This window comes from Lepus europaeus, chromosome 16, assembly GCF_033115175.1.
Source record: "Lepus europaeus isolate LE1 chromosome 16, mLepTim1.pri, whole genome shotgun sequence".
Taxonomy (NCBI): domain Eukaryota; kingdom Metazoa; phylum Chordata; class Mammalia; order Lagomorpha; family Leporidae; genus Lepus; species Lepus europaeus.
The window spans coordinates 70,997,076-71,067,502 of record NC_084842.1 but is presented as its reverse complement, the minus strand read 5'-3'; the positions used below and the strand labels follow the sequence as shown (position 1 = coordinate 71,067,502).

Below are 70,427 nucleotides of genomic sequence, written 5' to 3'. Positions count from 1 at the left end.
TACCTGTAGGATGCTATCAATCATGAACTGACTTTTGGGACTTGCCAGATCTTTTATTTTTAATTTTTCATGTACTTGACAGACAGAGTGAGATCTCCCATCTGCTGGTTCATTCTCTTAAATGCCCCCAACAGCCAAGCCAGTGTTGGGTCAGAGCCAAGAAGTGGAAGTTCAAGCCAGGTCTCCCGCAAGGGTGGCAGGAACCCAAGTACTTGAGCCATCACCGTGGCCTCCAGGGGCTACAGTGGCAGGAAACTGGAGTCAGGAGCCAAAGGCAGGTTTTAAACCCAGGTACTCGGTATGGATACAGGTATCCCGACCATTAGGCTAAATGCCCTCCTCTGTCAAATCTTTTGATGAACGCAAATAATGACTACTGTTTGCTGAACTACCAAACACATAGAAGGCATCTTGGCGTGTGTGAGCCTTGTGGCTTTGGGGAGATTGTTTAGCTCCTCTGCTCCTGGCTTTCCCAACCTTTCAAATGAAGCAAAAAGTGCTTACTCCATAAGACGGTTGGGAATGACTGACTAAATGCAGGCTCTTGGAACAGCCTGTAGAGTGTTGCCAGCACGCCTCACATCTGCCGTTTGTCACCTTTCCTCCTGGTGCTGTTTTATCCTCTTAATTACTCAGGAGGAATTAATGTCGGCATTTTCAGGATGAGAAAAGAAAGATTAAGAGCAGTAAAATAACTAGCGCAGCATCTACTCCAACCTGTGAGATTTACTTATTTATTTATTTGAAAGGCAGACTGACGGAGAGAGGGGAAGACGGAGAGAGATCCTCCATCCACAGGTGCACTCCCCAAATGCCTGCAATATCTTAGGTTGGACCAGGCCACGGCCAGGAGCCAGGGACTCCACCTGGGTCTCCCATGTTGGTGGCAGGAGCCCAGATACTTGGGCCATCCTCTGGTGCCTTCCCAGGCACAGCAGCGGGAAGCTGGGTGGGAAGCGGAGTAGCCAGGACTTGAACTGGCGCTCTGGTGTGGGATGGAGGCGTACCAAGCTGCGGCTTAGTCGGCTGCCCAACACCGGCTCCTCTATGAGGTCTCCTTAGTGGAAGAAATGGAAATCCACTGGGGCTTGCTTAAGGGAGACGGACGCAGGGTTGTCCCGTGCACACAAGCACATGATCCAGGTGCTCCTATTAGTCATGGCATCTTAGGAGAAAGGAAGAAAAACCAACTCTGGTTTTGGCTAAAAGAAGAGAGTTTAAAGGAAGAAGGATCGGACAGCCAGAGCTGATGGCTGCCTGCAGCTGGGGCGGGGCCCACAGGCTCTCAGCGGGCAAGCGGAGACCCAGCAAGGACAGCCGGGGCAGGAGCCAGTGGCTCAGTGCTGGGGTGAATGGCCCCCGTGGTCTCCACTTCCTCGGACTCACCTCCTGGGAGACTCAAGACACAAGCCTGTGTGTGATGGTCCCAGGGTGTGGGTGCCCTCCGAGGTAGTGAAAGGCAGGTGTTTGGGGTGATTCCTCCCTGCAGGCTCACTGGCTGTCTTGGTACATTCAGGCTGTGATGACAAAGTAGCATTTTGGCTTTAGAACAATGCTTCATTCTGTTTGGGGACAGAGCCAGGAGGGGGGACGTAGCTTCTACAGGATGCCTGTGGTTTGGGTGTCCCCTTGAATTCCACAGTTAATCCCAGATGTGAGCCGTGGCCAGGCAGTGATCTCCCTCTCTCCCCTCCAGTGGACCGAGAGAGGATTAAGGGCCAGCTAGTCAGGCCAGTGCCATGTCCTCAGCCAGTCCCAGGGAGCTGCTCTGTGCAGCTTGTTCTTGGGATGGGATCGTGTGAGGGCCCAGGGAAAACCCGCTAGGTTCAGTGTTGCTTCCGGCCTAAAAGAGATCAATGGGAAGTCAGATATTGGGGCGATCATAAAGGCAGGTGCAAGGGGTGCCTTAGGCCTGGGGAGGCTGCCTCCCCGGGCCAGTCAGGGCAAGGTCACTCCAGGGGCCATGCCAAGATTTGGAAGGAACCAACCACATTTTGTGAGTAATCCACTCCAAAGTTCTCCTGAGGTTAATTTGTAAATTTTTCTTTTCTTTTTTAAACGTTTGAACTTTAATGTCAGCATTTACTTTTGAATGGGTAATAAATATATTCAGATGGCTCCAAGTTCAAAAATGCAACAGGCATGCAGGCGAAAGTCCCTCGCCCAGCCCAGGGCCCCCCGTGAAGGTGGCCAGTGAGTGGCGAGTTTGGGCCAAGGTTCTTCGGGGAGAGCCTGCTTGATGTACACGGGTTGTGACAGTGCAAGGAGTTTTCTAAGACCAACTGCTAGCTGTGGTTTATCCCTCGTGAACCCTAGCCAGACCAGGCACATTCCAGAACCAGGCAGCGGCAGCAGACCAGCTCCGAGAACAGGTGTGTGATCTTGAACCCATGTGTGATTCCCTCTGGGATCCCAAGCGAGTTCCAGCCTGTCTCTGAGAGACCTCATGTGCAGCCCGAGGTAGCAGTAAAGAAACTTTCTCTGCGAGCTGGCTGAGAACTGCTGCGAGTGGGCCATGATCAGGTTTGAAACCTCAAAGTCCCATCCCCCAGGAGGGGCACAGCAGAAAGTCCCAGGCTAGGGTAGGGTGAGTCACTCACTGGCTTTGGGCACACACAAAAATATCTCAGTATTCAAGAGAAATGATATGTTAATTCCACATTTACAAAATATTGCAAATGCATGCAAAAACCCCATGAGGAACACAAGAACAAGATGTGCTTGGGTGGGAGGAGGTGGCAGATGCAATGAGCAGCCTCGGGCAGGTCAGAGAGAGACAGGGAAGCCCAGAGGAACCTTCTGGTCTTCTGTACCTGGGGGCAGGTGGGCAGGTGGACAGGAGTAGGCACTATGAAGAAGGACCCGGCAGGGCTTGCTAGAGACCCTGTGAGAGGTAGTCTTCCTTCTCCAAGGGAAGTGTGGCTGGCAAGGGCCCAGGCAGCAGGAAGGCCATGGCGGGAGACAGGAAGCATTTTCTCTTAGCCTCTGCTTGGGAGACAGCCGGCTCTGTTGGGAAATGGGGCCTTCTCTGAGATACCCATTTGCTGAAGCGGCTGCAGGCCCAGCGTTTCTCTGGCAGCTGAGCTGGAGGAAGGAGAAAGCTATTGTGTCACAGTGGGGGAGAGAATTGGAACTGGGATGTAGGGATCTGGGAGAGGAGACAGAGAAGGATGGCCGTGTGGTGACCGGATGTGAGCCCTGCCTTGGACTCCCCCTCTTGTCCTCTCTCCTCACTCATCAGTGAGCAGGTTAGACTTGGCCTCTTGTCTTGGTGGCCTAGGATGACCGGGCATCCAGAGGCTGTCCCGTGTTAGCACTGAAGGTCCCACATCCCAGGGAACCCCTCAGTCCCAGGCAAGCTGGGACCATTGGTCAACCCAATCGTCCCTGGCCATGCCACCCCAGCTGTCACCACTTCACACCCTCCTAGTCGTTCTCTCTGCTTCCCTCTGGACCCAAAGCAGTCTGCACATAGCAGCAGGGCCAGCTTGTAGACAGGTGAATCGGAGCAGCACCCTCTGTTTGAGGCTGAGTTGCTCTGGAATGCCCACGTGGTCCTCAGCATAGCCTCTCCAGACCCTGACCTTGTACTTCCTCTCTGACCACACCTTGCAAGATGCCACGTTCTCACCCCGAGCCCACCCGTGCTGCCCCTCTTCCCTGGGTCAGGGTCCCAGGGTCTCCACCCTGGGCCTCAGCTCTTGTCATTTTCCATGCAAACTTCAGCATCCGGTGAGGACCTCCCAGGTCTGAATTAGCCTCCCTCCTCCTGGTTTACTGAGGACTGAAGCTGATGACCAGTAATCAGAATTCCACTGGCCTCTTTGTCCCGTGACTCTGCTTTCGTCTTCTGATGTCCCGTCATGTACTGCGTCATGATGTTTCAGCCACCACCCTTGAGGGGACAATGGTCCCCCAATGTTATAAGAGAGCTGGAAACTTTCTATTGCCTGATGACATCATAACCATGGCAACATTATGGTCCAATGCATCGCTCACGTGCTGCTGGTGATGCTGGGGTCCACAGGCTCCCCGGGCAACAGCTGTATAAAAATTTAGCATGGGGGCCAGGGTTGTGGCACAGTGGGTGAAGCTGCTGCTTGCCACATTGGTATCCCATAGGGAAATGCCTGTTCAAGTCTCAGCTGCCCCACTTCCGCTTCAGCTCCCTGCTAACACGCCTGGGACAGCAGCAGACGATGGTACAAGTACTTGGACACCTGCTACCCACGTGGAAGACCCAGATGGAGTTCCTAGATCCTTGCTTCAGCCTGGCCCAGCCCTGGCCGTTGTGACCATTTAGGGTACAAACCAGTGGATGGAAGATCTCTTAGTCTCCTCCTCTCTCTTTCTGCCTTTCAAATAAGTAAATCTTAAAAAAGAAAAAAATTAGCACTTATTAGGTACAGTATATAATGCTGATGATGAGAATAAACACCCATGCTACTGCCTGATGTATTACTACCTTACCCTTTTTATCTTTGTTTTAGTGTGCACTCCCTCGACTTCTTATGGAAGTTTCCTGTAGAGCAGTTGGTTGTGTCACTCACTCAACTCCTCTTTACCGGTTGCAGCAAGAGGCTGTGTCTAGTGGTTCACCTAGATCTGCTCACCCAACAGCAAAGTCACCCAGGGCTGCCCTTGTCAGTGCGTATCCCCGTTGCTAGGAGACAGGTGGCTGTCTGGGTCACTCCTAAGACAATGGTGTGCGTGCTGTTTGTTCGTTGCCCTCCCTCCCCTCTCTGCCTTCTCTAGCACGTGAACTGCTCCAGAGAGGGACTAGTCTTGGTCTCGCGTCCTTCTCCAACACCTGGAACCATGCCTGACGCACGGTGGAAGCGAGGTTCCCTTCACTGGGTGCAGAGTGCAGAGAAAAAGATGTCCACCTTACTTCGGGGCGGGGGGACAGTGGTGCTCCAGGAGGCTCCCTGAGTCTTGCTGGAGATGGTGAGTGCTGGACGGGTATGGATGTCCTAGACAAGGTGCAAACCTCTCCAAAAACTTTCCCCTTGGGTGGAAGGATGGAGGCAGGGTAAGTGTGCCCTGGAGTGGCTTGCAGAGTTTGTGTGAAGCCATCAATGCCTGGGCAATGGATTCTTCCAAGAAGCAGCAGGGAGCACCTGGATGTTGCTGTGGGACAGCACATCAAGCAGGATTTAAGGAAAAACCATTCATGGTTCAGAGCAGGGGAGAGCAGAGGGTTGGGAGAGCCATTGCTCCTTTGCTGTGCCAGTGCTGGTGGGATGGGTAGAGGGAAGAATGTAGGGTTGGGAGCCAGGAAATAAGGACAGGGGACATTAAGAGGGAAGAATTGCTAGAGTTTGAGGTATTTTGGATCTTGTGCTAGGGGAAAAGGAACTCTAGTAGCAATTCCTTAATTCTACGGATTGCCAATAGAATCAGCAGAATAGATCAATAGACTCAGGCAATTTGGGAAATCAGTAGAACTAAGAAACTCAGTAGAAAGGCCCAGTACAGGAGTGGGTAACTGACTCAGCACTTAAGAGCCCACTTGGGACGCCTGCGTTCCGTATCACAGAGCCTGGGTTTGAGTCCCAAATCCCCTCCGATTCCAGCTTCCTGCCAGTGCACACCGTAGCAAGCAGCAGGTGACGGCTCAAGTACTTGGGTCCCTGCCACCCACATAGGAGGTTCAGATTGAGTTCTGGGCTCCTGGCTTTGGCCTGGCCTCACCCTGGCTATTGTGGGCATTTGGAGAGTGAACCAGTGGATAGAAGACCTGTTTCTGTCTGTCCGTCTCTGTCTCTGCCTTTCAAATACATCAAAATAAATCAATGTTTTTAAAGTTCACAAGTCTAAATCAACCATTTAATTACCAATTTAAATTCAATAATAAATGGTAATTAGATAAATGGGTTTACTCATTATAAATATTAATATACTAAATTGTCCCTAATATTTCAAGAAATTAAAATGAGATGTCTATAGATTATTTATAAATTGATCACAAACATGGTGACATTTTAGGTTTGATTTAGTTGTACTTCTTCTGAATCTCCCCTGGAGTTAATTTTGTTTTCTGCTCAAGGAATAAAAATCACAACACAAGGGCCCCAAACTCTAAAAGGGATGGATTCTAATTTTCTCATAGAAGGCTGCTTCTCTCTCAGGCTGCTGTCTTACAAAATTACATTTTCTTCCTTTTTTAAAAGCTTGATTTTGTAGACTTTTTGTTCTAAAGATAGTTTTCATAAATCCTTTCTGTCTAACCCCAAAGACCTTGAACTTGATGGAATTGTTTCTTTTTTGGTGTTGTTCACATCTGTTGGAACTCTGCAACAAAGACAATACAATAATGTCTGATTGGATCGCCCCAGACTTCGTCTGGGTTCATGGTCACGTGTATCTCAGCAGGCCAGGGACAGCAGCAAGGTTGTGAGAGGTCCACAGGCCCTAAGTTATGTGCCCCCGGTTGTGTTCACAGCTGAATTTGGACAGAGGAGAAAACTCATTCAAAGCGGGCAAGAGAAGTCACGGGGGAGTGTCAGGCAGTCAGTGGCAGCACAACTGAGCCGAGAGTTGGGAGAGACCCAGACCAAGGCAGCGTCACAGAGGCCAAGGGTGGAAGGAGCTTCTAGACAGAGGCATTTGTCAAAACTGTCCAAACTCCAGAGAGCTGGAGACGGATGAAGGCTTGTGAAAGACTGGGAGTCCCTGGGACTACAAATGTGGGGCCTCTGAGCCTGGCTGTCCGCCGAAGCTTCTCTGACTTCATAAAGGCCCTGCACCTTTTTGCAGGGTGCAACTTCAGTGTCTCCTGTGGAAGTCAATTTTTTCTTACTTTAGCTAAAATGATGAGAGGAGCTTCTTAGGAAGGTTTATTTGGGCTTACAGTTTTGGAGGTTCACAGTTCAAGGTCGAGTGGTCTCTCTGGCTCCAGCATCTGGTGAAGACAAAGGTTAGCAACAAGCCATCTCGTGGCAAGCTGGGGAGCAGAGAGCCAGGGTGCACAGTGTGGGTCTCGCCTTACAGACATCATGATCTGATCAGGGATCCTTCCTAACAACCTAATCTGATCCAATCACCTCCCAAAGACCTCCACCATTAGACATCATAATGGGATCAGTGAAAGTCTGTGAACTTAAGATTAGGGGGTCAACCTCTGTATAAATTTAAGCAGACAAATCTTGCTCAGACCTTAACATCTTCAATGCTGTATAATGGTATTGGGCCACTGTATCTTTATTTTTTTTTTTTAAGATTTTTATTTATTTATTTGACAGGTAGAGTTACAGACAGTGAGAGAGAGAGAGAGAGAGAGAGAGAGAGAGAGAGAGAGAAAGGTTTTCCTTCTGCTGGTTCACCCCCCCAAATGGCCGCAACGGCTGGAGCTGCGCCGGTCCGAAGCCAGGGGCCAGGTGCCTCTTCCTGGTCTCCCATGCAGGTGCAGGGCCCAAGCACTTGGGCCATCCTCCACTGCCTTCCCAGGACACAGCAGAGAGCTGGACTGGAAGAGGAGCAACCGGGACTAGAACCAGTGCCCATATAGGATGCTGGTGCCACAGGCGCCAGCCCTGGGCCACTCTATCTTTTCACATAGGTTCCGTATTGTCAAAAGAGATATTTCAAAGTTCTGTCCATCTCCCTTAAGCAGCTGTTGTGGGAACTAGAGGAAGAAACTGATGATTTCTGTCCCCTGAAGGTCACTCTCTTTGTGTCTCATGGAGAGAGGAACTCTCGGCACGGTAAGTCTCCTAAGCAGAGGGAAGAAGTCCCTGTGACAGGCAAGACATGGACTTGAGGCAGAAGCCACAGAGCAGCAGCCTTTATCAACTCTGAAAAAACGAAACACTCTCGCTCAGGATCCCCCCAGCCATGACATCGTGACACCGTGGGCGGGACCAGTGTGTCCTGTGCATTGTGGGAAGTGTAACAGCCTCCCTGGGCTCCACCTGCGCTCCCTGCTCTTTGTTGTGATAACCAAAATTATCTCCGAATGTCCCCTGGGACAAAAATGCTCCTGGGAGAGAGCCCCCTGTGGTAGATCTTTTAGGCAAGAAGGGTTTAATTCAAGGAATGGCTGGGCTTTCAGAAGCCTACCGGCTGTGCTGTGCCAGGGGCACTGAGCTGGCCTCCCCCTGGCCCTGCCACCCTGGCCTCACCACAGGGAGCTCCCCGCATTGCCTTGCCCTGGAAAAGGGAGCCGCTTAACTCACTCAGCCCCCACCGCAGCCCCCGAAAGGCTTTGAATTGGCAGCGGTGTTAGGGAGTCCTGTCTATGCATTCCCAGCTCTGACGGCGACAGCCACGCTCTCTTGGACAAGGTATTTCCTCTCTCTGAGCTCTGGTGTCCCCGCCTTGGACACGGTGCCTAGTAGCTACTTGAATCAGTTGCTTCACTTTCTGTCTCCCCGAATCGGGGCAGGGGTATGAATTGGACCCTTCGTAGGGCCGCCATGAGGATTAAACAGCAGGTGCACTCGAAGTGCTTACAGCTGTGTCTAGCTCAGCAATGCTCAACTTACTGAAGGGTTTCTCTCCTCTCTCTCCTCTCTCTCTCTCTCTCTCTCTCTCTCTCTCTCTCTCGTATTTATTTATTTGAAAGGTAGATTTACAGAGGAAAAGGAGAGAGAAGAGAGAGATCCTCTATCCACTGGTTCACTTTCCAAATGGCCGCAATGGCCAGGATTGGGCCAGGCTGAAGCCAGGAGCCTAGAACTCCATCCGGGTCTCCCACATGGGTGGTGGAGGCCCAAGCACTTGCGCCATCTTCCATTGCTTTCCCAGGCCATTAGCAGGACACTGGATCTGAAGCAGCACACCCAGGATGGGTACTGGTGTTCATAGGAGATGCCTGCGTCCCAGGCAGCGGCTTAGCCTGCTGTGTCACAATGCCAGCCTCAATTTTTCTTTTTTCCAAGATTAAGTGACAGCATAGCAGAGAATGAGTCCAGTGAGCTACACCATAGCCGAACAATACGTGAAGCTGTTATTGGAATCCTCAGTAGAATGGGCTATCCTCTTAGCAACAGAATTTTGAAGACATCGCGTCTGGCCAGGGGTTCCCACCTGCCAAGAACACAGAGCAGGTATGAAATGGGAATGTCTGGAGTTGAGAAACGAAGCTGAGGAAATTTGGGCAGTGCTGTTGTTCGCCTTGCAAAACATATTGCTTTCCATTTTTCAGAGCAGTGTTTGGTCTGCAAGACTGAAAGAAATGAGAAATTATGAAGAACCTCAAGTGTTTTTGAGCTTTGGATAGGAACGAATATATTTTTGATGTCTAAAATTTGACAGCAACTGTCCCCATCCTTGCTTTTTAATCTGAGGCTTATGTGTGTGTGTATATATATATATATATACACACATATATATATGTATGTATATATATATATATATATATACACACACACACACACACACACAGAGCACAAGGACTCTACTTCCAACCCAGCTCCCCACTAATGTATGCGCCTGGAAAATCCGCAGAAGATAGCCCAAACACTTGGGCACCTACCACCCACGTGGGAGACCCGGAAGGAGCTCCTGTCTCCTGGCTTCGACCTGGCCCAGCCCCATCCATTGAGGCCATTTGAGGAGTGAGCCAGTAGATGGAAGATCTGTCTGTCAATCTGCCCCTCTAATAAGTGAAATAAATCATGAAAAACTGGATGATCTGGTTCTTGCCACCCCACATTGCTTTCTTGTAATCCTCCTTGATGTCCCTTGTCTCTGGGTCTCGGGGTGGGTCTGTCACACAGCCTGAATCATGGCCTGGCTCTCACGCCCTCAGTGAGTCTGCTGATCGTCTCTACTTGCATTTCCCTCTCCACTTGTTTATCTCTCAGTGTCTCGGTTCCTTGTTCTTTCTCCCCCAGCTTTCCTTTTCCTTGACATCCTTTTCTCATTCCCTGGGTCTTTCCTTTACTGAAGCATGTGGCAAATTGGAATTAAAAGACAAGTGTGGGTGGGCATATGTGTAGAAGCCTTCGTGGTGCAGCTCAGTTCACAACAGTTAAGACATGGAATCAATCCAGATATCTGTCAGTTGAAGACTGGATAAAGAAATTATGGACTATATACACCATGGAATACTATACAGAGGTAAAAAAATAAAATAAAATCCTGTAGTTTGCAACAAAATGGATGAAACTAGAAAACCATACTTAGTCAGTCCCAAAAGGACAAATACCATACAAAAACTGTATGTTCTCCCTGATAACTAATAGAGCACCTAAAAGGTAATCTATAGAAGTGAAATTAACACTTTGAGAGGCAATGACTTTGAACAGCCCTGTGTCTACTGTTGAGAAACAGTTTTTATTTTTTCATACTATTTGTTGAACTGTTTACTTAGTATAGAATTAATTGTATGTGTCTAAAGTTAATTGAAAATAGCTCTTAGTAAAAAATAAGAATGGGAATAGGAGAGGGAGGAGGAAGACCGGTGGGAGTGTGGGTGGGAGAGCAGGTATGGTGGGAAGAATCACTATGTTCCTAAGGTTGTATTTATGAAATGCATGAAGTTTGTACTCCTTAAATAAAAGGTTTCGGGGGAGGGGCGAGGGGGAGCCTACATGTCATGTCTGGAGAGCTTGGATTCCATTCCTGGCTCTGGCTCCTGACTCCAGATTCCCAGGGCCGACTGTGGGAGGGTGGGAGGTAGCAGCGATGGCTCAAGTAATTGCATCCCTGCCACCGGATGGAATCCCAGCTTGCGTTCTTGTCTCCTGGCTACAGTCCCAGCCCAGGCCTGGTTCAGTGCAGCCATTGTGGGCAATTGGGGAGTGAACCAGTGCACGAAAATTCTCTCTCTCTACTTCTCAAATAAATAAAAATAAAACTTAGGAAACAGGTAAACTTACTTTGGTGCCAAAAGTTTTGAAATCCACACAGAGTTTTTTTCCACAATATGCATATTCCATGAACTTCTTTAAAATTTCTTATTTATTTATCTATAAAATTTCTGTCTCTGAAAGAGACAGAAAGAAATCTGCCATTGGCAATTTTACTGCCTAAATGCCTGCAGCAGCGGGGGCTGGGCCAGGCTTTTTGCCAGGAGCCAGAATTCAAATCAGGTCTCGCATGTGGGTGGTGAGGACCCAATGACTTGAGCTATGGCCTGCTGCCTCCCAGGAAGCTGGAATTGAAAGCAGTGCTGGGACTCGAACCTGGGCCCTCCGGTATGAGACATAGGCATCCAAAGAGTGTCCTAACTGCTGTACTAAGCACCTGCCTTGTTTCCTGTTTTCTCCATAGACTTTGTGCCATGCCCCCCCATTATCAAATAAGAGGTTTTCTGGTGTCTTGTTTCATAATACAACATCACAAAAAAACAAAACAAAACAAAACAAAACAAAAAAAACCTGTCCTAGGAAATTGAGGAAAATAGGGAATATTTTTAAAATTCCCTTGAATCTTCCCACCCTAAGGTGCATCTCATCTCTTTGGCTTTGCTGTGTCTTTTTTTTTCTCCTATTTTTTTTTCCCCTTACCACATGGCTTTGTTCATTAGGGCTCCTAGAGCAAGACACCATAACTGGGTGTTTTATGTACAGGAGTCTGGAGGCCCCAGTGAACACTGCCAGCAGCTTGGGGGCCTGGTGGGGCTCGCGTCCTGGTTCAATGAGGGTGTCTTCCAGCAGCGAGGCCCTCACATGGGGCAGTGGAAAGGGGCCGTTCGAAAACCCATAAAGGGCTCTGCCCCATGGTCCAAGCAGCCAAGGTCACACCTAAGATCCTCACCCTGGTGATGAGGTTCCAATATATGAATCTGTGAGGCCAGGACACAGAGTCCACAGCACCATGTGTTGCTGTTTTGAATTCAGCATTTTTTGTCATATTGTATCATAAAGTGTTTTTCTGTTGCTATGTTTTAATAGCTTTTTAAAAATTTATTTATTTGACAGATAGAGTTAGACAGTGAGAGAGAAAGACAGAGAGAAAGGTCTTCCTTCCGTTGGTTCATCCCTCAAATGGCTGCCATGGCCGGAGCTATGCCGATCCGAAGCCGGGAGCCAGGTACTTCTTCCTGGTCTCCGACTCGGGTGCAGGAGCCCAAGCACTTGGGCCATCCTCCACTGCCTTCTCGGGCCATAGCAGAGAGCTGGATTGGAAGAGGAACAACCAGGACAGAATCCGGCACCCATTTAGGATGCCGGCGCCGCAGGCGGAGGATTAACCAAGTGAGCCACGGCAGTGGGTTAATGCCCTGGCCTGAAACGCCAGCATCCCATATGGGTGCTGGTTCGAAATTTATTTATTTATTTGAAAGGCAGAGTTACAGAGAGGCAGAGGGAGAGAGAGAGAGAGAGAGAGAGAGAGAGGTCTTCCATCGACTGCTTCACTCCCCAAATGGCCACAACAGCCAGAGCTGAGCTGATTTGAGGCCAGGAGCCAGGAGCTTCTTCTGGGTCTCCCACAAGGGTGCAGGGGCCCAAGGACTTGGATCACCTTCTGCTGCTTTCCCAGGCCATAGCAGAGAGATTGGAAGTGGAGCACCCAGGACTCGAACCGGTGCCCTTATAGGAAGCCAGCACTGTAGGTGGTGGCTTTACCCGCTGTGCCACAGCGCCGGCCCCCTGCTGTGTTCTCTTCATCACTGCCACTTAGATTTTTCTTTGAGAGGTGCAACGGCGGGGTTGGTGGGGGGAACGCCGAGGGACTCTCATCCGCTGGTTTACTCCCCAAATGCCTGCCACAGGGAATGGGGCCAGGGCCAGAGTGAGAAGCCAGAAATTCAATCCTGGTCTCCCAGATGGCAGGAACCCAACTGCTTGAGCCATCGCTCTGCCTGGCGGGCTCCACGTCGGAGGAAGCTGGTCAGGAGCAAAGGCAGGGATTGAACTCTCGTACTCTGATCTGAGGCTGTGGGGGCGGGCGTCCTACGCAGTGTCCTAACTGCTAGGCTAGGCACCTGGCCCGATGCGATTTTCTCACAGTGCCTGAGAGTAGTCTGTTTAGTGGGAGTGACATCCTTCGGCACTGGACCTGTGGTTTGCTTCTTTATTCCTTGTACTACACATTTTCATATGTGTTTTGAATCTCTCCAATGTGGATTTCTGTGAGTGTAATTACTAGATCAAAGGATGAACTTTAAAAAAATATATTATTTATTTACTTGAAAGGCAGAGTTACACAAAAGGGAGAGACAAAGAGAGAGTGAGAGATCTTCCATCCACTGGCCCACTCCCCTAACAGCCATCGCGGCCAGGGCTGAGCCAGGCCTAAGCCAGGAGCGAGGGTTTCCATCTGCATCTCCTACGTGGGAGGCAGGGCCCCAAGCACTTGGGCCATCTTCCGCTGCTTTCCCAGGTGCATTAGCAGGGAGCTGGGTTGGAATTTAAGCTCCACGCCTCCACGCCAGCCCCCACGTGAGTTTCAGATGGTCTTGCCAATGCTGTATCTTTTCTCCTGGCCTGGCCCAGGTGGCCTGGGCTCTGCCCACAGACAAGTCAGGAGAACAAGAGATCCAGCTGAGTGTGAGCTGAACCAGACAAGAGAGGATTAATCCAGCCCTGGAGAGGGAGCTGGGCTCAACAGGTTTAGGGAGGCGGCTGGCCTGGGCAGGGCTGTTCAGCCCCCAGGGTGGGAGCTGAGTTGAGCAGATTATTGGGATTGGAGTTGGAGGCCTGGGTGGGGCTGGCTGTGCTCTCTATAAAACCTGGGGCCCTCCCCTCTCCGGTAGCAGCGGTTTCCAGCTGTTCCTGATAGCATTCTTCCCAGGTAGGGAGACTTCTGTGGGGGTCGTCTGAGGGTTCTAGCCCCTTTGCCACAGTGATCTTGGTTTCCCCAAGTTCTGGGTGGACGGAGGTGGCCTCTAGGAAGGCACTGGGGTCACGTGTGGCAGGCGTGTGAACACCAGGCACCCTGGTCTGTGTTGGGATAGGGCAAGGGGTTTGGTCTCCACACCCGGTGTGGTGGAAATACGCGGTGTGTCTCTGCGCTCCCCACTGTTGGAGGGCTTGGGTCTCCTCAGGAGGCGACTCCACAGATTCGTCCCAGGCCTGTGAGAGGCTGGTGGGGTAGTGGTGCCTCTGGATTGGAATTCTGACTGGACCAGAAACTTGGGCCAAATATCCATCCTAGTCCTGCAGCCCAAGATGCGTGTCTACAAGAGGGAGATTGACATTAGCAGATAACTTAGGGCTGTTGTGGGAATTAAACCCGGAGCCTTCGAGAGATAAGAAGCAATAGGTCGGAGTGTCCTAGGCTCTTTGCTTGATGTAGCAAATCTGCACGATGAACATTTTAAAAAATATATTTATTTATTTATTTGAACTGCGAGAGAGAGAGAGAGAGAGAGAGAGAGAGAGAGAGAGAGAGGTCTTCCATATACTGGTTTACTCCCCAGATGACCACAACAGCTGAAGCTGCAGCTACCTGAAGCCGGGAGCCAGGAGCTTCTTCCAGGTCTCCCACGCGGGTACAGGGGCCCAAGTCCTTGGGCCATCTTCTACTGCTTTCCCAAGCCATAGCAGGGAGCTGGATCGGAAGTGGCAGCTGGGTCTCAAACCGGTGCCCGTAAGGGATGCCGGCACTGCAGGCAGCAGCTTTACCCGCTACGCCACAGCTCAGGCCCCCACAATGAACATTTTTAAAAGTCCTTGGGAAAATGGAATGACAAGAGCACGTGTGTTTTCTGTGAACTTTTTTCAGACCCTGCATGTTAACGCTGAAGGGAGCTAGTTATCCAGGTCAGGGATTCCCACAAACACCTTGGAAGATGCAGGGCGTTCTGGGGAAGGTGGGGGGAGGGGTCACTACTCGTATCCTTGGCGGGAGCTCTCAAAGGCTGGGAAAGATTTCCAAGTTGTCGGGTCACTAGCTTCAAAGACCATTCAGTGACGAGACTTGGACAAGTTTTGAACCTCATGTTCCCAATTTGTGTGGCGAAGGCTTAAAGACTAAGGATTCTTCCCAACTCTAACATTCCATGAGGTTTTGTTGTTTGTTGTTTTTATTTTTCCATGAGTTTTTAAAATCAGTCCCTTCCTCCCCCACCCCCCTATTGGTAACCTGTTGGAAGATTCTGGTTGTGTTAGGGCAATGGTGTTTTGGGTTAGATTAACGCTGTTTGCATGTGAACTTGAAAGCTTTTAGGGCATGGCTTACCGTCTCCACTTTGCCTAACGCCTCCCATTTGTGTATCTGTTGCCATCTGGCCTTTCCTGGGTTGACTTGCTTGGAACTGAATGCACTTGAGTTTCATTTATTATGTTAATAACTATCTATTGTGTGTCAGGTGCTTGCTAAGCCCAGAGAATAAGACAACCCCCCACCCCCATCAGGAAGCTTACAGTCAATGGGAGAAGTAAAAAATACCGCCCCCCCGCCCCCCCCCCCCCCCGCCCCGCAATGTTATGTAGTGATAAGTTTAAAGGAAAGCAAGACAGGGCAAAGTTAGGGGCAAAATACCGCACAGGTAGTCAGGGAAGCCTTCTCAGAAGAGGTGTCATCTGAACAGAGACATGTCAATCAAGAAAACAAGTCGTGTAAATACTTGGGGCTTTTAGGAAAAGGGACTAGAAAGACCAATGGCTCGGCCACAGGAATGTGCCTGCTGAGTTTGCGGAACCAGTAGGAATGCTGATACGACCACAGAGGACGGAAATGAGGTTAGAGCAGTCTCCTTTGATCTTAGGAAGACTTTTTGTTGGAAGTGGGATGGGGAGATACGGGGAGGTTGAGTAGAAAGGACACCATCTAGTTTATGCTTCGTTTATGTCAATGATCACGTTAGTTCCTGTATTGCGAAGAGAGTGTGCGGGGCGCGGGGGGTGGGGGCGTGGATGCAGGAAGACCAGACATGACCCTCGAAATAATCCCGAGAGAGCGGGTGGCGGCCAGGCTAGCAAGGTGCCGGAGATGGCGAGACGCGATTGCCTTCACAATGTGTTTTGAAGGTAGAGGGACTGGAAGGATTTTCTGATGTGTTGGATGTGAGATGAGAACGGAAGTCAAGGGGGAACGAACTCAGGCTCCCTAGGTTTTGGGCTGAGTGCCTGGATGAGTCAGTGCTGAGATAGGGAAGGCTGGGGAGCCAGGGGGTGGGGTGGGGGTGGGAGGCGTGTCAACTGTGAAAGGTGGATGTGGCTTCCAGTGAAGCACTCGGGGTAATGGTCCAGTAGGCGGTGGGAGGTTCATGGCCAAAGCTCAAGTTCAGGCTGGAGATGACAAATGAGGGTGTTGTCAGCCTGTAGGAGCCACTTAGGGGCCAGCGTTGTGGTACAGTGGGCTAAGCCACTGCCTGCAACGCCAGCTACCATATGAGCACCAGTTCAGGTCCTGGCTGCTCCGCTTCCAATCAAGCTCCCTGCTAATGCACCTGGGAAAGAAGTGGAAGATGGCCCGCAGGCTTGGATCCCTGCCACCCATGTGGCGTTCCAGGCTCCTGGATTCCGCCTGAGCCAGCTTCAGCCATTGTGCTCATTTTGGGAGTGAACCAGAGGCTGGAAGACACCTCTCTCTCTGTCTCTCATTCTCTCTGTAATTCTGCTTTTCAAATAAATACATTTTTAAAAAAATTTTAAGAGAAGTATTGAAAGGCATTTGAAGACTACGGCAGTGTTTTCTAGCTACAATGCTGACTCACTACCAGATCATGAAATCAATGGCGGTTCTGACAAGTACTTTAAGAGAAAAGCGATCGGGTAGTTTAGCCTAGTGGTTAAACTGCCTGTGTCTCACATCAGATATCTGATGTGACCCCCCAGCTCAGGCTCCTGAGTACAGCTTCCTGCTAACGCAGATCCAGGGAGAAACAGTGAGGGCTCCGATGACTGAGTTCCTGACACGTGGATTGGAGCTCTGGGTGTTGTTCACAGCCCCTGGCCTGCCCCTGGCCTGCCTCCTGCCTGGCCCTGGCTGTTAGGGCATTTGGAGAGTGAACTGGCCTAAAAGTCTCTCTCTTCATCTATCTTTCTATGTTCCTCTGCCTCTCAAAGAAAATTTTTTTAAGATTTATTTATTTTTATTTGAAAGGCAGAGATACAGAGAGGGAGAGGCAGAGGCAGAGAGAGGGGTCTTTCGTGTGCTGGTTCCCTCCCCAAATGACCTCAACAGCCAGGGCTGAGCCAGGCCACGGCGAGGAGCCAGGAGCTTCTTCTGGGTCTCCCACATGGGTGCAGGGGCCTACAGCACTTGGGCATCTTCCGCCGCTTTTCCAGGAGTCTGAGCAGGAAGCTGCCTGGGAAGTGGAGCAGTCAGTACCTAACCAGTGCCCATTATGGGATGCCGGCACTGCACACCGTGGTTTTAACCCACCACGCCACAGCACCGGCCCCTCAAAATGTTTTAGTAGAAAAAACTTTAAAAGAAAATTTCAGAGTGTGTTTCACGTAGCCAGGTTAGATGTTTTGTGGAGTATTCTATTTCAGTTGTACGTGCTTCTGTGTGCGTGAACTAAGGGCATAAAATGGGTTTCTTTCTGTGCACCCGGGTTGCAAAAGTTTGAAAGCCACTGACCAAGAGGTGAGTGGCAGGGGACATCGTGAAGGAAGAAGCAGAGTGAAAAAAGTCTTTCTGGCCGAGAGAGGCGAGGTGAGCATCCAATGGTGTTGGTAGCTGCTGAGGTGCCCAGGTCCTTACACTGGGTCCAGGGATGAAAGCTAGTGGTGGCATTGATAAGAGCTCCTTGAGTGGCATGCTGGGAGCAAAGCCTGGCTAGCATGAGTTCAAGGGCGAAAGGGATGGAGGGAAGAAGTGCAGAGAGAACATGGAAGATCTTCGCAAGGGATTTCGCCGTGGAGAGCGAGAGGGATGAGGCGTAGCGAAGGCAGGCAGGCTGTGTGAGGCCATCAGAGGTGGGGTAGCTTCTAAAGGTGGAAGGAGACCCAAGTAACGCTGATGGGAAAGATCGCCGTGGAAGGAAGGAGTGGCGGTTCCAGGAGGGAGTGTGTGAGACGGCCAGAGACCCTGTGCCCCTGTAAGCGGCTGTGACGGGAGCCTGGAGTGTTCAGCCATGGGCGTGGCACAGTGCGGAATAGACAGGTACACATTTAGGAAGATCAGTTCATCTTGATGGGAGAGGACGGCGCCTACCGCGGGCTTCTGTTCTCTCAGCGAGATTAGAAGCAGCGTCTTCAGCTGACGGAGGGCAGGAGGAGTCTGATCCCTGCTCCCTTACCGTACAGGGCACTGAATGCTATCTGTGGCTCATGGCCCACCAGTGGAGCACGCCCCTTCCCCTCCACCCAGCCACTGAAGAGGCTTGTTGGGTATGTGCAGGTGCTGGCTTCACTCTGGCCTCTCCAGGGGCTACGTGGGTCCCCTCTTTCCCAAGGGCCCTGTATTTGCCACTTTGGCTCATCATCATAAAGTGAGCTCACCAAGAAGGCGGGTGGTGGTTCCAAACAGCAGAAAGCCTCATGGGAAGTCTGTACAGCTACAAACACTCTGGGATGGATGGTTTCTATGGTTTCTCCCAACTTATACATGTGCTTCTCTAAGTCACAGAGCTGACAGCAGCACTGGGATTTCATCAGAACCAAGGTTTCCATAGAACCCACACAGGCTGCTACCTTACACGCCGGGGAGAGAGGCATGTGCTTTGATAGGTGAGAGGGGGCATTGTGGGTACCACAGCCCCTGGATGAGAAAAGGCTGCTCCGGAAGTTTCTGGAATGAAGTGAAATTTGATCAGCCTGGCCGTAAAGGGGAGGGACTATGACTTGTGCAGTGACCCCAGATTGGGAGAGGCGCATTCCTGAAATGAGACCGGCTTGTGTCTGCCCCCCGTGGGGCTGCCTCTGCCTGTTCCCATGAGTCACTGTCAAGGATCCTACCACCTGCAGACCAAAAAGTGTGAAGTAGCAATTGGCAGGAGCAGGTGCGAACACTCCTTAGCCTTTCTCAAGGGTTCAAAGTGTCTAGCAAGGTAAGGAAGAGAGCTCAGCTCTCTGAGTCCCTTGAAGGTCAAAGAGCTTGTGTTGTTCCTACGAACTGGCAGCTGCTCCCAGCGAGGGAAGGGAGAAGCAGATGGGTTTCCCGGGGTAGCCACCCATCGTAACTCAGGACACCTGTATCTGCTGAGCGGTAATGCGGATCGGAGCGATTGGTAAAGCCAGGGTTCAGAGTGTTGCCTCCGTGGTGCAGGTGTAGTATCTGTGTGGGCCCGGACTGGCCGAGGGCTGAGTTCATGGGCTCGAGTGACAGGCCTGACGTCACAACAGTTCTGCGAGTCACTCCGCTGACTTCCTCTTCAAGGGGCAGCCGCAGCGTCAGCTGACTGTCGCCACCAGGAATTGGGGCCAACGTGGCACTTTCTCTCACACTTCTGAAGCCAGAAATGAAAGACATTTAGATGACATTTCAGAATGTTGAAGTGTAGGCTCAAATTTTTTCAAAAGCACCCCCAATCGCAATGCTCCCAGTGACAACAGAAGAAAGATCATGGAACGGAACATGAAATTTATTTATTTATTTTACTTTTTTTTTTTTTATTTGGAAGAGTTACATAGAGAGGTAAAGACACACACACACAGAGGTCTTCCATCCGCTGGTTCCCTCCCCAAATGGCTGCAACGGCCAGAACGGGGAGGGTTTGACGTTGAAGCACCGTTGTGTAACAGCTAGAGGTAAAATCTTTCTGTGGTCTTGCTGTGTGCTGAGCCTGGCTCTGGCACTGTTACTTGTGTCAGGTCACACGGTATGACAGTCCACGAGACTGTCACTTTCCCGAGGTCAGAGACCAAGTCTTCACTTCCTCTCCAAAGCCGAAAGAACAGCTGGACACAGTAGGTGCTCAATAAAAGCTTTTAGATTGCTTGCTGTGGGAGGATCTCTGTCTCTAGAATGGAGATGACCCTAGGGTCATCTGGGCTAGGAACAAGGGACAGGGGGACCCCAGGTGCAAGAATGACCATCACCCTGGGGCAGGCTGCAAGCTGGACTCAGTCATGATCAGTTAGCTTCAATCAAAGAAAACAGGGCAGCAGGGGACTGTAGAGGAACATTTGCAACTTAAAAAACAAAACTGGGGGCTGGCGCTGTGCTGCAATGGGTTAACACCCTGACCTGCAGTGCTGGCATCCCGTATGGGCGCCGGTTCAAGTCCTGGCTACTCCTCTTCCCATCTAGCTCCCTGCTAATGTGCCTAGGTAAATAGCAGAAGATGGCCCAAGTCCTTGGGCCCCTGCACCTGTGTGGGAGACCCAGAAGAAGCTCCTGGCTCCTGGCTTCTGATCTGCTCAGCTCTGGCTGTTATAGCCATTTGGGGAGTGAGTCAGTCGATGGAAAACTCTCTGTCTCTCTCTCTTTCTCTGTCTGTCTTTCTCTACCTCTCTCTGTAACTCTGTTTTTCAAATAAATAAAAATAAATCTTTGAAAACAAACAAACAAACAAAAAAAAACCCCTGATTTCAGGGTGGGCCTGGGCCTAGCAGTTAGGATGCCCTTCACCGTATCCAAACACCTGGTCCAGTTTCTCAGCAATGCAGACACGGGAGGCACAGTGATGACTCGGGTCACTGGGTTCCTGTCCCCATGTGGGAGACCTGGATTGTGGTCCGACTTTGGTCTGGCCCAGCCCCAGCTGTTGCAGGCATTTGGAAAGTGAACCAGCTGATGAAAACTCTCTCTCTCTCTCTCTCTCTCTCTGCCTCTCAAGTAAGTAAATAAATAATTAGAAACAGCAACAGCCAACAAAACCTGATTTCCTGGAGCAAGATCCAAACGTGAGCTGAGGCTGGAGATCCGGAGGCCCTGACTCGTGAAGCTGATAGTCTGTGTTACACTTGCTGCTTGTGAGATCCATACATGCATAGGGCGCAGTGGGAAGGTGTGAGAGCCAGAAAGGCTGGGGTTCAAGGCCCCGGCTCTGCTGCTAGTTGTACCAGATGCATAATAAGAAACGTTGAACAACATTTACTGGGCGCCTGCTATGCATTGTGATAGATCTTTATGTTCATGAAATTACCAGAATCAGCTGTAAGTTATACCCGGCGCTCCATGGGTCATTCTCAGGAGCTGGTGGGTATAGCTGGGCAAAGCATTCTGTCTTACAAGCATCCGTCATCATGGTTGATCCGTGTCTGGGGTCCTGCGCCAGGCTCTTGACCCTGGCTATGAGCAGTCACCATCACCGATTTCCTAACTTGCGGTTTTGGTCCAGCTGTGGCTGCGACTCTAGGGTGTATTAAGAGGCACCAGCGTGGTGTCTGATGAACGCAAGCATTCAATAAATGGAGCCATTCCCATTTGGAGATTTCTTGGTTGATTATACCAAACAGCCTCATCTGAATATGCAAGCAGGTTTAGAAGTGGGCGGAGCAGGGAGTATCCCTTTGTTCTGTTTTGTTTTTAAAGAATTATTTTATTTATTTGAAAGACAGAGTTACAGAGAGAGGTGGAGCCAGAGAGTTCTTCCATTCCGCTGGTTCACTCTCTAAATGACCACAATGGCCAGAGATGAGCTGATCCGAAGCCAGGAGCCAGGCGCTTCTGCCAGGTCTCCCACGTGGGTGCAGGGGCCCAAGCACTTGGGCCATCCTCCACTGCTTTCCCAGGCCACAGCAGAGAGCTGGATCAGAAGAGGAGCAGTCGGGACTTGAACTGGCACCCATATGGGATGCCGGCACTGCAGGCTGGGGCTTTAACCCACTGCACCACAGCGCCAGCTCCAATACAGATGTAGTTTAAATTTTTGTTCGAGAGGAAGGAAGATGCACAGAGAGCTCCCATCCGTTCATTCACTCCCCAAAATGCCCCCTTCAGCTAGCACTGGGCGGGCTGAAGCCAGCAGCCAGGAAACCATGACTTGAGCCATCCCTGCTGCCTCCCGGGGTCTGCATTGGTGGGAAGCTGGAGCCAGGAGCCAGAGGCAGCAATCAAACCCGGGCACTCGCATTTTGAGACCCGAGTGTCTTAACTGCTAGCTTAAATGCCCACCTCCACTACATATTTAAGTGAGATCGGAAGTGAGCTCTAATTATGTTAGTCCTGTGTGGTGTTCCTGTAGCGTTTCTCCATTTGAACCTGATTCTTTGAAGTCCATGGTGCTTTCTTGTGACGATGCAACACATTATTAAACATTTCTTAAGTTCTGGCCGACACCAAGGGGAACTGAGCAAACCGAAAATTGGGCCGCCGCCACCGCGGGGCCTCCAGGGATCTCCTAATGAAGGCGAGAGTTCAAAGCCGTTTTGTTCCGGTCTTGATCCTGGAGCACTTTCATGCAGGTGCACTTTAGGTCCCTTACTTGCAGCCACGGCAGCTGGGAGGAAGGGCAGCGGCAGGCGGCGTGGCCACCACTGGCCTCAGCGGTGGGGACCTGAGACAGGAGGTCCCGCATGGGGCCACCTCTTCCCCAGGCCCGGCCGGCTCCGCCTCTCGCCTGGCTTCGGCACCTGGGAGCCTCTGGGTGCTGGGGCATTTGCAAGGAGCAGGGGTTTTCCCATCAGCCTGAATGAATTCCTGGATTCTCTCGGGCGCTGTGACTCAGAGGGTGGGGCCGAGAGAGAGAGAGAGAGAGAGAGAGAGAGAGAGAGAGAGAGAGGAGATTCCACAGAGGAGGGAGGGATGACACTCTTGCTGGGACATGCTGTCCCAGCAGGGCATTTGCTTTCTGCATCACGCAGCCCCCTCGCTGCCCCCTCCTCCAGGCAGGCACCCGTCTGTTTGCTGGTCTGCTAAGCAGCACTGGCGGCTGAGGCTCCCCAGGGCGGCAGCAGTGCTGTTCCCCCTCCTGCCCCCACCCCCCAACCAAAGACAGCCACATTTGGGGAGGCCAAGTCCCTCAGGCAGCTGGATTTCCGGGAAATAACAGATCTTTGAAGGAGACTGGGGAGTCTCGGAAGCCTCCCTGGCTGCTTGGGCTGAAGGGTTGGGTGCCCAGGGAGTGAGTGGGTTGCTGAGAAAAGCATTTCCAGAAATGCGGGACAAGGGCGGGGCAACCCAGCTGCAGGCCACGCCCCCTTTTCTGAGGTCCCCTGTGTGTGCATCAGTGCATCTCTGGTGCGCTCTTTCCACAAGTCACAGGGGCTGGGGACTACCCTGAAATCGTTGGGTCCACCGGGCGAGTGAACGCCGTGTTCTACGTATTTACCATAACCGAGTGTGTACGCACACATGATGCTGATACAGTCCAACCGGCATCCAGCCACATAACTCTTTACAATCACAAATCCCTTTCCTTAGGTTTCTTCCAAAATGTTTTCACCTGAGTATGAGTTAAGTAAGGTGAAGTTGAATAGTGCCCCCATTTCACAGGTAAGAAAACTGAGACCCAACTGAGGTGGCTTGTCCATGCTCATCAGTAGTAGAACTAAATGGATGGATGGGTGGACAATGATTTTAAACCTCCTGTTCTCATGCCCGCATTAGTGTGCATGGATATATACACTGATATTTTATTACATAACCTGACAGTGAAATATGAAATCTTTTAGTTATCCTTGGTAATGTTGGTCTCTGTCTTCTAATTGTTTTTAAAGATTTTATTTATTTATTTGAAAGGAAGAATTACAGAGAGAAAGAGGGAGAGGAATGGAGAGATCTTTCATCCACTGAGTTCATTCCCCAAATGGACCCAATGGCCAGGGCTGGGCCAGGGCTGGGCCAGGCTGAAGCCAGGAGCCCAGAACTCTATCCAGGTCTCCGACATGCACGGAGGGGCCCACGCACTTGGGCCGTCTTCCACTGCTTTCCTAGGCACATTAATGGGGAGCTACATTGGAAGCAGAACAGCTGGGACTCAAACTGGCATTCATATGGGATGCTACATCACAGGTGATGGCTTAACCCACTGCGCCCCATGGCTGGCGCTTCTAATGATTTTTTTTTTTTTTTAAATCTGTACAAAGCTACAGCTCTGGTCTTTTTCAGTGTTTGTCATTGGCTCCTGGTTGTCTTGATACAAGGGTGTATGATATACTGTAATGGACAGTAAATGTACAGCTTTCTCCACTACCCTAGTTCTCTGTTGCTAATAACACAGTCCTACACATTGGTCAGGTCTAACGACAGGTCTGTTTTGTCTTTGGCTGGTCCGGGGTGAGAAGGGCTGCCCCGGGTGCTGACCTCGCCACTTGCAGGCTCCCAGGGCAGGGCAGGGGTCACATAGTCAGGAGACAGGCAGCAGTGGAGAGAAAGGCTGTGACGTGTGGAGTTGTTACACATTCATTCCGTGGTGGCCAGGTGTTCGCCACCCTCCTCCTCACCGTGAGCAGCAACAGAGTACAAATAGTTTGGGAGCAGGGCCATTGGGAGCTGTGAGAGCTGAGGCCGAGTGGGACCAGTTGTTGCGGGGCCAATGGCATCTTTGGAGCTCTCACACACACACGTGCACGCACACACACATACACACACACTCACACGCACCTACCTCTTTTCTCTTTCATGGCTCCTTCCACACTGGGTTCTCTAGGTTTTTGCTTTGTTTTGCAGGTGGGGTGGGGGTGGTTGTCTATGACGGGAATCAAAGCTGTCTTGCAAGCTGTTGGGAGATGTCCATTCTGAAGCCGGGTGGGCCCAGACACAGCAGAACCCATGAGAGAGTCAGTGGTTCTAGATGGCTTGCAGACAGACTTCAGTTGGGAGCTGAAATTATCTTATCTTGGTTTTGTTCACTTATCATTGTGAGTTAACTTCAGATAATGTGATCATAAGTTATAGAGTCTCACTTGGAATCCCCGTGGTTAGAATGTTGAAAGTGAAATACATATTCAGGGAGTGATGCTGACCCGCAATTCCAGGAAGAAACCATTTGTTTGGTCTATTATGGAAAAATATAAATCACAACACACTCTATGGAGGAAATCAAGATGAAATGATAGTGGGGGGGGTGCTTAGTAAAATTGTCTCAGGATGGGAATGATAAGGAGGTTGTTTGTGAAAATCTGGGAGGAGAATGCTGTAGAAACTAGAGGACAGCCTAAACAAAGGCCCTGGGGTGGGAATGGGTGTTGGAAGCCAAAGGGGGGCCAGAACGGCAGGGAAGCTGCCTCTTTCTCTGCCTTGGACTCCTGGCCACCACCCAGCAGCGATGAGGTCCACAGCTGGTTACCCCAGGCCCTCTCTGTGGCATCAGCCTGTTAGGTTTGCGCTGGTACCGTGTATCATTGTCAGACAGGAGTTCAGTGTCATTGCCTGCTCCATGGTAGAACCCAGCCCATTCCATACGGTAGGAATCAGCATCTGGTTATTGAAAGTTGGTGTTATTAGTTCCGGATGTTAAAAGAAAGTTCTAGATAAACAGACCCAGTGGTCCAAGACTTACGTACTCTTATTTACACGCAGTCAAAATGACTGCTAATGGAATGGATATAGAGGTGAACAGTTTTCTTAATCCACAATAAATTATAAATTGCAAAATGACACTGACAGCGGATGATGGTAATAAAGTGGGGAAACCTGCTCATAACTCAAGTGCCTATTATGATCTACCTGTTAACACTATGCAGCAAGGGGAACAGAGGAAAAATTACTTTAAAAAGTGGCAGAAAAAAGAATTCATGAATACACATATACACACAAGAGATCTTCCAAAAGTTCATGGAAAATGGAATTACAAGATCTAAGTATTTTATGCAAGAAAAATTGTCAATGAATGAATACAAGGGATCCTCAAGTTTATGGAAAATGCACATTATGAAAAAACTGCCCCTCCATGTCAAGAGTTTTGGCATCAGATGCATTTTTAATTCCATTTCCATGAACTTTTGGAAGTACTTGTTTGCACACACACACACACATTTCATAGTCTGTGCCTATGTAGGAGATATGAAGACAGCTCGGAGACACTTCAGGAATACGGGGCTGTCGCTAGGTCATGGAGACGTTGTTAAAATTCAGTTTGCTCCCAGCAGGAAAAGGTCTTGGGTTTTTATTGTAGAGTTGGTTAAACATTTATGTGACACATAAAAAGCTCTGCTTAATCTGGAGACCTTACCCACTGGAAGGTACATAAATTCTGAACGAGGTAGTTTAGCCAAAGAGCGTGGATTTTAGTTGAAAGTACAGATGTCAGAGCCAACTGACCTGGATTATGCCACCTGCCAACTGTGTGACCTTGTACAAGATACTTAATCTCTGTATCTCAGTAATCTCTTCAATAAAATGGAGCTAGGACATTTATCACCCTAGGAATGACTGAATCAGCCTGCGGGAGCGCTTACAGCAGTATCTAGCACACACTTTGTGAGCCGTGGCTCTGCTGACAAGAACAGCATTTGTGTGCGAGGAAGCAGCTCACACAGAGTGGCTTCCACAGGGCTCAAACTCCCGCAGATCACCGGGAGCCCACCTACCCTAACCGCTTTACTGGATCATCCCCTCCCCGTATGGTTCAACTGTGAAAGCCTTTGCAGTGTACATGAGTCCAACTCAGTTTCACCACAAAGCAAAGGAGCACAATCAAGCAAGAAAAGAGTAGGGGCCTCGAACATTCTTCCCCCTCCTCCTCCCCAGTCTTAGTCCCTTTTCGCCAGTCAAGGGAGAAAGCCCTGCTTTTCTCCAGAGTTTGTAACCACTTATGTGTGCATCTGCCAGCACTGAGAGTTCTAGCTGCTTTTGGAATCTCATCTAAGTGGAAGCAGACAGTGTGGACTCGTACGTCTGCCTTCTTTGACTTAACGTAGTTGTGGGACCCATCTGTTTAGTTCCACGCAGCAAGGAATCGTTCATTTGCATTGCTGTGTATTATCTGGACGCTTTTGTCTGCAAAAATGATTTCTTTTTCTTTTTCTTTTTCTTTTTTTTTGACAGGCAGAGTGGATAGTGAGAGAGAGAGACAGAGAGAAAGGTCTTCCTTTGCCATTGGTTCACCCTCCAATGGCCGCTGCGGCCGGCGCATCTCGCTGATCTGAAGCCAGGAGCCAGGTGCTTCTCCTGGTCTCCCATGCGGGTGCAGGGCCCAAAGACTTGGTCCATCCTCCACTGCCTTCCCGGGCCATATCAGAGAGCTGGCCTGGAAGAGGGGCAACCGGGATAGAATCCGGCGCCCCGACCGGGACTAGAACCGGGTGTGCCGGCGCCACAAGGCGGAGGATTAGCCTGTTAAGCCACGGTGCCGGCCTGCAAAAATGATTTCAAGGTAGTATTTCATTGAGTGCTTTCTAGTTACACTCCTTTCTATTCATGGAAATGGACGTCTAAGCTGCTTCTAGGCTTTGCAGTGCCAAACACTCCTGGTGAACGTACTTACATATTTCTCTTGGCGCATGTCTGGGAATAGACATCTATGCCTCTCTTTCCATGCTGCCTTGCCTGTCTCTGAAAACTGTCTTTTCCTTTGTGGTTAGTGCATTTTTGTACGGCGTGTAAGCACTCTTTTCCTACCCTGAGTTCATGAATATATGCTTAGGTTGTCTTCCAGAAGTTCTATTGTTTTGCCTTTAACCTTTAGATGCATTTCTTGTGTCTGTATGGTGTGAGGGTTGGGGTCCAGCTTCACTTGTTCCCCTTTGGATACCCATTGATTGCAGATTATCTTTACCCTACAGCTCTGCAGCGATATTATTGTAAATCCAAGGGCCCATATGCCTCCTGGGCTGTCTATCCTATCTCATTCTACTCATTGCACAGTCTTCTGGGTAATGAAATACTCCTATAGAGGAAAACTGTATAAGAAAATAGGAAAAACATTGCTGATTATGTGGGTGAGACCGATAAAACATCATTCTGGATTAAGTTCTTAACTGTGACACTTATCAGTGCTATGACATGATGGAAGTTTAAGTTCTCTGGGGCTCCATTTCCTGGTCTTTGTATATCTAGTTCATAGAACTACAGGGAGTAATGACTTTAAACTGTAGAGAGGACTTGATGTGGCAACAACCTAGAGCCCACCTCCCGCCGATAATATTGGTCACAAACTACCTTGGTGTCAAAACCCCTACCTTGAACTGATACAGAAAATTGAGGTTATTCCACTTAGTGTCAGTACTTACACTTTTTTTTAAAGATTTATTTATTTATTTGAAAGTCAGAGTTACACAGAGAGAGGAGAGGCAGAGAGAGAGAGGTCCTCCATCTGCTGGCTCACTCCCCATTTGGCTGCAATGGTTGGAGCTGTGCCGATCCGGAGCCAGGAGCCAGGAGCTTCTTCCAGGTCTCCCACATGGGTACAGGGGCCCAAAGGATTTGGGCCATCTTCTTCTGCTTTCCCAGGCCATAGCACAGAGCTGGGTGGAAGAGAAGCAGCTGAGACTAGAACTGGTGCCCATATGGGATGCCGGCACTGCAGGCCAGGGCTTTAACCAGATCTTCTTTCCACTGGCTCACTTCCCAAATGGCTGCAACAGCCAGAGCTGGGCTGATCCGAAGCCAGGAGCCCGGAGCTTCTTCCGGGTCTCTCACGTGGGTGCAAGGGCCCAAGCACTTAGTCCATCTTCCACTGCCCTCCCAGGCCATTAGCAGGGAGCTGGATCGGAAGTGAAACAGCCAGGATTCAAACCAGTGCTCCTGTGGGATGTCGGTGGCACAGGTGGAGGCTTAACCTACAGTGCTGGCCCCAATACTTATGCATCTTACAGTAAAGCTATCAATGGGTTTGACTGCAGGTGCTATCTAGATCCCACAGGAGTGTTTGCATCGTCCTAGAAATGGAGAGTTCTAAATTCTGAAGCTCCCCCGGCCTCAGGGGCTCAGTAGGGATTTGGGTCCTGCATCGCTCAGAGCTGTGTAGCCTTGGGAAAGACTCTGGGTCTCAGTTTTCCTGTTAATGATATCATTTAATCTCATTAAATTCCACCGGCTATCTAAGTCAGCAATAGGCACCAAAAATGCATGCTGATACGATTCTGGAAAATGATATAGGTTTCAGAAGTTTGCCTGTAAACAGAGGATATACATATACAGCACTAAATGGTGATAGAATTTTGTATTTGAGATGGAATGAAGATAGGAAGCTATTCTTCAACAAACTATGTTCCCCTAAGGGAGAGATGATAGAGTGATACACATCATCCTCACCGCCATTGACCTTTCCTCTACATTTTGTGTAAAAAGTACTGTACAAAACAGCAACCCCAAACCAGAATCAGACAGACACCACCCTTGGTGTATTCCTGAGGTCGGCACAGGCTAAGAAAAAACAGCTGGGTTGAGCCCGGCTGTTGTCCCTTCAGTTGGGACACAAAAGGGAGCTCCCTCTTTCTTTCTCCCAGCTTTTTGGCATTTCAGTCTTACTTGCATTAGCTCCTGGTTGGGAGTGACATCAAAGCGAGAGATAAGCAGTTGGGGCTGTACCTGCCATCAAAGCCCACAGTCACTGGGGCGAGGCCCAAGGGGACGAATGGGAACCCTGAGCTTGTGGTCTCTGCAGCCTGCCTTGCACTGGGGGGAGGAGGAGAGCAGATCTCAACACCGAGGCTTTCTGGGAAGACAAGGCTGGAGGCGAGCCCAACGGCCCTGCACCTGCTGGGTCCCCTCCGGCCAGAGTGGCCTGGGGGCGGGGGCTCATGGGCGTGAGCTCATGGGCTCCGTCACCCGTGGGCTCAGCACCCGTGCCGTGGCAAGCACTTGGTGGAAAGGCACTGGCTGGTTGGCCACTCTCTGAGGACTGCCTTTGAAGTCCAGCACCCATTAGCAAAGAAGCAGCAGCAATTCAGGTTGATTTGTTTTCTCCAGTGCCTGCTCTCGAAGGCCGGTCTCCTGGCCCCAGGGTCAATGTGGACGGCACTTCTACGTGTGGAGTCCACACTTCCGGATGGACCAGATGAAGACTTCCCATCCACCTCCCAACGCCCAAGGTTCCCTGTGGGGCACTCGAAACACACTCAGTACTGCTCATGTGCCCAGTTCAGTTCTACATGCTCCCAATATTGTAACTCCTCTTACTCCAACAGAGACCACCATTCCCATTTTACACATGAACAAACCAAGGCAGGAAAGCAAGGGGCAGAACCGGAAATCCACGTCAGACAGTTTGGCCCCAGAGTCAGGGTGCTTAACCCATCTGCCCTTCAGCCCCGGAGAAGGCCAGGCTCTGCAAGTTCCTGGAATCAGTGCTCCAGCTGTCCTCCCCTGCCCAGTGCAGAAGGCTCTTGGGTTTGGAGTGGAACCAGCCACTTCCAACGGGGCACTTTCATACCGTGTGTGGGCAGCCGGACAACTGGGCAACCAACACGAGAAGTCTCACTTTCCTCAGCCATAAAACAAGTGAAGGGATCTGGGTTTCTAAATGAGGCTTAGCTTGGCTCTCCTGCTCAGCAAATCCTGGGTCATCCTGTGTCTGTGCCCTGACCCCTCTAACCTCAGCCTGAAAGGTTAGCCCGATGGCCCCAGGGAAGGCCGCGAGAGACAATGTCCCACAGTGCTGGGCGCGTAAGCTGCAGGCTGTTAACCATAAGCAGGAGGAGGGGCTCTCCCCGGGGACCGTAGGGCCGCATACCTGGGACACAAGGACTGGGCAGGATGAGTGCAGCTGAGTTTGGCAAGCTCCCCAAGCTCCTGGTGTACCCAGCCCCTCTGCCTGATAGACTCAGAGCCTGAGCCAACCACACCGCCCTCAAGACCCTGAACAATCCTGGCATTGTTGTTTTGGGGGGCAGGGGGCAGATCCGAGTTTCCCACTGGCTGCTGTCTGTGGCTCTAGTCTCCCACACCGAGGCTCTCTGGGAAGACAAGGCTGGGGGGTGGGGGGAGCCCAACGGCCCTGCACCTGCTGGGTCCCCTGCGGCCAGAGCCGGCGGGAGGGGCGGGGGCGCGGAGGGCACGCGGGGCGCGGCGCGTTCGGGGCCGTTCGGCGGCGGTGGCCCCCGTCTGAAGTTGCTCCCCGCAGTCCGCAGCCTGGCCGGCCGCCGCGCTCACCTCCCGCAGCGGGCGAGGTCACGATGGGCTCATTAAGGCTGCAGGTAGGCAGTGCCCCGGCCGCGGCGGCGGCGGCGGCGGCAGGCGGGCCTGGAATGTGCGAGGGGCGTGATGACAGCGACTGCCGCCGGCCGCTTTGCGCAACACCTTCGCTATATATACCCGGGGCGCCGCGCCGCCGTACCTGGTGCCTCCTCCAGTCCCTTACCTGCGAAGGGAGCGCTGGTGAGTAGCCGCCGGGGCGAGGGCGCTTCCTAAAACCTTTCACTGACTTCTTCATTCTTTCAGCTGCCGGGACACCGGGCTGCAGGAGAGAGAGGAGAAAAAAAAAAATCATAATAAACCTTTCCGAAAATTTCAGATCCACTTGTCTTGGGAACATGACTGCTCGCTGTTAGGATGCCTCCTGCTGCACCGTGGCTGTGGACTGTGGCACTGGCCTGCCGCCCCTGGGCGCTGGGCTAGGGATGTTTTGAGAGTTGAGGTCAGAGGAGGAAGGAGAGTCGGGCACTTGCTGGCTGGTCACTAGCTGGCTGTCGGGCTCAGTGCAGGTCCCCGTGAGCCCCCAGGCTGGCTCCCCACCCCGCTTGAATGGGGGACAGCCCCCTCCTGCCTGCCCTGAGCAGTCTGTTAGTGGTGGCTGCCAGGTGAAAGGACGCCCCCAGTGTGACTTCCACGTGCCCCGGGGGCTTGTTTGCAGAGCTGTTTATCTAAGGCCTAAGGGACAGACCTGGCTGGTGCTCCCATCAGCACAGGTGGCCACCGGCAAAGGGCTCTGTCCCTGAGCCCTGCTGGGGAGGACAGAGCCCCTAGCTGGTGCTTTCAGAGCCAGAGGGTACCAGGCAGGGGAGATGGCTCCCAAGGATGGTGTGGGTGCAGGGGGTTGGCTAAGGGGATGGAGTGTCTTCAGGCCCTCATAGGAGGCGCACGCTCGGGGGGTCAGTTCAGGTTCCTGACGCAGGGGCCTGGCATAGGTGGCTGGCACCGAGGGGCCTTGGGGTCTCCTCTCTTGTCTCGGTGGGGGGGGGGGTCTATTTCTTTCTCGGACTGGCTGATTTCCACTGGGCAGCCTGTGGATTCCGTGGGATCCCCTCTTGCAGCTAATGAGGTTGCCCAGGAGGTTTCTGGCCTGGGGTTCCTGGCTCCAGCCCGTATCTGCTCTGTCTCCTGTGCTGGGAGCTCCTTCACTTGTTCTGTGTTGGGTGCTGTTGGGTATTGGGAGAGCGGTGCCTCCAGGGAGCGACCATTGTTTCAGGTTCAAAGATGGAGGCGTCTGTGCCCTGGCAGCTGCTAGTGATCTCGTGTCTACTTTCTGTAATTTTGTACATGGCTGGCAAGAAGCGCATGCTCTGTAAAAGTTTTAGATGCTAAACGAATTGCTTCCTTCTAGGCCTTCCCCAAAGACTCAGCCATCTCATCGGAACAGGTCCCCAGGGGGTCAGGGATGGGTGCTGGGTGAGTGCTGGGAGACACAAAGTGGCCATAAAAATAGGCCGACAGTTCTGGGGATCAGAGTGATTGGGAATAAACTGGACTCTAATACCATGTGCCCCCACCCCACTGTCTGCCCACCCTGCGGTCCTCACCTGCACACAGCTCCACCTCCATTCTGGGCACAGGCCAATGGGAGCAGCAGCAGGGAGCAACCAGGACAGCTTAGGAGATGAACTGGAAATGCAAAAAGATAGCAATAAGTTGAAGATGTTTCTGCGGACACGTTCCACCCCTGCCACCCCTCTCATACAATGCCAGATAATTGATGTAGTTGCCCGTTACGGGTGGGATGGATTTTTGAAGTCGAAAGACAACGTGAAAGTGACTAGGGCGTTGCGCTTGGTTATCAAGTCCAAGTTTAAAGTGATGGGACAATGTCTTTAAGATCCCATCAGCACATCTCAGCAGAAGTCTCAACCAGGGAGGCCCAGGCCAATTTCCTTCTTTGCCTCCACTGTCTCAGACACACCTCTTCCCTCCGTCACCACCACCACCACCCTGTCCTTGGCAGTATTTTCCCCCTATCCAGGCAAAAGGTAGTCACCATCACCCGCGTGGCAATTTCTCAAGCCTTGAGAACACTGGATAGTGTGGTTTGAATTCTCCCGAGAGGTAGTGTCGGTGTGACTTTAAAACAATCCATGTGTCCGGGCCTCAGTTTCTCCTTCTACAGAGCAGGGATAACGTTGGGTCTGATACGTAGTGTAACTACCTGCAGCTGTGCATGGCTGTGAGATTAAATCAGTTCATTTGTGCACAGGACTGAAAACAGCAGCTGGGCTGGCTCCTGTGTGACAGACGCTGTGCCACATGCCCAGTTGCTGTGGGCTTCCTCCCTGCACTTATGACGCCTAGTCCCAGTAGGTGAATGAGTACCTCTATCCCGGTCTCGCTCCAGGGGCCCTGCCCCAGGCTGCTTCCTCTCCCCACTTCTGATGCCCTTGGCCGTGGAGCTGCTGCTGCCCAAAGCACAGTGGTCCCAGAACAGGTTCTGCTTGGAGAAACCCAGACGATGTCAAGTGCAGGGGGTGGGTGCCTGCCAGGTGCCCTGCTTCCCACATCCCTGAAGTGCCCCGAAGTCCCATCTCCTGGACTTGCAGAAAGAATATGAGATCCTGTTGGCATGTGGAGCTAAGAGGGTTGGGTGCACAGCCAGAGCGGTGCTGGGGAGCCGGGGAGCAGATGTGTGAGCACAGAGGACCACTCATAGCCCCTCGCTGGGCACTGCTCCGGCGCGGCCCTAAGGGATGGCTTTGCCCCTCCTAGTGGCCGCTGCGATCAGCAGGGCCACAGCTACCTTAGGGAAGACAGGTGGGGGAAGCTCTGGGGACCTCCAGTGGGGACCTCTGGTGCTGCCCGAGTCCCCTGCCCTGCAGAGCAGGTCCAGTGTCTGCTGAGTCCCTGGAAACCGGCTGAGAACCCTGCCACGTCCTGTGGCTGCTGTGCTTAGGACCACGGCCCCTGCTCAGTGGAAAGACCTGGAGGGTGCTGACTGCCAGCCTCCGTGGGGACCCCGCAGCCTCTGTCATTGCAGCATTCCTGGCTGTCTGGATGAGCAGGCAGGAGTGGCCCCTGCAGTCTCAGTGCCCTTCCCCCCCAGTTCCCTCCAGGGAACTCACAGAGCCCCACCTGGCCGCCATGGCGGTCCCTGGGCGCCCTGGTACCTGCAGCCTTGTAGCTCCCCTGGCCCCTGGCTGTGAGGGCTGGGGAAAGGCTCTGGCTTAGGGACCAGCACGGTAGTTCTGAAGTCCAGATCCTGACCTGGCTGTGGAACTTGAGCAATTTCTGCCTTTCTCGGGGCCTCCGCGGCTCTGTCCGAGAAGAGGACCCTTTGCAGGTTGTGGGAGGTCACAAACCTCCCAGGACACTTCTTGGCCACAAAGCAAGTCTTAACACCTTTCTCTCACATGCTTAGCGTTCATTTATTCAACAAATATTTGCCGAGGATCGGGTCCTTTGCTGAGTGCTGGGGGACGAGGAGCTTCCGGCTCAGAGCAAAGTGGAGTTTCGACTCCTTGGTTCCTGTGCACTTCAGCGGTGCTGAGTGTCTACTCTGTCGGCACTGTGCGTGGTGCCTACGCTCTCTGGTCACACAGCCCTCCCAGCAGCTCCTTGGGGAGTTGGTATTGTCCCACTTTTGATACGACAAGATTGAGTCTCAGAGAGCTTTTGGTCAAGCTTTAGCTTTAGTTCTGGCTCCCCACCCCCCATGCCTCAGGTGGTCACCTGGCCCCCGGGGGCACCTGGCAGCCCTGTGGCTCTGCATAGCCTGCAGGGCAGCCTGGGGCCGTGGTGGCGCAGACAACAGGGTACAGGTAGAGTGGCTGCTTGGCTGCCAAGTGCCCTACCTGTCCCCACTCCCCCGGTCCCTGGAGGAGGTGTTGGGGCTGTGGGGGTGGAAAGGGTTGGGAAGGGCGTGGCCGGCGGTTTCTGAGAGCTCTGGGCTGCCTACCCAAGATGGGGTCGGTGCCAAGGCGTATGCCACCTGCAGCTCCGTTCACCTGCCAATGCCTAGCCTGGTGAACGACCCATAATGGGGATGATGGAGGAGACGAGAGGACCAGTGAGGGGGGTCACTGCTTCATCAGGGAAGTGTTTGTCAAGTAGTTGCATTCAGGAAAACCAGAGTTCCAAGAAGAGGGAGTGGAGGCCTTCAGTAGAAATCGAGTCTCTTGGCTGTTCAATGCCACGTGGTGTCCGGAGGGGAACGAAGCCAGCTCAGTCCTTGCCCAGAGCAGGCAACGACTTCTGAGCTGGTCGGATCCCTCTCGCGTCGTGCGCAGTGCGCGCTCAGCGTGGCGGGCTGTAACTGCGTCATCTACGTGAGCGTAGTGTCTTTATTCCCAATACACACTGTGCCCAGTATTTGAAAGAAAATGATTCCGACCAGTCGTAGAAATCCAGTCACAGAAAACATGATTTATTTTTTTTAACTTAATATTTTATTATTTTTGAGACAATATTTTTAACATTTTTTGTAGTCAGAGGCATAAAAATTTCACAAATGAAATGACCATTGTCCAGTAAGAAAATAGACAAGGGTGACAAAGAAGAATCAAATGGAAAGATGTTCACTCATAAGTAAATTTTAAAATATTGCTAAAATCGTTCAAACTACAGTAGTATGCAGTTCCCATTAGTTTCTTTAACAAAGATTTAAAACAATTTGACAAAACACTCTATTTGCAGCAACACTGGTAACATATGAGCCTTCCTTTTCTTTTAAAAAAAAAAAAGTGTAGCTGCCGTATATAAGAGAGAACACGCAGTGTTTGTCTTTCGGTGTCTGGCTTATCTCACAGAAGACATCATTTAGATAATAGGTTAGTAATCGTGCTTCCTACCTCGGACTGCTGACAAAGTTCCCAAATGGGAAGGCAGTCTCTCCATCTGGCTGCTCCAGCCAAGAGAGCTGGCCAACCCACCTTGCGTGCGGTGGTGAGGGACAACCACCTACCGGGGAGACAGCTTTGAGTTGTTGGTTACCGACCAAGTGCATTCCTTTGGTGTACTTCATATGCCAACACCCCCATTCAAAAAGTTACAGTGCAGTCTGCTGGGCACCGAATGGAAGTGGATAAGGGGCTCCTTCCTTCTAAGAGGTTCAACTCTATTTGGAAAGGCACTCTAAGCATGCATGAGATAGGGAGAGAATTTTCGAATTTATTTAAGGTTATTAAAGAAAGATGGTAGAAGGTCACAGTCATTTTCATGTTTGTCTGTGTGTTCAGGGGCAGAGCAGAGAACCAGTTCTGTAAACCTTTGTTTTTGTTTAAAGATGTATTTATCTTGAAAGTCAATTAGAGAGACAGAAAGAGAACAATCTCCCATCCGCTGGGTCATTCCCCAGATGGCTGCAATGACCGGCACTGACCTAGGCCAAAGCCAGGAGCCAGGAGCTTCATCCAGGTCTCCTGCATGGGTGGCAGGGGCCCAAGGACTTGAGCCATTTTCCTCTGCTTTTCCCAGGCTGTTAGCACGGAGATGGATTGGAAGTGGAGAAGCGGGGACTCCATTTGGGATGCTGGCGTCACAGGCATTGGCTTTACCGATACGCCACAACGCCAGCCTCTCTGTAAACCTTTAAATACCTGTGGGTGGCTCTGAATTGCTCATTGCAACCTAAAAGCAATTTTTTTGCCCTGTGGTTTTGCTCTTTTTGACTTAAAGAAGTCTGGCATTCCATACCGTCATCTACTTGTTTTTGTAGGATTGCTGGTAATCACACAAGGTTTATGATGTGGCTGGCATCGTGCTGAGAACTTTTAAGACACAACACACTTACTCATCACAATGATCTTTCAGAAGTAGTGTTGTCCTTGTCTTCCCCATGGGGAAGCTGATGGAGGGAGACAATTGAACCAGCCCGAAGCCACAAAGGCAAACTCGGGAGTTGAATCCAGACAGCTGGGATTTGAACGTCCAATCTCTTAGCCACTGGGCCAGGGGCTCCCATCTCCCAAGTGATATTGGGCAACATCACAGTTTTGGCTGTGAACAGTGGGGTTGGGGGAGGGCCGGTGACTTGTGCCCAGCAGAGACCAGGGATGCTGCCGAGGGGACCGTCAGTGCACAGGACAGCCACTCTTGGTCCCACGGAACTACCCGGCTGCGAACGCCAGGGATGCTAAGAGGAAGAAACAAACCTGCTCTGTGTCAAAATCGTTTCTCCAGTATAATTCATCCATCAGTCAAGTGACTTAACATTCCTCTTCCCCAGCCATGTGGGGAACACTCGGTGCTCCAGGAAGACAGCTTGTGTTTCTGTCGCAGCCCGGCTATTGTGGATAAGAGCCCCAACCTCAATGACAGGTAGAACCGTGTTTAAAACTGGCACTGTCACTCACCTGCTGCACAGCCTCGTCTGAGCTGCTTCGCCTCCTGGGGCTCCAGGCTTTCCTGTTTGCCGAGTGGTATGGCCAGGATCCCTTTCTTGCGTAAAGATGGGAGGAGGTCATGTATGTCTTGCATACCTCTTGCAGTCTCATTAAGTGGTAGTTGTCCTTGTTTTTAGAAATCAATTAAGAGATGTCACAGTGGTGTGTGATGGAGTGCCAGGTGAATCACCAGGGCAGTGCATGCTGGGAACACGAACAAGAACAAGAACAAGGCTGAGGGGCTGGAGAGCAGGCAGAGAGGAAGGAGCCCCTGGGGGTGAGGGCCAGGACAGAAAGATGCGTGTCAGACCTTGGAATGGGAGAATTGCCCCCATGAGGGCAGAGGTGAGGCTCTGGGGAGTGTGCAGGGCCCTGCATTGGGGGGCAGGTGTAGGTGAGTGGAGAGGAGGGATCCTTTGGGGAGCAATGGACAAGAGCACATGAGCAGTCAGGTTCTGTCCACAGCATGGCTGTATGTTGGGAAAATTCACCTTTGAGAGACCCTGCGGCCCAAACGAGTTCAACAGGCTGCTGCCTTAGTCTGGGTGGAGTCAGTGAGGCCCGGGCCAAGGAGGTGGTTCCAGGAACTAGGACTCACGAGAGCCACGAGCAGTGGTTACAGTAGGTCCACGGTGCTGGCCGGGGCTGGGGGCGGTCGGAGGTGACTTTGAGATTGTTCAGAGGGGACCGTTTCGGTGGCAGGAAGGGATGCATTAGGAGGACATTAGGGTGCCGGACGTGGCTCTTGAGCATTGAACATAGGCGGCCATGGGGCTGCAGGTGGGTCAGGTGCGCGTCCCGATCTGCACGTGTCTGGGGCGGGAGCCGAGGCCAAGAGCACTGCATTCACCACCTCCCCAGGGCTTAACCCCTATGCCATTTTCAGCCTGGGTGTGGTCATCCACATAGTGGCCTTGGGGTTTGCCCAGATCAGCCCTGGCCACTGCTCCCCAGCCACCCTTCTCTACTCCACTTCCCAGGACCCTGCTCAGTAGCAGACTCCGCACAGCTTAGGTAGCAGGAGCCCCCGGGCAGTGGAGCCTCCCCTCAGGTGATGTCTCCCTGGAGCAGCTTTGCACCGAGCCCCTGGGATGGGTCACACCTTTGTGCCCAGAAGACAGGGCATTGGAAATGAGCTCTGCCCCTGGACTCTGGGAGGCACGCAGAGGGCACTCAGCCCAAGAGCCGCTGCAGGGGAAGTCTCTCAATTCAAACCTTGGAGTCTTGGGACAAGTTCCTTAACTGCCTCCTGCCTTAGTTCCTTCAGCTGTACATGGGAGAGGGATAGGACCTCCCTCCACGGGCAGCAGGGCCTGGCTCGGTACCTGGTGGCTGTCTGCTGCAATGTCAGGTGCTGGCATCACTCTCAGAACACATATTGCAGCGTGTGGCGTGCTGGGTGCTTATGAAACTGAAATGGAAGCCCTACTCGGTGCCTCCGTGGAAGCTAATGCCCAGAGATCATGGAGGGCTGTGCTGTGCTCCATGGCTGCGTGGGGAGAGGCCAAAGTGGCCTAGTTGGGTTCAACAGCTTCATGAAAGCTTCCCTCTCCCCCGCTCCATGAGAACTCACAGAATCAGCCACTTCCACCCTTGAACTTGATGCATAGGAAGAACAGAAACAGCACAGGTGTCGCTGGCCCACCACACATCTGTGGGCTTAGGGCTGAGTGGCAGCTTTTAAAAGGATTTTTAAAAGGATTCAGGGATTTCAGGAGAAAGCACAAGACACCTACGCTCCCACCACTCACCGGCAACCCCACGGACCGTGTCAAGATCAAGTTGAGCTCAGCTGTGAAGAAGATAAGTGAGTGTATCTACAGCCATTTTTCTGTTTTTGCTGACGCTTCATAACCTTTTAAATGGCATGCTCTTACACTACATGGATGTACCATACTTAGTATGATACCTGCCTATTATTTTTTAATTTTTGGTTTTTAGCTGTGTAAGCGACAGAGTGGAAGGTGGTCTGTACTGCGTTCGTGCTGTCCACATGAATTTATTGTGCACTGTTCGTGTGCCAGGCAGAGCTCCAGGGCCCAAGGAAGCAATGAAGAATAAGACGGCGTCTCTTTTCTGGGTAGCGCTTGCATTCCAACAGGCAGGAAAATAGATTTAAGACAAAGGGAAAAAGGGGTCGGACAGATGCAGGTTCTGCGAAGAGCAGGAGCAGAGTGAGAAACTTGTTCCCTAATACATTGAATATTCCTAGATTCCTAATTCCTAGAAGTGGTGTTACTGGGTCAAAGTTGTGTGGCAAATGTGAAGCATCTGAGACATGTTGCCACCTGTTTTCAAAGAACGTCCAGCCTGCTCGTCTCAGAGCATCTTCTCCAGCACCGCCTGTTAATACTCTTAAAACTTTTGTGCTACTTTGTGGGTTGTCACTCTTTGGATGTGCATGTCTTGGTTTGCTAATGAAGTTGAACACTTATTTTTTTTTTAAACAAGGAATTTAGCCCTTTGTACTTCCTTTTTCTGTGAACCGTGTGTTCTAGCCCTCTGAATTGCTTTGTTTAAAGTACGTCAAAAGGCAAAGGGTGCAAGGAGTGGGCTGCCAGATGTGCCAAGTAACTGACAAAGGCTTTGTGGAGAAAATGGGTTACAAGGAAGTCTAGAGGCTAGAAGGCTAGAAGCAGTGTGGTTCTGACAAAGGGTCATTAATCCAGGCAGCAGGGCATGGCAATCATTGCTGCTATCAATCAGAAGCCTACTGTGTGCCAGGAACTTTGCAGACCTTAATCTCATCATTAATCTCGAACTCATTTCACTGTTAATCTCATGGCCCTGTAGGGCATGAAGAATTGCCCCATTTTATAGATGGGGCAGCTGATAGCTTCTGCTCGGCACAGAGGGACCAGCTAAACCCACACCTGCCAGTGATGGGCACTGCTGGGTTGCAAGCCAGGTGCATTGCACACAGGTTAAGCCGTCCAGCAGGGGGGGCCTTGTGCAGGGGCGCCCTTGAACTTGTGTGATGTAAGAAGCAGAGAGGGACTCCATGGAGGCCCGTGCTGCCGTGGCATATGATGAGATGAAAAGGGAGGCACTTGTGTCATCCAGAGGCTAAGGCAGAGAGAAGTGGGAGGAGTCAAAGGGGGCACAGTGAGTTGCCTGGATCTGAGGCCAGAGTGGAAAAGCCTGGAAGAAGCCGTTTGGTTTGGGAACAGCCTGGGGGCGGGGTTAAGGGAGCCAAAGAGGGCACGCGGACCCCACAGTGCAAGCATCAGTGAGCAGGACACCCTCCCTACCTTCCTCTCCCAAGTAGGCTCTCTCTCTCCCTCGGCAACTAGGTGCTGCTTGTTTGTTTAAAGTTTACTTATTTGAAAGGCAGAGTGACAGAGTGGGAGAGACGCAGAGAGATCTTCCACTGACTAGTCACTCCCCAAATGGCTGCAACAGCCAGCGCTGGGTCTCCCACATTGGGTGGCAGTAACCCAAGGAAACCCAGCCACCACCTGCTGCCCTCCCAGGTGCCCTGGCGGGGAGCTGCATCGGAAATGGAGGCAGGACTCGATCCCAGGCACCCTTCCACGGAACACAAGTGTCCCAAGTGACCATTTAACCCTCTGTGCCACCATTCCGGCCTCCAGGGGCGGCTTCTGAGCCTGTGTTTTCCCACCCACAGATCATGGCTCCTTGGCCTGAGTTGGAAAATGCCCAGCCCGACCCCAATAAATACATTGAAGGGGCTGCAGACCAGCAGCCGGCCAAAGACAAAGAGACCGACAAAAGTAAGTGCCGCACCCCTGGCCGCAGGCAGGGGAGGTGGGGCCCACCGGGACCTCCAAAAACGCAGATCTGGTTTCTCATGGCCTTTGTTACTTGTTTGAGCAGATGCCACCAGTGCTCCCATAACCAAGATTGAGCTCCTGCCATCCTACTCCACTGTGGCACTGATAGAGGAGCCCGCCGAGGTGGACGACCCCTGGGACCTGCCCGAGCTCCGGGACACGGGCATCAAGTGGTCAGGTAAACAGGAGGCCAGCTGCTGTTGTTCCCGATGTCTCCCTCCCTTTTTCAATGATGCCCTGGCTCAGGGTGCTGCTCTAGTATTTGAGGCTTAGCATCCAAGCAGTGTGGGGGGTACATTGGTTGTGGTGGGGAGGAAGGATCTTTTGTTCAGAACCAAGGCGCCGGGCACTGGGGTTGCAGCCAATTGCTCCCTGTGACTCTGTGGGCTGACCAGGTTCTGGGGATCACGGGAGGTGCAGAGGGTATAGCCGTGGACAGACGAGGCCTGCTGTCCGAGAGCTGGGCAGGTGGTCCCTTCATCTAGACGAGAGCTGGGCAGGTGGTCCCTTCATCTAGACGTGAGTACCCGGGGACGCAGACAGTGCAGCCAGGACAGCTGTGAGGTGGCAAGGGCGACATTTCTGAGCGCAGGGCAGAGGTCTGTCTGGGAGGTAGGGGGGAGGGGAAGGGGCCGGGGAAGAGCAAGGCTGTGAGCAGCCAATGATGCAGCATCCCGGGAAATCTGAGGCTCCTAGCGAGAGCTCCACAAATTGAGGCTGTGATTGCTATGGGACAGGTGCATTCTAGAAAATTAGCTGCAGCCTTCTGAAGGGGTTGTGGAGAGCCATTACCTCCGATCCTGCACTTAGCAGGTAGTCAGCGCTCTTACCTGCGTGACAGCTCCAAGCCCAGACCACAGGGCTCCCTCCTGCTTAATGCAAATCATTTCAGAGCTTTCAACCCACTGGATGCAGCAGCAATGCCGGTGGCCCACCTCCAGGCCCTGGGAACTGATAGCTAGCAGCCTGGGGTGGGGGCGGGGGTTCTGAGCTCCTCACCAACCTTCTCAGTGCTCAAAGCCTTTGTCTTCTCCCCACCCCCTGCCCCTCGCAGAGAGAGACACCAAAGGGAAGATTATCTGTGTGTTCCAAGGAATCGGGAAGTTTATTTTGCTCCTGGGTTTTCTCTACTTGTTCGTGTGCTCCCTGGACGTCCTCAGCAGTGCCTTCCAGCTGGTTGGAGGTAGGGGGCGCAAGGCTCGGCCATCTGGGGCGGGCTGGGGGTGCGGCACCTGAGCTCGGTTGGAAGGGAACAAGTCAGCAAGCCCCTCCGGCTGCCACCTCCTCAGGTTGTAGGGCTGGGACCCTCAGTAGGTCGTCCTGTGACATCTATGCTCCCATCCTATAGATGAGAAAAACCCAGGTCTGGCTTGCTCTGGCAGCTCAGGCCAGGAGCTGATTGCAAGCTCTTAGCTCCTGGAGTTTGTCTCAGCCCCAGGCAGGAAGCTCTTTGATAGAAAGACTTATCAGGAATTCCTGCTGCTGCTGGTGGCCTCCCTCCCAAGGACACTGTGGAATAAGAGCATTCTCTGGCCAGGGCACGGAGGTGGCCTGGGCTGGGGGAGTCTGCCTCCCCCGGCAGTGGCCCACACCTCTCAGGACCGAGTGTGGCTCTGCAGTGTGGGAGGAGCCGGAAGTGGGATGATTACGCACTCCGCAGCGGATGACTACAGAAATAGGCTTCACTCTGAGTGCAGGCATTTTCAGGGCCCTGTCGCAAGCATTCCGTCCCCAGACACTTGCCATTTGCAGAGGAAAGAACGGGGGCCCAGAGAGAGCGCCAGCCTACCCAGAGCTTCACGGCCTGGAGTTGGCGTAGCTGGATTCAGTCCCAGCTCTGTGTGACATGAAGGAGCATGGATCTCTGCATCTCTTGGTGCCTCTCTTGAGAACCCATTTTAGTGGCCTGGGAGACATGGGGAGGGGCACCCTGCGGGGAGCCCGGCAGGTGTACTGACTCCCTGGTTCCCGGCATGCTTCTGGTCTCCCTGGCCCATGACAATGTCCGCGAGAGGCTTTGCGCTCTGATTCTCTAAGACAAGTTGCATTCACTCTCCGGGCCTTGTCTTTGTAAAATGGGCTGGAGAGTGGGTTGGCTTTCTCCAAGACTCACCCACAAAGACGACTGTCAGCGTTCAGTTCCAGGCCAGCCCTGGGCTGAGGTTGCAGCTGGGGGGGTGGTACAGAGGAAGGAAGATCCATGGCTAGAGGACAAACCGCACTGGCAATACATCCCAGAGGCAAAGGAATTGGGGCCTCAGGAGGCTGACAGGCACCCACAGGGCCAGGATGGAATTAAGGCCAGGTTCATGGTCAGAGAAGGCTAGAGAAGGGCTTGCTGACTGAGGGAATGTGGTTGGAGCCTGGGAGGCTGCAGCGTGAAGGGACAAGGGGCTGATGGGGGGTGGGGAGCTAGATCAGGGAGGTGGAGACAGAGACGCACGTGTGAACAGCCAGCGCATCTCCTGCTTCGTGATGGAAGGAGGAGGAGGAAGCAAGATGCCGTAGGCAGCAGTGAGGCTGGAGCTGGGCTCCCCAGCCCCAGCCCACTGGCCTTGCACAGACCCGAGTGGACTCTCTGGCCACCTGCCACCCCTCCCCCGTGACGGGCCATGGCTTTGTTTCACAGGCAAGGTGGCCGGGCAGTTCTTCAGCAACAACTCCATCATGTCCAACCCCGTGGCCGGGCTGGTCATCGGGGTGCTGGTGACCGTCATGGTGCAGAGCTCCAGCACCTCGTCGTCCATCATCGTCAGCATGGTGTCCTCCTCCCGTAAGTCGGGGCGCCCGCGAGCTGGGGGCATAGCAGGGAGCTCCCCCGTCCTTCTAGAGAGCAGCCTGGGAGTTCCTCTTGCCACCGTCGTCTTGCTCTCTTGTCCAACCAGCGTGGGTCCTGCTTCCATTCCAATGGTTGGGTCAGGAAACAGGCCCTGATGCTGGAGGACTCAGTTTGGAATTTTCTAGAACTGTGCTGCCCAATCCATCCATCCACCAGCACATGTGGCTAGTTCATTTTATTGAACTTTATTTAAGTCTAAAATAACAAAAAAATTCATTTTCTCGGTTGCATGAGCCTCCTGTGCCTGGCCACTGTCCTGTTGAACAGTGCAGACATAAAACATTTCTATCCCTGTAGAAAGTTCTCTGGGAGGAGGTCATTTTCAGTGCTAAGAACAATGACATCCAATGAGATCCCACATTGGCCTTGACACAACTGAACTTGGGGGAGACAGCGTTCCAAGCTAGTACCTGCCTGATATTTGCTCTGGCTAAATTGAAATACATCATCCGAGGGGGATCAGTTAGAACTGAATTGTCAACCCAAACCAGCATTTTAGTCCAAAGTGACCAGACTTTTTCCATGCCCCAGTTGGAAAAAGATACTCCTGCTTCATACTATGTGTCAGAACCTTGAGGCAAGACACTGATTGTTTGTTAGAGAAAGAAGTAATCTTGCCAGGACCTCGGCCTCATAAATACACAAACGTTTGATGTCTGGCTTGTGAATGGCACCTCTGAAAGGAGAGACTTTGTGCGTGGCCAGCTGACTCAGTTGTACCTTTGAGGCCTGCCGCTCATTCACTTCCATCCTTAAACACTGGGTACTTCTTGGTCTCTTTCAAGCTGGCCTCGCATCTATAATGGGGAGGCGCGAGGAATTTAGACAGGTTCCTAGCAGAGCTTCGGGGAGTCTGTAGATGTTGGCACGTGTGCCTGTTTCTCTGATGACCATCCTGAGCTTTCCTCCAACTCTGGGCGCAGTGTGCATGAGCCACAGAGCTGCTTTGGGGGCTTGGCGCGAGGGAGAGAGGACATGGGGAGACAGCCCTCCCGAGCTTGCTAATGGCTCTTTCCCACCCTCCAGTGTTGACCGTGCGGGCTGCCATCCCCATCATCATGGGGGCCAACATCGGGACCTCCATCACCAACACCATTGTGGCGCTCATGCAGGCAGGAGATCGGAGTGAGTTCCGAAGGTAGGAGGAAGTGTCTGAGCCGGCCTTGGCTGCCATCAGACGTGTTTGTGGCCATGCTGCACTGGCCTTGAGGACATGCATGCCAGACTCACTGCTTGTGCTCCTGGAAGCAGCCACGGGGGAGTACTGCTGGGGCAGGGGTCACTTCCTTACCCATTGATTGAACTCAGCCTGATAATAATAGTGGCCATCACCACTGTGGCATTTCTCTGATTTATTTCTTATTTGAAAGTCAGAGTTACAGAGAGAGAGATAGAGAGAGAGAGAGAGAGAGAGAAAGAGAGAGAGATCTTCCATCTGCAGGTTCACTCCCCAAATGGCCACAATGACCAAAGCTGTGCCAGGTGGAAGGCAGGAGCTTCATCTGGGTCTCCCATGTGGGTGCAGGGGCCCAAGAACTTGGACCATCTTCTACTGCTTTCCCAGGATCATTAGCGGGGAGCTGGGTCAGAAGTGGAGAAGCTGGGACATGTACCAGGGCTCATATGAGATGTCGGCATTGCAGGCGGCTGCTTAACCCGTGCTACAATGCCAGCCCCACCACTGTGTCATCTTAAGGATTAAATGCAATTGTGCAGTTAGGTGTTTAGCAAAGTAGCTGGCACGTGGTCAGAGCCTACTAAAAGGTAAGCTCTGGCTGGAAACTTAATCTGCTGGCTGGTATAATTGAAACAAGGCCAGTTAGGGTCAGATTGGCTGTCTCGCCTAGTCATAAATAATTATAACTTCCTGAAACTCCCATTTTTGGCCAGTTCAGTGCAACATTTTTTCTTTGATCCTCACTTCCTTGGCAATAAAAGGCAAATTGTAGGTTTTGTGCATGTGGAAGGCCTGAAATAGAGCAGGCTGAATATAGACAAGGGAAACACGATTTTCTTCCCCAAACTTCCTGTGAAAATCTCCCAGAGCTCGGGATGGGCTTTTCCAGAGCTGATGGGCACAGAGGAGCAGCTCCCGGCTTGTCTCTGTGGTGTGGCCACCAGGAGGTCAGGCTGTTGGCATCCGCCAGGCTGGCGGGGGAGACGGCCCACGTCATCCCGTCTGTCGGTGGATTAGCCGAGTCGGTGGCTGTCCTCAGAGCCGTTCATTTGGCCCCTGATAAAATGTGCTGATGGCCACAATAATAGCACACGTTCCACGGGGCGTTTCCTAACTTGATCTTCTCAAAAAGCTGAGTAGGCTTCTCCCTACCAGTTTATTAGCAAGTGTGGAAACCCAAAGTAGAAGGCCAAGGGCGGGGGGGTGGGGCATGACTGGGATTCCACGCAGGTTTTCTTAGTCCAGATTTGGAGTTCTTTTCACTTCAGGCCTCAGGGTAGCCCGTGAAATGGAGACGGAAGCCCAGTGGGGGCGCCTGCATGTAGGATTGTGATCATCTCAGATCACCCTTGGGGATGTCTCAATACACTTTCAACAGAATTTTTTTTTTTTTTTTGAAAGGTGCAGTTAGAGAGAGAGAGAGAGAGAGAGAGAGAGATCTTTCATCCAGTGGTTTACTCCCCAAATGGCCAAAACATCTAGGGCTAGGCCAGGCGGAAGCCAGGAGCCAGGAGCTTCATCCAGGTTTCCCATGTCCGTGCAGGGGCCCTAGCACTTGGGCCATCTTCTGCTGCTTTCCCAGGTGCATTAGCAGGGAGCTGGATCAGAAGAGGAGCAGCCAGGACTCAAACTGGCACCCATATGGGATGCCAGGGCTACAGGCAGGGGTTTAACCCACTACACCACAGCCCCAGCCCCTGAATAATATCTTTGAGGGCATATCTTTCTCTCCTGGTTGTTTGGATCATTTTCTTAGATTCCTAGAATAATAGTTACTATATCAAACATTTATAAAGCTCTTAAAAACATTTGGCCATGCACTAAGAAATATTTGCACCACTTTCCATGATATCAGCAGGGTATGAAAGTGCTTTAAATCGCCCACTTGGGGAAGAATAAAAAACATTAGCTCATAAGATAGCTGAAAATTTGTCCTTGCAAATACATTTCTTTTATTACGAGTCTAGCTAAGCATTCCCCACCCCCAGGCTCTGCTCCCTATTCACATCTCAAGCTCCACTGGGCGTTGGGTGTGGCTTGGATCTGCAGGTGTTCTTTGAAGGGGAGATTTTTCATTGAGGAAAACAGAGGTGAAGCTAAGTTTCTGAAGGTGGAGATGGGCAGAAGTTCAGCAGGAACCTCTGACTTGGCTCGGATAGACACAGAGTGTGGCGTACACAAGCCCTGTTCCTTGAGGGTGCTGTCTGTGGACCTCTCCCGACTTGAGAGCTTTAGAAGGCTAAGAATTCACTTGTGGCAGGCTGTGGTAGTTACCCGCCTCCTAGTCCCCACCTTTCCAGAGCACAATCGCCTTCAATATACAGAATTCCAAAATGATCATGAAAGCAGCCCTCCCAAACGGGGCTTGGCTAAGCTCATCATCCCAGCCAGAGCGTTCTGGCTGGCTCGCAGCATCTTCATCTTTTGAATGGGATTATTATGACCACCCAGCTTGGGGACTGCCATGAGGAGACTGTGGCCCTGTGTGCACACAGACAGGTGACACCCTCTCAACTGGTGGCAGGAGGTCCGGGGTCCTGGGGCGCCCTCGCTTGTTGACTCACCTGGATGTGGGGGTTCTCGTCCGGCCACAGGGCTTTTGCGGGGGCTACTGTCCATGACTTCTTCAACTGGCTGTCCGTGTTCGTGCTCTTGCCCCTGGAGGCCATCACCCACTACCTGGAGATCCTGACCAACCTGGTGCTGGACACCTTCCACTTCCAGAACGGAGAGGACGCCCCGGCGCTTCTCAAAGTCATCACGGACCCCTTCACCAAGCTCATCATCCAGGTATCCAGATGGAAGGAGCCACTTCCTGCCCCTCTGGCCCCTGGCCCAAGGGGAGAAGTAGGCTTAGAAACAGCACTCTGTGGCCAGATCTTAGGGACACCCGACAGTGTGACTGGCCCCACTGGTTTCCTGGGTGTCACTGCACGTGCCGTCTTCCTTGGGGTGGGGGAGGAGAGTGGTGTGTGCCTAGGGCTGTCCACGGGAATGCTGGGACTGCCTTGTTCTCACTGCCCCCAGCACCAGTGAGCTCAGCAAGGATTAAAGCTCCCACCCATAACCAAAGAGAAGGGTCTGCCTCCTCCTCTCAGGAACCATCTCTGCCCTGGTTCCTGGTGTCTGTCCATATTGCGGAGATTAAAGGCTTTTGGATGTTGCCCTGGAGAGAAAGGGCCGGCTGGGACCTTGTGTGTCCACTCTTCCTTCTGGTATTCTGTCTCTCGGTCATCCAGTGGATCCCTACTCCCTGCCCCCTAGTCACCAGTGCCTTTGTTCACAGAATCATTCATTCATTAGTCAAGCACCTGCTAACATCCGGGTACCCTGCTCCTTCCGGGGATGCAGCTAGGTGCTAATACCCGGGTACTCTGGGTAACATGCGGGTGGGTACATTTGGGTACACTGCTCCTTCCGGGGATGCAGCTAGATGCTAACCTCCGGGTACTCCTGGTAACATGTGGGTACATCCGGTACATCCTTCCTGGGGATACAGCTAGATGGAGCCCAGTCCACCTCTGCAGGGGCTCATGGTCAAGTTCATCTCCTTAGAGCCCCTCCAAGAGCAGCCTCTGCACTTCTGCCCCACATCGGTTCCAAGGACATGCTGACTTTCTTCTTTCTATTGTCTTTCTCAGTTGGATAAAAAAGTTATCAATCAAATTGCAATGAATGATGAGTCAGCCAAAAACAAGAGTCTGGTCAAGATTTGGTGCAAAACTTTAACCAACGTGGTAAGTTTCCTTGAATATTGCAGGGGGCGGGGAGGCCCGTGGGTGGTGGGACAGTGGTGGTGATGGTGGCATACGCCCTGGCTTCTAAGCACTGAATAAAGTCTTTCATTCAGGAAGGGGCAAGTAAACAATCATGACAGAGAAAAATTGGGGTCTCCCACAAAAAAAAAAAAAACAACTCAGAGCTAGTCAGTCTTGAGGAGGTAAGTCCTTGAACGCTGGATGAGCTCAGCAGTGGGACAGACAGACACAGCGCGTGTGGCTTGTCATTACTTTCACGCCTCTCGGAGGAAGCTTATCTCTGGCTGCTTCCGGGTTCCCATGCTTGGAGGGGCCGTGGAAACAGCGCATCACGGTGGACAGGTGCCGGCAGCAGGTGGCCTCTCTCCATGCCCCCAGAAGCTCTAGAAAATTCCTTCTTGGAAAGCCCACACATTCCAGCCTTCCCGCATCGGGCCGTGACCTTGTCTGCTTTGTATTAGGTCTGTGGCTCGCTCTCACCTCTTGAGCGAACACGTGGTTTTGTTTTTTTGTGGGGTACCGAAGGTTGAAGGTTGATTTTGTTTGTCCCTGGTGGTTCCGTCAACATGAATACGCAGCCCTTAAGAGATAAAGTTTGGGAGGAGCCACCATACACCTGCTCCCCCGTTGTCTGCCATTCCCATCAGAAACGAGTGTCGTGGACATGTCTTGTGTTTGTCTTCCAGACTCAGATGAACGTCACCGTCCCCTTGCCTGAGAACTGCACTTCCTCTTCCCTCTGTTGGACAGATGGGGTCCACACCTGGACCCTGAAGAATGTAACCCACGTGGAGAACATCGCCAAGTGTGAGTGGAAGCCAGCAGACCGACCCCTGGGGCGGGCCAGGCTGCTGGTGGCTGTCACTCTGTGCGCAGCCCCGGGGAGGGAAGCGCAGAGGGGTGTGTGTTTTCCCAGCAGAGGAACCCGAGGCTTGGGGACCGAGGTGGCAGCCCCAGGTCCGCAGGGAGAGGCAGTGATGGGACGTGAAGCCCAGTCCCCTGCAGTTCCACTCCAGTTCAGGAGCACTCCCTACGAGGTCCTAGCGTGTGTCCTCCGTGGGCGTCGCCAGTCCTCTGTTACTAGCTGGGGAGGTGACAGCCGATTTTCAGGAAGTTGTGGGGCCACACAGACTGTGTGAGTCCCTGCTGCTGCACGGCGGGTCCCACACAAGGCACTGGGCCTGTAGCTCTGAACATGGCAGTGGGCCTGTGCCATTGAATGCTCTGGCTGATTTTGTTTTCTTATTAAAAATTTATCTTCATCTTGAAAGAGAGAGAGAGAGAGATTGAGATTGACCTTCCATTTGCTGGTTCACTCCCCAAATGCCTGCAATAGCCAGGGCTTTGCCCAGACCCAGGGAGCCTAGAACTCCATTTGGGTCTTCCTCATGGGTGGCAGGGACTCAGCCACCTGAGCCACCACCCACTGCCTCCCTGGTTCCTCGCCCACAGGCAGCTGGATGAAAAGCAGAGGAGCCAGGATTCAAACCCAGGCATGTGGGAGGAAGGCGGCCCAGGCAGAGCCTCAACCTCTGAGCCAAACGCCTGGCCTGCTCAGCTTCTTTTAATAAGCAGCAGTACTGCCCCTGGGTCTTTTCCCAGCCAGATCTTTAATTCTTCTAAATATTTCTTACATACCCTTTTGTATACTTCTGCTTCCCTCCTGCCACCTGCTGCTGACGTTAATTTAGAGCCGTATACATGGATATTTCCAGCACGATTTCCCGCACAGAATCAAGTGAATTTACCACCTCCCATGCCCTGGTGCTATATGTACACTGACAGAACTGGAGCATGCTGGAATTATCATGAGGGCATACTGGGATTTTGAAAAGCAACAGGTTTCTGATAAGCGATGCCCCCTACTCTAACTTGCCCATGCTGCCCCCGAATGTACGATTATTACAGGTGACAGAGGTGGCTGAACTGGGCAGGATGCCTGATGAGCTATGGGAAGCCCACATTTCCCAGTTTTAGGAGGTCCTCTGGCCAGAGCTTGGTCTCAGGCCCCACTTAGCTGTGCTGATTCTGGGCTGCCATGTGCGTCGCTAACAACTGAGGTTCTACTACTACGAGGAGAGGGTGCTGGGGAGTAAGTCTCGTCCTGGGGCCACCATGGGGATCTGTGTCCCTGACGAGGCTGCCCGTGGTCTCTTAGGCCAGCACATCTTTGTGAATTTCAACCTCCCGGATCTGGCCGTGGGCGTCATCCTGCTGATCGTCTCCCTGCTGGTTCTGTGCGGCTGTCTGATCATGATCGTCAAGCTACTGGGCTCCGTGCTGAAGGGACAGGTGGCCGTCGTCATCAAGAAGACCCTCAACACCGGTAGGCCTGCTGCCCCCGAGCTGGGCATCATGAGGGCACCCCTTTGATTCCCATCTGACAATGGCTTTGCATGGATCTCCTGTCTTGCTTCTGCTAAACCGCCCAAATTAAGATGCCATTTGCCTGGGAGATTTTCCCTGGCCTCGTGGGTGGGGTCTGGATACAGGTATCCACCCTCCTCCCCACTTCCCGTCAGTCTTGGGAAGGGAATGTGATTCTGGATAACTCCATCAGCCTCTTGGGGCAGCCAATGAGAGCTGACCAGGCCAATGACATCGCCACTCCGGAAAGTTAGTGAGATGCAGCCAAGAAAACCCGTCTCACCAGGTTGTCAAGAGAGGGAGCTGAGCAGCCCTGGGCACTGGGCAGGGAGGCACGGCCTGCTCCATTGCCAGTGGGCCCGCAGGGCTGCTCCCCACGGCTGCATTTTCTCGGTGCTCCTGGAGGTGGGAAGAAAGGAGGAAGGTGTGCAGTGATGGGAGGCCAGGCTGGGAGCCAGTGTGGAGGCCTGGCTGCTCTGAGCTTTGGCAGCTTTAGCGTCTCTCACCTGACCACTGCGAGTCTGGTTTTGTCTTCCTACCACTCACCTGCATCCTTGGCTTCACTTTCTGAATATGCAGGTGAAAGACCACAGAGAAGCAAATGGATTTTATTTATTTATTTATTTACTTGAGAGGGAGAGTTACAGACAGAGGGAGAGGCGGAAAGGTCTTCCATCTGCTGGTTCAACCCCCACATGGCTGCAATGGCCAGAGCGGGGCTGAGCTGAAATCAGGAGCCAGCAGGAGCTTCTTCCAGGTCTCTCACATAGGTTCAGGGGCTCAAGCGCTTGGGCCATCTTTCACTGCTTTCTCAGCCCATAGCAGAGAGCTGGTGTGGAAGAGGAGCAGCTGGGACTTGAACCGGTGCCCATATGGGATGCCGGCACTGCAGGTGGAGGCTTAGCCTACTACACCCACGGCTCCGGTCCCAGGAAACTGATTGCAGTCCAGTCTGCAATCTCAGAGCATGGCTGGGCTTAGCAGTGGGGTGGAGAGGCCTCTGTGTACCCTCACCCCCAGCCCAGCTGCAGCACAGTGCATCACCTGGGCTTCCAGCTGAGCCCCTCTTTGGGGTTGTGAAAGTTCTCCTCGCCTTCTGTCTTGCAGACTTCCCCTTCCCCTTTGCCTGGGTGACTGGCTACCTGGCCATCCTCGTGGGGGCGGGCATGACCTTCATCGTGCAGAGCAGCTCCGTGTTCACATCTGCCATGACCCCACTGATCGGTGAGTTTCTCCCTGGCTTCTCCCTCCGGCCGCCATTGCCATTTCCCATCATCCCCTGGGCCAAGCGCCATGCGCTTCATGTTTCTCCCCAGGTATTGGCGTGATAACCATCGAGAGGGCCTATCCACTCACGCTGGGCTCCAACATCGGCACCACCACTACCGCCATCCTGGCTGCCTTGGCCAGCCCCGGCAATACATTGAGGAGCTCGCTGCAGGTCAGAATATGGCATGGGGCAGGGACTCTGTGGGTATGGATGGGATACAACCCCGTGTGCGCATTTGCAAACTGGTTTCTAACAAGAGCCGGGCTTGTCTCTGATATATCCAGAAGATGGAAGTAAGATGCAGGGGGTGGAACCGAGGAGCTTGCTATGAGAAGTAGAGGCCACCAGCTCCCTTTATAGGTGGTCTGCTTCCCATCACTGACCATTGTTCAAATCAAGGTGGGCTGGCCACCCAATAGAAAGGAGGAAATCGTGTTTAGGATGCCCAGACAAGATACCACTTCCCATCTCCTCGCCCCTCTCTTGGGGAACTGTGCCCGGGCAGTAGCCAGAGAGGGCATCTGGCAAGAGCCTGGCATTACACCAAGACTTGGGGCACCTGCCTGGCCTGGATAGATGAGGTTCCCTTGGGCTACCTTCACTCCCCAAATTCCCACAACAGCCAGGGCTGGGCCAGGACAAACCAGGGCGTCTGGGATTTGAGCCCTCACTGCTGCCTCTCGGGGTGTGCTGGAAGCCGGATCAGAAACGGAAAAGCTGGGATTTGAACCCAGGCAGTCTGATGTTGGATGAGAGTGTATCACACGAGGAGACTCATTTTAATAATGTATTTGATTTAACCCATTATCACTTCAACATGTATTCAATACAGAGATTGTTTGGGCTAAGTCTGAAATCCACCTGCTAGTACATCTCAAGGTGGAGTAGCCCACCTAAATGCTCAGAGCCACCTGTGGCTGCTGGCTACTATACTGTCCAGGGTCCAAAGCCACAGGCATGGGCAAGTGGCCAAGGGCCTGGCTTCTGGAGCCAGACCTCCTGGACTTGAATTCCACTCCCCCATCTCTCACCCATGTGTCGTGGGGAAGAGAGCTTAATTTCATGGTGCCTCGCTTTTCTTCTGTGTCTAACAATGGCTGCCCCTTGGCGGGTGTTTTTGACGATTGAGCTAAGTCATGTGAGGCATTCCCAGCAATTGTCTCCCACAGACTGGAGGCTCAGTGGTCACTGTCGCCATGGTGTTTTAGTGACTGTAACCATCCTCCCCCAACCCCCACCCCACCCCGTCCCCTATCCTGAGAATGGGCCATTGAGCCATGTGAGTTTTCCTTCTGCCTACCAGCTCTAAACTGCCAGTGGGAGGCCATTGGGCTAATGCAGCTGGGAGTGGCAGTGGGCAAACCCGTTGTTGGAGCCTAAAGGACTTCAGGCCCTGAAACCTGAGCTGGGATTCAGCCTCCTCTCCTCACCCTAGACACATAGTAAGGCCTCGGAGGTTGGACCCATAGTGGGACCTCAGGCCCCACTCTGAGCCCAGCTAGAAAGACGAGGAAGCTTCCCTGGGCAACAGGCCGCTCACTCATCCACCTGCTGTCTTGCAGATCGCTCTGTGCCACTTTTTCTTCAACATCTCCGGCATCTTGCTGTGGTACCCGATTCCATTCACCCGCCTGCCCATCCGCCTGGCCAAGGGGCTGGGCAACATCTCGGCCAAGTATCGCTGGTTCGCCGTCTTCTACCTGATCTTCTTCTTCTTCTTGATCCCGTTGTCGGTGTTTGGGCTCTCGCTGGCCGGCTGGCCGGTGCTGGTGGGCGTAGCGGTGCCCATCATCCTCCTGCTGCTCCTGGTCTTGTGCCTCCGGCTGCTGCAGTCCCGCTGCCCGCGTGTCCTGCCCAGGAAGCTGCAGGACTGGAACTTCCTGCCCTCGTGGATGCACTCGCTGAAGCCCTGGGACCACCTCATCTCCCTGCTCACCAGCTGCTGCCAGAGGCGCTGCTGCTGCTGCTGCCGCGTGTGCTGTCGCGTGTGCTGCCTGCTGTGTGGCTGCAGGTGCTGCCGCTGCAGCAAGTGCTGTGAGGACCTGGAGGAGAGCCAGGAGGGCCAGGGCATCCCCATCAAGGCCCCCCAGGCCTTTGAAAACAAGGCCATGAGCAGGGAGGCCCAGGATGAGGTCAAACTCCCGATCGATGCCCTGGGCACCAAGAGCATCTCCAACAGCACAGCGTTCTAGGGGACACAGCCCAGTGGCAGGAGAGGACCTCAAGTCTGAACGTGCTCTGCCTGCTCCGTCCCTCACGCCACCCCCCGCCCCGCACTCCTGGGGATGTGGTCCCCATCAGGAAATGGAGGGGGTCTCAGTCTTGCCTCTCCTCTCCTCTCCTCGGCCCAGGCTGTCAGCTCTGCTCTCTGGGCCTTCTCTCCTGGAAGGCGTAGGAAGGCCACTGAGGGAGAAGTAGACAAGGCCTCCGGCTGGACAGCTGGTCACTGTGCTTGTGTTCCTTCGGAAGGAGAAGGACCTGGGGGCGGGACTTGCAGGAGGCGTAGAGGTCATTGTGAATGTTTTGTGTGTGCAAACCTCCCTTTGCTGTGACAGCCCAGATGTCTCTCTCTCTCTCTCTCTCTCTCTCTCTCTCTCTCTTGTCGTACCCTGGTTTCAACCAGGAGCAACTGCTCCCAGCATCTCGGCCCCAGCTCAGCCCAGTGCAGGGGAGGGAGTATCCTTGTTTGGAGACCCGGAAGAGAAGCCCACGTATGTGAGACTTTCCCCCTTCCCAGTGCTCCCCAGGCCTCCTGCCAGGGCTTCCTCACCTGGGCAGGGCTGGCTAGCCAAGCAGCCGCCCTGCACATCCTAGTCCTCAGGCTTCTTGGGTGGCAGCCGCAGAGAAGGACAGATTACCCTTGGCTCATGGGTGCCTCCACCTTCCCGAGAGCAAGCGCGTCCTGCTCTTGAACAAGGTCCTGATGGAGAATGACAGTAAGGGATGGTCAGCATTTGGGAGGCTGTGGCTTACCTGCCAGGTTCTTCTCTGGGCTAACTTGGAAGCCACATTGCAGAAGCCTTATGCCCATCTTAGAAGCCTGATGCCCATCTCTTGGTCACTTTAAAAAAAAAAATCCCTGCTGGATCTTTAGGAATAAGAAATGTGAGTTCGGTAAGCCCCCTGTCTCCACTGCCGCCACCTTGAATCCCAGGAGGCATGTGGTATAGACCAGCTGCACGCTCCCTCTGCATCGTCTTCACTTCCCGTGCAAGGTGAATGCAAAGCTCCACACTTTTCCCAGGGGGAGGAGACCAGGGCGTGGCAGGGGCTGCCCTCAGAGCTATGACCAAGTGCAGTGGGGCACACGTGTGCCTGGGGGACAAGGTGTCCTCCCTGTGCCTTCTGGAGCTCCTGTTTGATTCCTACTGTTGCTCCTCTTCCCTCACCACGCCGGCGCTCTGGCAAGTGAGCTTCAGCCTTCTGCAGGAAAGGGGCGTTGGCGCAGCTGCACCCCTGGGTCCTGTCCCCACCCCCGCTCCCCAGCTCTCACGGGTTGGGGCCCAGCTGAGCCCTCCCCAGATGCCCCGTGTAGATAGCGGTTCCCAACAGAGACATTTAAACTCTATATTTATAGTCGTGCACCATGTACAGCATTTTTCATAAGTTATATAGTAAATAGTGCCTATGCTTTGTTTTATAGTGCTCTCCGTTGGAAGTGAGGCAGGGTTCTTCTGGGAAATGTAAACAAACAACCACCTTTGTATATTTTGTTATGCCCACCTGCTGGGCACACGCTTGGGGCCCCGCCCATGCCGCACACCCTGTAAATATGTAAGTTAAACCCAGACCTTGGCATCTTTGCACTCAAATGATTTTGAAACATTGGATCCTTGTACCTGTGTTGATTGTATTTTTTTTTTTTTTTTTTTTACTGGTTGTGGGAAGGGAGAAATAAACAAGATAATCAAACCCGAGAGGAGACTGTGGCTTTCATTTGCAGAGGTCCGGGGGCCTCCTGGGATTTGCTTCCTGAGGCTGTGCGGTGAAAAATCCTACCGCACTTGACATCGTTGCTACCTAACACCCACCACCGGGGCAGCTACACGATTTGTGGGGGAAAGTTCTGTTGTAGGTACCCAAACCTCTTTCGATCCTTCCTTGGTGTCTCTCTTGCTATGTCATAGAGATTTGCTACGGGGTGCTACTCGAAGTAGAACATCTAAAATTCAAATTATTTTACACTTCGTCCCTTCCTGTGTCATTGTGTTTTAAATGCAAACATAAGGACTTTTGACTTACATACAGAATTACTGAAATCACACAATTCAGATTCCGTGGCTCTGTAGCATGTAGTTTGTTCTTATGAAGACAATGGGAACACTGGCCAAATTAATTATTGTCTGGATTTAACTTTAGCATGTGTGCGTTCTTCCAACACGCTCTGCCTGCAGTGAGTAAGGAGGAGTCTGTGTCCCCATCTTTAGCTCAGTGGCTGGCCTCCGGGAGCAAGGATGTGGCAGGTTCCTTCGTCATCAGAACACCATTGCCTTTTTTCTGTATTCTAAGAAAGTTCTGATTTTGGGGCTGGCGCTGTGGCGCAGTGGGTTAAAGCCCTGGCTTGAAGCGCAGGCATTCCATATGTGTGCCAGTTCTAGTCCTGGCTGCTCCTCTTCTGATCCAGCTCTCTGCTGTGGCCTGGGAAAGCAGTAGAAGATGGCCCAAGTCCTTGGGCACCTGCACCCATGTGGGAGACCTGGAAGAAGCTCCTGGCTCCTGGCTTCGGACGGGCGTAGCTCCGGCCATTGCAGCCAACTGGGGTGGTGAGCCAGTGGAAAGAAGACCTCTCTCTCTGTCTCTACCTCTCTCTGTAACTCTGACTTTCAAATAAATAAATCTTTTAAAAAAAAGTTCTGATTTGAACAAAGTGTGGATTTTGTGCTGCTGTTGCCCTCTGAATAGTTAAGTCTCAAGGAAGGGTTGGTTTCAGTTAAACTCGTGGGGGAGGACCATCAACGAGGAGCACCTGATTTTAGAGCGGCTGACTCACGTGCTTACGGTTGGGTCAGTAGCATCGAGTGATGCTGAACTTGACCTTGGGGCAACTTGGAGAGCTGGGTTCTACTTCAGGTGCTGATGTGTACTTTCTCAGTGTCTGTCCCAGTCCCTCATCTGGAAAACGGGGCAGTAACACCTGGCTTCCAGTGGTTATTAAAATGAAGCAATATAAGTAAACATTTGGCCCAGACTTGGTTTACTGTAAGTGCTTTGGGATAGAGTTATGCCTCAGAATATAGGCAATCGGCATGCATGGCAGTTGTTTGTCTTTTTCTTCCTTTGAGGATAGCAGGTCACTATTCATGGTTCGATCTGTGGTTTTTATTTTATCTTATTTTACAGAGGTGTGAAAATTATACACATTCAATAGAAATTTTACCTTCAATATTGGGTTTTGATCTTGCTCTTGACCAGCAACGTACAGTCTGATCCTCCCTTGGAAGCTGGGCAGTGGCGGCAACTGCAGCTCCCAGCCAGTCATGTAAATCGTGAAAACAAACCTTTGCTGAGCTAGGAAGCTCATGAGATTGGGTGTATTCAATGCATTGTTTGACTTGCAATCTTTTCAGCTTGCAATGGGTTTACTGGGATGTCACCTCATTGTAAGTCCAGGAACACGCATGTTTCCAAAGTGAAATGCCGAATCAAGATGGCTGCCATCAACCCAGGAAATAGAGCGCAAAACTGGCCTTGGATTTTTTTTTTTTTTTTTCTTGACAGGCAGAGTGGATAGTGAGAGAGAGTGAGAGAGAGACACAGAGAGAAAGGTCTTCCTTTTTGCCATTGGTTCACCCTCCAATGGCCGCTGCGGCCAGTGCATTGCGCTGATCCAAAGCCAGGAGCCAGGTGCTTCTCCTGGTCTCCCATGCGGGTGCAGGACCCAAGGACTTGGGCCATCCTCCACTGCCTTCCCGGGCCATAGCAGAGAGCTGGCCTGGAAGAGGGGCAACCGGGATAGAATCTGGTGCTCCAACCGGGACTAGAACCCGGTGTGCCGGCGCCACAAGGCGGAGGATTAGCCTGTTAAGCCACGGCGCTGGCCGCCTTGGATTATTTTATTAGGACAAGCTGGACAAGTGTCTTATGCCTTGAGGTCAATCCAAGGACCAACCTGAGAAGCCAGCAGAGAACAGGATGCAAAGAACATATGGTATTTCCAAAACAAAACGTTGTGCTGGCCTCTGACAGAGACCCGCTTCTAGTCCCAACCAGTGTAGTGGTGGATATTTGAATAAAAGGTTTTGCATTATTTTTGTCAAGAACGAAAGTCAAATATTTCTAGAGAGTTTACAACAAACAGCGCCGTCCTTTGTTCTGTGCCTCCCCAGTCTCGTAGTCACAGCCCTTCCTCTTCCTTCTAGGGTTCTCTTCCGGAGTTTTGTTCCAAAGTTATCCTATGATTAGAATGGCCTTTTCTTCATGCATCCATTGCCCTGGTTTTTGGTAGATGGAGTTTAGTACTTTCCACCCAGTCCCTACCACCGACTGCTCCTTCTCCAAACTATGGAGTTAACATTTACATGATTATTGCTGTGTAGATGCGACAAATCACAGAAGTGAGTGCTGCACCAGGGTTGTTTTTTTTCTTTGCCAGTGCTCTTGTATGCATAATAATACTATTTTTCCTCTACTTGCTGCCAAGCGCCTGCCAACCGGCTGGTCTCTTTCTCGTCCTCTCTCGTGCACCTGCCCCTTCCTCCCCACCATTCTCTCCTCGTGGTTTTCTCAGCCTTTCAAGCAACTCTCGTCTTGGATTTTGCCACTCTTCTGGGATGAGTCCCCTGATTTCTCAATTTCATGTTGTTGGATTTTTTTTTTTAATTTTTTGTATTCTCTAGTTTATTTTGAATACCCAAGAAAAGCTGCAAAGGAAATAAAATTTTGGGGGACAGTCCTACGTGAAAATGTAATTTACCATCTCTCCCTCTCTCCATCTGTAACTCTGCCTTTCAAATGAATAAAATAAATCTTTAAAAAGAAAATTTATTTATACTCACACTTTTGACTAACAACTTGAAAACCACTGCTTTGGTGTGCGGCAGATGTTACTGTAGTGTCTTCTAGAATCTTAGGGAGGTAAGACCATGCTGGTGATATTGGCCGGCTTGTTAATAACTTTAAATATCAGTAATCTTGTGGGTTCTTGCCATGGATTCAGAGAAAAATTCTGAACACTGGCTCGAATAGACCAGGCAACATGGTACGTTTTTAAGCTTTTTATTCAGTGAGAGGAATACACAGGAGAGTGAGGGCTTTGTTTAGGGGAGAAGAAGTCTAGAAGCTAAGTTGGGTCCATACCCAGCAGAGAACAGGCCAGGAGTGAGCCATGTGGAGCAAGTATGGTTATGAGCAGCCACAGGTAGCTGAGCGTGGGTAGCAAAACAAAGGCAGGGAGCAGCACAAGCCACGGGGAGCAAGCATGCAGGCAGGAAAGCAGAGAACAGGTGGCCAAGGCCACATGCCCGTGCCCTGCGCCGCAACAAGGAGGGGGCCCACCGTGTTCCAGGCCTTTTATTTACTCCCCAAGGGGGAGTGGTTACGTAGTCTGATTGGCAGGTGGGCGTCAGGTGGGGTCAGGTAGGGGCATGAGGTCACACAAAGGGGGTGGTCTTCCAGCTCACCAATCTAATCGATTTTATATCTGCCTGCCTATATCAATGGGAAGAAGGCCCAGCAGAAGCACCATGACCAGACACACAAATGAATCTTAGCCCAGCCAGCTCCTTCCTGCCAGATGAGACCAGTGGAGCAGCCTAGAATCTCCCATCCCAACTTGCTGACCGCAGAGTAGAGTAACAAAATGGTGGTCATTGTTAAGCACTGGGTCCTGGGGTTGTTTGTTACACAGTATGATATAACTGATACAGAACCCGACTCTTCCAAGCGTAGGCTTTGGCTTAAGTCCGCTATATTTCCAGCACCTCAATGCCTAGCCCCTGACAGTCCCGCCACGGCTCTGTTGGTTCAGTTCACTCAGAGAATCAGCCGCTACCCCTGGCCTGGAGTGACAGAGCAGATCCACAGATCACCAGGCTATATTGTTTAATCAGTACTTCAGCTTTCACGTCATCGGGCTGTCCCATTTGCTGAGTCAATCACCGTCTGGAGGCGTGGCTAATGTTCAGGCTATGAGCACAGCATCAATTACGCTGCCATAAACTGAAATTCTGCCTTCTCATTTGGCGTCGGGTAATTACAGAAGATCCAAAGGGGCTCCAACCCCTGCCTGTTGGTGCTGAGGTTGTAGTTTTGCATCCTTCTCTTTGTGGGCGTCTCAGGAAGTCAGTCAACAGCGTTCCCCTTTCCCTCTACAGAATTTGGAATCAATTGAAAAATAAGACACAGAAGACCAATGGATGGAGATGAAGTTATCTATTTTCTTCCTGAAGAAGCTGATTGTAAGATCTGGTTTTAGATTTGTGGGCGTGGAGAGGAGATGGTTGCTAAGACTTTGCCCTTGGATTCAACCACTTTTCTCACCCAGTCACAGGCAGAGGTGAATGCTACAGATGTCACCCATGGGAGTAGAGTGTGCCCTGGGGTTACCATGCGTGACCAGCATAAATTACATCTATGTGTGGGCTGGTTCCAAAGCTGAGAGCACTCTGTTCTCCCAGAGTTGCTAATCAGACCACAGGGAGGCCCAGCCCATGACTGCTGTGGAGGCTGCAGGGCAACTGAAAATCCCCTGCTACACTCTCACTGGGATGGCTGCTGAGTCCTCTTTCCATGTACCACATCACCAGCTCATCCTAGCCTGACAAGGGCGGGGCTATTGCCACTTAGCAGATAGAGAAGCACCAGGTTCTGAGAATTCACCTGATGATCCCAAGTACTAGGATTAGAACCCAGAGCCCAGTGCTCTGGCTGCTGACCCTTGGTGCTGTGTGACTCATTGGCTTCCAGGCTCTCAAAGTTACAGAGCAGGGCAGAGGTACTGGAGATGAGGTGCCAAGGCATCCAGGTAGAAGGAAGCGTGGAGAGGGGAGCGGACAATCAAGGTGGGGGGGTGGAATGAGAAGGCTGTGTCAAGATGGCGCCAATGAGCGAGTGTCAGTTACTCAGGAAATGGCTTCAGAACCAAAGAACTGGCAAAGGAGACTGCCTGGCAAAAGGCAGTGATTGGTTAGGGCATAAACTGGCCCTTGACTAGATTGGCTGCCTCAGTTATATAAGCTACTGCACCAACTGAAATAAACGAGTCTGCAGGCTGCTCCCCTCTAGCCGGCTTTCACCTGACTCTCGGTGTCTGTGTTGTGACTCTGCGCCTCTTGCCCTTACCATGCTCCTCCTCTCAGAACGAATCCACAGCAACAGTAGAGAGGGTAAAAGGCATGAGACTCAAATCCTATCTGACACATTCAACACATGCCAAACACCCCAACTCTCTCCAGCAACCCCAAAGCCAGCTTCCTAGCCCCACGGGTGGAACCTTTGCTCTTCCTATGTGGGGTGCATCATGGGTAGTGGCAGGAGAGTCACTGCCCAAATGTCCTGGTGGAGGGACCCAGGTGAGAACTGTGAGATCGGCTGTTGGAGAGAGGAAGTTCTCACCTTTCTTTCCCCTGGAGTTCATAGTCCCAAATGGTCGATGGCGCAGGTTGGTCAGGGAACTGTGTCCACTCCTTGCCAGGATCCCGCCTCTGACCCCACCATTCTAAGAACCATTAGGAAATCTTATTCTTTCTGTTAAAATAATGAAATGGGAACCCCAGATGGCTGACTGGGCATTGGTGACACCATGTTGGATTTCCACTGTGATGGTCTAAATAAGGCAATTGCTTAGATTTTCTTTTTTAAGACTTTATTTATTTGAGAAAGAAAGTTACAGATAGAGAGAGGGAGAATCAGAAAGGTCTTCTGTCTTCTGGTTCATTCCCCCGATGGCCACAAGGGCCAGAGCTGGGCCGTTCCAAAGCCAGGAGCTTCTTCTGGGTCTCCCCATGGGGTGCAGGGGCCCAAGGATTTGGACCACCTCCCACTGCCTTCCCAGGCCATAGCAGAGAGGTGAATTGGAAGTGGAGCATTCGGGACTCGAACCAGCGCACATATGGGATGTCTGTGCCACAAGCAGAGGCTTAGCCTACTACACCACAGCACCCACCCCCGACTGCTCAGATTTTAATCAAACGATTCCTCCACTTTCCACCCCGCAAAAGTCTTCCCCTCAGCCTCTCTGGCAGCGCCTCGAGCCACTTCCAGTCTGGCAATGCCTGGTTCCTGACTTGCTGTCTGCTGAAATGAACACCCGAGCACTTTCGGCGTGGGAACATTTATCTTAAACACCTCTTCCAGCTTTCTGTTACTCTCCTCCAGACAGGGAAAACATGAAGCAATCTCCATGCGACGGAGGGAAGGCATTATTATCCGACACTGGCGACAAAGCAAGGCGTTTAGGCAGAAGCCGGCCGAGCTGCGGGCGGCTCAGGCCGCCGCGGAGGAACCTTGACTGTGCCCATGGATGGCCCGGTCTCCACCGAGCGCCAGGCCAAGAGAGGCGCGCGTCCCCCCTTCTCCCGGGGGAGTCAGCCCTAGTGGCGCCGTGGGGGAGCCAGGTGGTTCGCTGCTGCCTGCCTTGCAGCCGGGAAGCCCACCGCGCTTGGGAAGTCAGGGGAGCCCCCTCCGACGGCCTGCGAGGGGTGTCCGGATGGCATCTGCACACACACGCTGTGACTGGCGCTCCGCGGGGCTGCCCACCGGAGGACCTTCCCGCGCTTCCATGTGGCTCTGCCCGTAGCCTGGGCGTCACACCGCACAGCCACTGGGTTCAAACGGGGGAGGGTGTTCCAGGGACGGAAAAGAAGACGATGCTGAGCTCTGAAACCTAGCGTCAGAGTTACCCAGCGTCACTGCTGCCGCCAGCTATTGTCACCACAGGGCCAGGCCCGGGTGGAGACGGCCCTCTTCCACAGAGAGAACGGTGGCCGGCTTTAATCCATCACACTGATCTCTGACTACGAGTCCAAGTTGTTGTTGTTGTTGTTGTTGTTGTTTTTTAAACTAAAGAATAACCAGAAAAACTGGGGGGGGGGGGGGGATGTGGAAGCAAAGATGGGATTTTTCACTGCAAAAGCTGTCCTATAGGTTCCTATGGACTTTTTCCAGCCACTTCTATTGTATTCAGTACTTTGGGATGGCTCTGTAAACAGATGAAGCCAATAATGTATTAACAGTACCAACTGAGAGAAAGTATGGTCAACTGAGGTTACTAAAAACAAAAAGCAATTCAAATCAATTGGCAATCTACAAAAAGAGTTAAAGATTTTAAAAGCTATTATTAAAATTGCTATATTGGTCTATTATGTTATGTTATATGTGTGGACATATTGTATGTCCACATGGGAAAATTTTATTGAGAGTTTTATTTTAATTGGCTTATAGATAAGATTGTCCATAAATTTAAGCTGCTAAAATTAATCAAAGATACATTTTAATTCGTGTGACCTGAATCTCTGCATCATATGTTTTATACTTGTTGATAGAAAGAAACTAAAAACATTTTATATGGTTGTGCTTAAGTTTACTGGTTAAACAAACTACACCATGTTAGATATTTAAGAGGTGTTTCCAAATACATGATTCTTAAAATTTATAGAAGGCATTGGACCTTCTGGTAAATGTTTTCTTAAGTTGTTATCTAATGGTTGAAACTGTTTGCTAAGTTTTCATGTGATATTGCTATTGTCAGCAAGCGATCTAGGACTTGCTCCCTCATTTCTCTATTCTAAGCCCAACTTGTTCTTTCATTTCTCTATTCTCTTCAAGGTAGGAAACTAATCCTATTATGAAGGAATCTGTAGGACGCACAATTTAATCTTTAGACCTTATAAAAGAGATGGCTAGCATTTTTCTGCAATAGCATAGCCAAAATAAGAGCTTAAATTATAATCTCATAGCTAGATTTACTTCGCCATCAACGAAGTAAACAGTAAGTAGAAAAAACTTCCCTTTCAGACCAAAGGGAAAGAAAGTTTTAAAGTGAGAATATAATTTTCCTCGTGGGCATTGTCTACCTTAGAAAAACTACAACAGAACATGCCTGTGACTATAGACTTGTAGTTTAGGCCACCGAAGATTAGAGATGGGACTTGGGCACTCCCTTGACTTGCATCCTCTGGTCTGCTTTAACACAAACCAGGAGGAAAAGAAAGCTAGGCATCAGAAGCAATGGGTGGCAGGCCTATTAATGGCTGATCTGTACAGTGATCTGCCCTCAAGGAGACCCAACAGGCCAGTCCACTACAGTGGCTTTCAATGTGGTAAGCCTGGGCTTCAGCAGAAGTCAGCTTGGGAAGAGCCCTGGCAGCTCTGCCAAGAGTTGGATCACTGGAAATGGACCTGCCCTGGAGTCGAAGGATGCCCAGGTCAGAGCCACAGATCTTATTGGCCCTTCACTCAGCCCAACTTCCAAAGTGACCACCGCAACTGAGGGGATGGCCAAGTAGGGTCAGCAACATTGCAGGCAGAACTGTAAATTTCTTGTTAGAGATGCCCCCTGCCTTTACCTGGCCAGCTCTCCTCCCAGCCCAGCCAAGTAATGAAAGTCAACAGAGTGCCTTCCCCTAGAAGGTTCACACCTCCCTTAGGATGTACCCCATGTGAAGAGATAGATAGGTCTGGGCCTCTTAACTTACAAGGCCTAAAGCCCAACAGATTATTATCAAGCCCCTTCTGTCAGGTTCTATTTGCCTCTCAATCAGAAAACTTAATTGTAGCTTAGACAGCACCTTTCTTAGCTCCTCTGATAATGACTCTGTCCTTTGTTCTAGACCCTGTCTAGCACACTTGGGCCTCATTCCTTCGTAATCATAACCTCTACTCTACCACCAATGGCTCTACTCCCAACCTGTGTGTACTGATGGTCCTCTTCCCCACTTAATGCTGTATAATTGTTCAAAATTTCTCTACAGACAAACCCCTCTACCTACAAAAGATGAGTGACTTTTCTTCCAGTCTTGGCTGGAATCAGCTTTCTGGTCTGTTGGGTGTTCCCCAATAAACCCTTTCCCATAAAAAAAAAAAAAAAAAAAAAAAAAAAAAAAAAAGAGGGAGGTGCCTTTCTCTGAAGGGAGGAGAGAACTTCCACTTTGACTATGACCGTGTCTAAATATGATCAGAGTCGGCGAACTCGGAAGGCTTCCATAGACTTGGCAATTCATGACGGGAGCCTAGGGTGGTTACTGGCGCCATAAACTACAGTGTCAATTTATTGGGTCAACAACAGGAGTCACTGTGCACTTGCTCCTCATGTGGGTTCTCTGTCCTTAATGTGCTATACATTGTGATTTAATGCTATAACTAGTACTCAAACAGTATGTTTCACTTTGTGTTTCTGTGTGGGTGCAAACTGTTGAAATCTTTACTTAATATATACTAAATTGATTTTCTGTATATAAAGAGAATTGAAAATGAATCTTGATGTGAATGGAAGGGGAGAGGAAGTGGGAGAGGGGAGGGTTGCGGGTGGGAGGGAAGTTATGGGGGGGGGGGGGAGCCATTGTGATCCATAAGCTGTACTTTGGAAATTTATATTCATTAAATAAAAGTTAAAAAAAAATTTTTTTTTTTCTGACAGGCAGAGTTAGACAGAGGGAGAGAGAGACAGAGAGAAAGGTTGGTTCACTCCCCAAATGGCCACTAAGGCTGGTGTGCTGCGCCGATCCGAAGCCAGGAGCCAGGTGCTTCTCTTGGTCTCCCATGCGGGTGCAGGGCCCAAGCACTTGGGCCATCCTCCACTGCCTTCCCAGGCCATAGCAGAGAGCTGGCCTGGAAGAGGGGCAACCGGGATAGAATCCGGCGCCCCAATCGGGACTAGAACCCCGGGGTGCCAGCGCCGCAGGCAGGGGATTATCCCAGTGAGCTGCGGCGCCTGCCTTTCACTGAAAAATGTTAAACATCCGTGGGAGAGGGGAAACGCCGTCTCCTGGCGATCGTGTTGTGTGAGTCGTTTTAGTCCTGTTCTCTGAGTCTGCAGGGAGGGCTTTGACACCAGCCCACTGGTACCAGAATCTGGATGCCCGAGCCCTGCCTGAAACAGCACGGTACTCGCACACAACACACGTGATTCTCTTGTATATTTTGAATCATCCCTAGACTACTCATAACGCCTAAACACTATCTCAATAGTTGCTAGGCTGCACTGTTTACGGAACAAGGACAAGACAAAACATCGGTGCATGTTCAGCACAGAGGCCATTTTTTTTTCTAGTATTTTCTACCTGCAGTTGGCTGGATTTATGGATGTGGAAACAGTGGGTTCGGAGAGAAGACTGCACTTAGTGTTTCAGCTCTGATTATAAAAATTATAATAACAGGGGCCAGCACTGTGGTATAGAGGACTAAGCCGCTGTCTGCAGTGCCGGCATCCCATATGGGCACCGGTTCAAGTCCCAGCTGCTCCACTTCCTATCTAGCTCCCTACGAATGCACTTGGGAAAGCAGTAGATGATGGGACAAGTCCTTGTGCCCCTGCACCCACGGGGAGACCTGGCAGAAGCTCCTGGCCCCTGGCTTCGGATCAGCTCAGCTCCGGCTGTTGCAGCAATTTGGGGAATGAACCAGCAGGTGGAAGATCTCTCTCTGACTCTCCCTCTCTCTCTCTCTCTCTGTAACTCTGCCTTCCAAATAAATACATAAAATCTTTAAAAAACTGTAATAACAAAACCCCCCACAACATTAAAATATCTAAAGCAAAACACAGGGAAAATTTGATAGAAAACAATTCATCAATGGAAACAGGTTTAATCTAGATTTTTTATTTTCACTTTTTACCTTTTTACAATAAAAAATTTTCGAACATACATAAAAGTGAATTTCCACAAACTCTTCACTGAACTTTAGTGATTATTAATTAGAGCCAGCAGTGTTTTTAAAAACTGCTTGGTTTGTTTGGGAGATAGGCAGTGAAAGAGCTGGCTCTCCCATCTGCTCATTCACTCCCTGAGTGTTCTCAGTAGTCAGGGACTGGGCCAGACCAAAACCAGGAGCCAGGGCTTCAACCCAAGTCCCCCGAGTAGGTGGCAGGAACCCAATCAGTTGGGCAATCACTGCTGTCTCCCAGGGTCTGCATTCGTGGGAAGCTGGAGACAGGAGCCAGAGCTGGTACTGGACTCGGGCACTCTGGTGTGAGACACAGGAATCTTATCCACTAGGCTAAATGACTACCAGTGTTCTTTTTTTGAAAATTTTTATTTATTTATTTTTTTGACAGACAGAGTGGATAATGAGAGAGTGAGAAACAGAGAGAAAGGTCTTCCTTTGCCGTTGGTTCACCCTCCAATGGCCGCTGCGCATCGCGCTGACCTGAAGCCAGGAGCCAGGTGCTTCTCCTGGTCTCCCATGTGGGTGCAGGGCCCGAGGACTTGGGCCATCCTCCACTGAACTCCCTGGACATAGCAGAGAGCTGGACTGGAAGAGGAGCAACTGGAACTGAACCAGCCCCCCAACCGGGACTAGAACCTGGTGTGCTGGCACTGCAGGCGGAGGATTAGCCTATTGAGCTGTGGGGCCGGCCTACCAGTGTTCTTTCAACTATACTCTAACCCACTCCCTCTCTCTCATATTATTTGGAAGTTAATATCAAAAATCATACATTCATCAAAAATACTTCAAAATGCATTTCTAAAAGATAAGAATGTTAAAAAATACTTGTAATACCAGGGCCAGTGTTGTGGCATGGAGGGTTAAGCCGCTACCTGCAATGCGGGCATCCATGTGGGCACTCAGTTTCCTGCCAATGCACCTGGGGAAGCAATGGAAGATGCCCCACGCACTTGAGCCCCTGCACCCACATAGGAGACCCAGAAGAAGCTCCTCTCCTGGTTGCTGGCTTCAGCCTGGCCCCGGCCTTGGCCATTGCAGCCATTTGGGGAATGAACCAGCAGGTGGAAGACATGTCTCTCTCTCTCTGCCTCTCCTCTCTCTGTATCTCTGGCTTTCAAATAAATAAATCAATCTTAAAAAATACTTATAATTCATTGTTACTTCTTTAAAAATGTATCAGTAATTCCTTAAAAGCAGTTGGAAATTTTAACACAGCGCCATTTGATAAATCTGGTTCATGAATATAAATATGATGCAGAACTCCCCTGCTCAGTACATGGGGCTGCTGACACTTGAAATGCGGCCAGTGTGAATGAGAGGTTGAATTGTTTATTTTACTTAATTTTAATAAATTTAAATATGATTTTTCCGTGATACTGGATTTGCTATTGACATGTTTTTAAGAATGTTTAGTCTTGGGAGGGGAAGTAACACCACGTTCCTAAATCCGTATATATGAAATACATGAAACTTGTGTAACTTAAATAAAATTTAAAAATTTTTTTAAATAAAAATTAAAAACAAGAATGCTTGGTACAGCTTTAGGATCTGACTGCTTTCCCATCTGCCAATCTTGTGAAATCTAAATACCTCTCAAGTGCTTTCAGTGGCATTAGCATCTGAATTGAGGTGTGGCGTTAATGGATTTTGAAGACCTCATGTGCAAAACAAATGTAAAATATCTCACTAATGTATTTTACATTGACTCCGCATTGAAATGATAATAGTTTGGGTATATTTGGTTGAATAAGCTATATACATTTTAATTAATTCTACCTATTTCATTTTGCTTTTCATGTATTTATTTTAAAGAGTTCTTTATTATTTGACAGGTAGAGTGACAGAGATAGAGGGCAAAGACAGAAAGTGAGAGATCTTCCATCCCCTGGTTCACTTTCCAAATGGATTCGACAGCCAGGGCTGGTCCAGGCCAAAGCCAGGAACTCCATCCAGGTCTCCCAAGCTCTTGTGGCATCATCCACTGCTTTCCTGGCTGTGTTAGCGGGAAGCTGGATCCATGGTGCAGCACCTGGGACTGTACAAGCACTTTGAGATGGATGCCAGAGTCAGGGGCAGCTCCACTCACTGTGCTACAGCGCCGGCCCCTCCTGTAACTGTTTACAGTTAAATCACATATGTGGTTCCAGTATATTTCTGTTGGCGTTGATATGGACGATCTGAATGATAAAATCAGTGAGGTTGATTTAATAGATATCTGTGGGACTCATCTTCAGACACAAAATGAAATTTTTCTAATGTACATCATCGTAGAATTAGTTAGAAGTTGTTCAAGAAAGAAACATTTCTAATATTAATTATACAATTAGAATCAACAAAAAGAGTCAACCCTGTGAAAATATAGGAATTCTCTCCTAAATAAAATTGTTTTGCTAAGGATGGGGCCAATAGCAGGAAGTCTCAATACACAGCAATACTACAAGACCCTAACGAAGCTGTAATTAGAAGTAAATTCAGGGGCCAGCGTTGTGGTTAAAGCCCCAGCCTGCAGTGCAGGCATCCCATATAGGCACCATTTTGGGTCCCGGCTGCTCCTCTTCTGATGCAGCTCTCTGCTATGGCTTGGGAAGGCAGTGGAGGATGGCCCAAGTGCGTGGGCCCCTGGGCCTTCGTGGGAGACCTGGAGGAAGCTCCTGGCTCCTGATTTTGGATCAGCTCAGCTCTGGCCATTGCGGCACATTGGGGAGTGAACCAGTGGATGGAAGACCTTTCTCTCTCTCTCTCTCTCTCTCTCTCTCTGCCTCTCCTTTTCTCTCTGTGTAACTGACTTTCAAATAAATAAATAAGTTAAAAAAAAAAAGAAGTAAATTCAGTGTAGCTAATGCTTTCATTCCCAAGCAAGCAGGAATGAAAGTAACTGAATTAAGCATTCAATCTAAGATTTAGAAAACAAAGTAGTTTGAAGGAAGCCAGGAGAAGAAAATACAAAGAAGAGAAAAAGAACTGGAAAAAAGATAAATAGTCTTAGATCCAAAACAACAATAAAATAGCCAACATTTCACTTCTATAATAAAGAAAAAAGGAAAAAAGAAACCCTGAAATGCTCAATATTAGATACATAAAAATAGTCGACCCTTACAGAACATTTCCTGCGTACCAGACACCACACTAAGTGTTCCACCTGCTCCAGGTCACCTCCCGATGTCCCTATGAGATGCAAAGTGCTCTTATCTCTATCTTACATTTTCTGCCTGTCTGGAATCCAGGCCTCCAGAAAGCCACTGGGCTAAGCTCCTCGTAGAAGTAGGTGGTAACATGATGATTTGAACTCGCATCCTTTGGACTTTAGATTTTGCCATTTT

The 70,427-nt window shown here is 51.2% G+C and overlaps 1 protein-coding gene across 1 annotated transcript; it reads left to right on the top strand.

The window, feature by feature from the left end:
• The first annotated feature begins 30,910 nt into the window (after positions 1–30,910).
• On the top strand, positions 30,911–56,173 carry SLC34A2 (solute carrier family 34 member 2). Its single transcript, XM_062212936.1, has 13 exons — positions 30,911–30,936; positions 40,711–40,816; positions 40,920–41,054; positions 41,931–42,059; positions 43,506–43,649; positions 44,742–44,853; positions 47,487–47,682; positions 48,534–48,629; positions 49,337–49,457; positions 50,809–50,976; positions 52,125–52,241; positions 52,334–52,458; positions 53,850–56,173. Exons 2-13 carry the CDS (start codon positions 40,714–40,716, stop codon positions 54,477–54,479), a joined length of 2,076 nt encoding a protein of 691 aa, XP_062068920.1. The 5' UTR covers positions 30,911–30,936; positions 40,711–40,713; the 3' UTR covers positions 54,480–56,173.
• Positions 56,174–70,427: the final 14,254 nt, after the last annotated feature.

Excerpts from the sequence above, each read along its gene's own strand:
- SLC34A2 (XM_062212936.1), top strand. The coding sequence starts at position 40,714 with ATGGCTCCTTGGCCTGAGTTGGAAAATGCCCAGCCCGACCCCAATAAA. Across the intron at positions 40,817-40,919 it reads AGACAAAGAGACCGACAAAA|ATGCCACCAGTGCTCCCATA; the intron begins GTAAGTGCCGCA and ends TTGTTTGAGCAG. Across the intron at positions 52,459-53,849 it reads CATTGAGGAGCTCGCTGCAG|ATCGCTCTGTGCCACTTTTT; the intron begins GTCAGAATATGG and ends GCTGTCTTGCAG.